This window comes from Adiantum capillus-veneris, chromosome 30 (assembly GCF_014529385.1).
Source record: "Adiantum capillus-veneris isolate H3 chromosome 30, ASM1452938v2, whole genome shotgun sequence".
Taxonomy (NCBI): domain Eukaryota; kingdom Viridiplantae; phylum Streptophyta; class Polypodiopsida; order Polypodiales; family Pteridaceae; genus Adiantum; species Adiantum capillus-veneris.
In genome coordinates, this window is record NC_140960.1 from 71,757,419 (window position 1) to 71,829,507 (window position 72,089).

The 72,089-nt window shown below is 42.7% G+C and overlaps 1 protein-coding gene, 1 long non-coding RNA gene and 1 pseudogene across 4 annotated transcripts; all 3 read left to right on the plus strand.

The window, feature by feature from the left end:
- The first annotated feature begins 12,879 nt into the window (after window positions 1-12,879).
- Window positions 12,880-13,779, plus strand: LOC147418175 (uncharacterized). Its single transcript, XR_015187256.1, has 2 exons — window positions 12,880-13,457; window positions 13,586-13,779. It is a non-coding gene; the product is annotated as an uncharacterized LOC147418175 (long non-coding RNA).
- Window positions 13,780-13,840: 61 nt separating this feature from the next.
- LOC147418176 (uncharacterized) lies at window positions 13,841-58,872 on the plus strand. Of its 3 annotated transcripts, none has more exons than XM_086506695.1 (5): window positions 13,841-13,979; window positions 14,063-14,395; window positions 55,049-55,954; window positions 56,066-56,381; window positions 57,522-58,872. In XM_086506695.1, exons 4-5 carry the CDS (start codon window positions 56,148-56,150, stop codon window positions 57,567-57,569), a joined length of 282 nt encoding a protein of 93 aa, XP_086362821.1. In that variant the 5' UTR covers window positions 13,841-13,979; window positions 14,063-14,395; window positions 55,049-55,954; window positions 56,066-56,147; the 3' UTR covers window positions 57,570-58,872. The 3 variants fall into 3 exon arrangements, with proteins under 3 accessions (XP_086362821.1, XP_086362822.1, XP_086362820.1); XM_086506696.1 differs by lacking the exon at window positions 57,522-58,872 and adding an exon at window positions 56,736-57,376; XM_086506694.1 differs by lacking the exons at window positions 13,841-13,979; window positions 14,063-14,395; window positions 57,522-58,872 and having other exon boundaries at window positions 44,182-55,954; window positions 56,066-57,376.
- On the plus strand, window positions 38,057-42,371 carry LOC147418177 (uncharacterized; annotated as a pseudogene).
- Window positions 58,873-72,089: the final 13,217 nt, after the last annotated feature.

Consider the following 72,089-nt stretch of genomic DNA (forward strand, 5'->3'; position numbering starts at 1 on the left):
TATTTAATGTCATATTTTATTCAAAATGGAGTCAGAGGACAAGGTGTGCATGGCCTTAAAAATGAAGTGACTTTGGGTTTTCTATAAAAGGCCAAAAATTCATACGTATCATTTATTTGCAATTTTCTCTCTGCTCTTTTTCACAAGCTTCTCTTTCAATCTTCTCACGTCCACACATTCACCATCCTGGAGGATAACCATGGACAACACAATGAACATGGACAAGCTATTCAATGTGGGCATAGCTCTCCACGTTGCCCACCAATACCCAATGTCGACCCCATCAAGAATGTGCCCACCACTCCCCAATGTGCAAACCAATTATACTCTAACATTGTGTAAGCAGTGGGTAACTTATGTGAAACACAAAGTGCACGCAAAAACACAGAGGCTTTTCCTGCAACCAAGGAAGCCACCAAGTCCCTATTCAATGCCATGTATGATCTTGATGGTAATGCATACCCAACCGAAGAAGATGTCGAGCAAGTAATAGTTATTGCCAACAATGGAGTAATGCATTGGGGCGATCTTGGATATAGCACCCCACACGAGCATGCAACCTTTGAGAGGCATATGGTGGATAGAAGTGTGGATGGCATACATTGCTTCACAGGTACAAGCCAATGGAGCCATGAACAATGACAAGAACTAAGACGACACTAGCAACGACGATGACTAGATTTTCCAGCTATAAACTAGTGTTAAAAAAATAAGCTTGTAAACCCTGTAGCCATCTGGAAATATTGTACTATTTATTTTCACTCCATATTTATGTTTTTGTAATTGTTGTTCAATTAAGATGTTTACTTTCAAGCCTTTCAATATCAGTATATGGGTATCGTTCACCAATCTTTCAACGTTGTTCATCCATTGATTTATCAAGGTGAAGGTTTGGATTATTTTGGTTTGAAAATCCTTATATTTCCCTTTTTTTATATGATTCGAGTGTATCCTTGTCCTTGTGCGTGTGTGTGTTTTGCTCAAGGGATCACAATCTTTGATCAAGTTGTGATGGCCAATAAAGTTGTGTAAATTATGATATTTGAAAGTGTGTGTGTGTGTTGTGACTCAGGTGTATTTTTGTCCTTGTGTATGAGTGTGCATGAGAGAGAGGAGGAGGAAGAGATTGAGATTTTCAAATAATGAATTTTTGTGCTCAAGGGCTCCCGATGTTTGATCAAGGTGGGTTTGCTAAGGAAAGAATTCTATGTGTGTGTGTGTGTGTGTGTGTGTGTGTGTGTGTGTGTGTGTGTGTGAGAGAGAGAGAGAGAGAGAGAGAGAGAGAGAGAGAGCTAGAAATGCTCGCCATTAAAATACGTCTTGGTCCTAGTACCATTCACTCTAGATTATAAGATTTGACAAGATAGTATTGAAGTTGGTGCCAAGGGCTATTACTTCTATACACCAAGGTGAATTTTACAAGACTCTCCCCTTGAACCATGGTTCTCATTTTAAAATTCCATGATAATGGCCCAAGCATAGTTTTTATTTATGGACTCAAACTCTAAATAATCTTTGTCTACAAATTGGTATTTATACCTGGGGCTACCCAAGTTAAAAATTACATCATGAAAGCATTTTTGTGTTGATTTCAAGCTCATAATTACAACTTGGGAGCAACTTGACAACACTAATAGGGCCTTTTTATATTGGGACAATGTCAGAACACAAAACTTGCAAAATCGGGATTCTTGTTGGAAAAGTATATGGCTGCCAAAATTTGACATTTGAAAAATGATGAAACCATGCCCACACTCATCAACGCCTTGCTATGCTCTGACAAGTGCATCGCAATACGTACTAACCAAATATTAAGTTCCCTAATTTGTGAAGTGCACACATCAAAAGTCAACCCTGAAACTTGGGATGAGTAAACAATAAAAGGGGGGAAACCTTGATGAGAATACTCCCACATGAATGTTGGGGGTGGTCTTTGAAGGTGCATGCATCTTGGGATCAGGAGGTAGAATCATCACATATAGGACACGATAGATCAACAATAAGGAGAATGTTGAGCTGCCACTAGTAAGCAAGCATACAAGGAGAAAATGCCATGAATCAAAGAGATAGTAGTTGGAAAATTAGTTAACATGAGGCCAATTGACGGTGCAAGATCATGGTGATTCACCAACAAGAGCTAGAGTATGTTCACTTGGGTGAAGTGATAGCAGGCCTAACAATGGCCACATCTAGAAGAAGTTGAAGGATTGGAAGGAGGGTAGAGAGCATTGAGAATCAATTTTCATCCCCATACATAGTACATCACATTAATCTTTGGTCCCATACGTCATATTTGACCTCCAATGATTGTTGGGATGTAGGCTAGGTGGCCGTGGGAGACCACCCTTAATGTTATTTTTCCCTAATCAATATAGGGAGAGAAAGTGAGAGAGCTGATTCTCTCTCACTTTCTTGTCCATAAACCCAACTCCCTGTTTGTGCTTCATCCCCTTCCCCAATTCTCTTCTCCCCTCTTTTGCATGCATTCCTCACACACACACTCCACCAAGACAACCCCCACAATTGGTATCAGAGCTACGGCTCAGCAATTACGTATGTGCGAAGGCTTCTCGACAAGATGGAAGCGATGAATCTTGACACGATCTTAGCGGCAGTAGATCTTGCATGGCGGAATCGGATCGGAGTAGATCCGGTGGATCTAGGTGACATGTTGATGATGTGCACTACTGTCATTCTTTCAGCTATCCCATTTTGTGCAGGTGTGTATGGAGCAGTAAATTGGTGACGAATGCCTCTTCGATTGCAAAAATCCTTGAGCTCCGTGGAGACGTATTCTCCACCATTGTCCGTGCGAAAAGCTTTGAGCTTTTTTCCTGATTGGTTCTCAAACATGGTGAGGAATTTCTGGAATGTAGAAAGACCTCTTCCTTACGCTTAAGGAGATACTCCCACGCCTTTCTGGTAGAATCATCTATGAACATGAGAAAGTGGTTTGCCCCCCTGCCTAGTTTCATGTTCAATGGTGAATATGTCAACCTAGTATGTTTGCCGTATAGACAATGCTCACATAATGGAAAGTCCGTGTAATCCAACACAGGTAAGTAGCCAAAATGCTGAAGTGTTTTCATTCCCTTTTGGCTAATATGCCCTAGCTGACTATGCCACAACTCAGTAGACGGCAGCTTGGCAACACAGATAGAGTGTTCGTCGACACTCGAAACAAACATAGAGTATAGGGATCCATTTTTACGACCTTTCATCGTGACAAGGTTGTTCTTGCGGATCAACGAGGAACGATTACCAAAAACTATAGTGTAGCCAAGATCATCCAATTGCCCTATAGAAAGCAAGCTCTTTGTAAGCTTGGGCACATGTCTGACATTTTGCAACACAAAAGTAGTGCCATTATGCAGCTGAAGTTTTACATTACCAATGTCAATAATGTCAAGCTCATAGGAATCACCAAGATTGAGTATGCCATGCTTGAATGCATAAGAGGAAAACCACTCTCTATGCGGTGTGACATGAAAACTTACAGCAGAATCAAGAACCCAATTCTGTGCATAACCCTCATCCTGTGAAATTAAAGCATCGGGAGTGAGATCTAAAGTGAAAATGAGAACAACTGAGGGATCTGTTATCACCTCTACATGAATCTTTGTTGGCATAATATTCATCATTGGAGGAGGAACATCCTCTGTTGAAATGGTAGGTATGGGAGACTCAACCACATTGAGCTCCTCAATCTTTATCGTACTTTTGCCTTTGCTAGAATTATCTTTATGCATGTTTTTCTGATCCCTTAGGAAATTGCGACATTTTTTTTGTAATGGCCCTTCTTATGGCAATAGTAACACTCGACATTTCTGTCACTACGGTCTCTACTTGAGTTCATGTGTCTGCTAGGACTACGAGGATTTTGTTCTCTACTTTTGCTTTTGTATTTGTTCCTGTCACGGCCTCTTGCCTTCGTTGAACTACCAGCCATATATGCATCTCCATGACTAGCACCATCGAGAGATTTATGTCAAATTTTTTCAGTGAGCAACGTATCTGTGACATCATTGAACACTAACTTGCCATTCGGAGCCCAATTGCTAATGGCTGTGCAAAAGATGTCCCATGAATTAGGTAGAGAGCACAACAAGAATATAGACTTGAGTTCGTCATCAAACTCCTTAAAACCTTGAGATGTCAACTGACAAAACAAGGAGTTGAACTCATTTAAGTGACCAGAAACTGTGCTACCTTCTTTCATGTTGAGCTTCCATAAGTTTTTTCATGAGAAAAATTTTGTTGGATGCACTTTTGCTCTTCTATGCTGAACATAAGCTATCCCAAAGTTCCTTGGTTGTTGTCTTCCGTGTGATAGTGAAGAACACTGACTCTGCTAGATGTAGACGTATGGTATCCATGGCTCTCGCATCCAAAAGCTCCGACTGAGCTTGCATATAGTCATCTTCCTCTACACGCTCTTCCAATAGTTCTGATAGGCCTTTGTTTGTCAAAACATCTTTGATGCACTCTTTCCACATGGTGAAGTTGCTGCCATCAAACTTGCAAATGAAATACTCCTCTTTTTCTAAAGAAGAAGCCATCGCTGACAAGAGGGTTTGAGAGGTGCCAAACTATGGCAAGAAGCTGTAGAAATTTGGGCAGAGTAACATTTGTATCAGGAGTAAAATCTCAATTGAAATAGGCTCAAAGGTGCCAACAATGAAAGTCACGACTCGTGGGAAGGAAATCCGACAGAGTCTCCTTTGTATGAGGAGTCAAAACTTAACTCAAAATACGCATAATGTGCCAAATGCATTAACTGGGCATCAAAAAATTGATACTTTCATTGCCAATGTGATCACCAACTCAGCGTCAAAAGCATATGAAACCATCTAGATACATTTCCTATGGTGAGGGTACCGAAAGTGGGATACTCCAGCTACTTGTATCATCGAAGGTGTCTCAACATTCGAGCACACCCCAACTCAAAGAAAACCTCACGCTATCGACCCTCCAAAGGCTAATGCAGACACAAATGGACCAACCATAGTCTTAAAAAGGGATCTTCCGGTCCGAGTCTCAGGACAGCCGGGAAAAACTGCCAAAATAGCCAAAAAAGGCTCCACATGTAGTACAATGGACAGTGTCCGCAACTCAATGTACATGAGTAAACCACACTCAAAAAGGCACCAAGAACTGCTGCATGCAGTAAAAAGTGATCCCTGCGGGGATATCTGCTCTCAAAAGAGCTCAGTAGCACTAGGTGTGCTCACACAAAAATGCATCTATCAACGCATTTGTCCGTAGAGAAACTGCTGTCAAAATGACTGCCAAATCGCCTGTGAAAGCAATGTGTCTGATAATCTCGAGAATCTGTGTGAGAACAGGCTCAAAAGACCCCTGTAACCTGTAACTTGCGTGTTCGTGAGGTATGTGGCATTTTTTGCCGTCGGGCGAAAATATGCTAGTCGAATAGCCACCAAAGGTGTCGTAGTCAAAAACCGTACGAAGAGCGTGATCTGTGCGCTTGATGCCGATGATGGGTGTCACTCCTCTATGGTAGAGGCACCTCACCTGTGCGTGTGGTAAGCACAGCTGTCGATCACAAAAAAAGACATCCGCGTGAAACCGATGTCGGGTCGGATATCGATAATTCCATTGCAATGTGTAAGGATGTCAAGCTTGTGCACTAGAAACGGTGTCAAGACGTCGAGGTCGTTGAGAGTTTGAGTCGATGCCGAAAGATGAAAGCAATGTTGTCTTCCACCGCCGGACGGAAGTGGCTAGCTTGAATAACTGTAGATGCCTATGTGTGTGTGCCAAGGTCGAGAGCGCACATGCTTGCTCTCTCTCACTCGGTCGCTCATTCTCTCTCTCTCTTTCAAGAAAAATGTCTCTGACAAATCTCGCTCTCTCTCACGCTCGCTCTCTTTCTCAAGCTGCACTCAAGCCGTAGTGGAGAGTTGGGATGAGGAAGAACGAGGTCGAAAGTTGGGGGGTCGATAGTCGGGAACCCGTGGGATCAGCCCCTTGCACACACAAAAGGTGTGTGGGGCTCAAATTTTCAAAAAAATGTTTGGTTCTGCCAAATTTGACGAGTGAGGTCGAAAGGAGTGTGTGTGTGTGTGTGTGTGCTCCTCGCAAGCTCACGGGCCTACTCCACCATCCCTTTCCACCCGATTGGCTTGATTTGCTATAGACTCTCCCTCTCTGCCCGCTCCTTGCAAAATTAAGCTCTTCGATTGCAGTGTTGTAGCCTCTGCACCTTGCGCGCACGCGCGCGCGTGTGTGTGTGTGTGTACATACACACCACCACATTCGATCTCCTCGGGTCTATTAGTGCTGCTCGTTTCCTTGCTTGCTCACGCTACCCTCTCTCCAATGTTGCAAGCTTTGATTGCCCTCAATCATGAGCTTCTTGATAATCGAGATTCGATTTGCCTTCAAGCTCGATTTTTCCAGCTTTAATTTGCCTGCGAGCTTCAATTTGCTTGGCACTGCCTATAAGCTCACAGTGTTAGGCTTCTAATTCTCACTCTGCTTGCATTTGATGCTTCAAATGCTCATCAAATGTGCTTTGACTTTGCTCATCTTGCTCACTCAAGCCTTCGACTCTATTGCTCAATTCTCTACTTCCTTGCCTTCTTGTACACGGCACATGACCTGCAGGTGATCTTGGTCGGGTTCTCCACTGCCCTCGATTTCCTTCAAGCTCTGCAGATCTTGACACCTGCTAGATCCCTATTTTTGCAAAGATTCCTTGAGAATCCTAAAGATTCCCAAATCCCAAGAGAGGATGTGTCCGCCGCTAGGGCTCCGTCCTTTAAATTTAAAAAATCCAAAGGAATTATGGAATGGGAAAACACCAAGCTATGAGCATTTACGTGTATTTGGATGTGAGGCATATGCACATGTGGCCAATGAACTTCGTCGCAAGTTAGATCCAAGGTCAGACAAATGCATTTTTGTCGGCTATGGTACAAATGGAGAGATGGGCTATCGTCTCTGGTACCCAGAATCCTGCAAAGTCATTCGTAGCTCACACATGATTTTCAATGGATTAAAAGTGCACAAGAAGCCCATTAAAGAAGTTGAGTACAGACGCATTCGTTTTGAGGATGTAGCCTCCGAACCAACTCAATTCAGTGGTGTTGCACCTAATCCTTAAGTGCAAGATACTACTACTACTCCAGAGAGAGCAGAGTCCAACAGTCAAGCACCGAGTCACTCTGTAAGAGTATCATGTGCGCCCGAGCGGTTTGAGCTGGGTATACATGTTGGTCACTGACAGTGGAGAGCTACAAAGAAGCTATACACATAAACGATAGCGTTAAGTGGGAGTAGGCTATGCAATCAGAATACAATTTGATTGTGGCTAATGGGACATGGGATTTGGTTGAATTACCAAAAGGAAAAAATGCTTTACCTTGCAAGTGGGTATACAAGAAGAAGTATATAGCGGAAGACCCCGAGCCTAGGTAGAAGGCTCGTCTAGTTGCCAAGGGTTTCAAGCAACAAAAAGGTGTGTATTTCGATGAGATTTTCTCTCCAATAGTCAAGATGACTACACTTCGCACTGTGCTTGGCTTGGTCGCTATCCAGGACATGGAACTTGTCCAAATGTATGTGAACACAACATTTCTTCACGAGGATATAGGTGAAGATGTCTACATGAAACAACCAGAGGGTTTCGTATGTGAAACCCAAAAGCCAACGAGGGTAGAATTGGTTTGTAGACTTAAAAAGGCACTCTATGGCCTTAAGTAAGGTTCAAGGCAGTGGTATCAAAAATTTGACAAATTCATACAGTCTCAGGGTTACATAAGAAGTCAAGAGGATCACTACTTATACACAACGAGGTTGAATGATGGTTCTTTAATCATCTTGATCGTGTAGATGATATGCTTATTGCAGGAAAATCAATTGATGAGATCAACTAGTTGAAAAAGATGCTAAGCACTCAATTTTCCATGAAAGATTAGGGAAATGCCAATCACTTTCTTGGTATGCACATCAAGAGAGACATGCAACATGGAATTCTTGAATTATCTCAATAAAAGTAAATCCACAAAGTCTTGCAACATTTTAGTATGCAGGGGAGGAAGTCACTAAGTACCTCAATGCAATCATACTCCAAAGTTAGCAAGCAAGATTCTCCCAAGACAGTTGCTGAGAAAGAGGAAATGGCAAAGTGCCATATTCTTTAGCAGTTGTTTGATGTACACTATGGTAGCCACAAGACAAGACATTGCACATGTAGTGGGAGTGGTTAGTAGGTACATGGAAAACCCTGGTAAGAAGCATTGGAAAGCAATGAAGAAAATTCTCAGATACTTGAAGGGTATAGCTAGCAAGTGTTTACGCTTCAAAAATAGCGATGCATCTATTGTAGGTTACACGGATGCAGATTCTGCGGGTTGTGTGGATCATAGAATATCCACATCTGGTCATGTGTTCATGTTTGCTGGAGCAGCTATCTCTTGGAGATCGTGTCTCCAATTCATCACCACTGAGGCAGAATATGTTGCTGCATCTGACGCAAGCAAGGAAGCCATATGGTTAGCTCGTCTAGTGGGAGATTTGGGCAGTCACGAGGTTCCAGTTACTGCATTGTGATAGTCAAAGTGCCATTGCTTTGGCAAAGAATCCGGTGTTTCACTCAAAGTCGAAACACATAGAGGTTAGATACCATGTCTTATGAGATGCATTGGCTGGCAAGCGCATCGAGCTTGTCAAGGTTTACACGAACGACAACTCCACAAATGCTCTTACGAAGAGCCTAGCCTCGGAGCGATTTACACATTGCATAGAACTCATGGGTGTAGGATGAAGCCTAGGAGATGCTTCATCAACTTTGTATAGACTAAACTATATTGATGCCACTATTGGCCACCATGACCTTCAAGGTGGAGGTTGTTGGGATGTAGGCTAGGTGGATGTGGGAAACCACCTTTCCTGTTATTTTTCCTAATCAATATAGAGAGAGAAAGTGAGAGAGTTGACTCTCTCTCACTTTCCTCTCCACTAACCCAACTTCCTGTCCGTGCTTCATCCCCTTCCCCAATTCTCTTCTCCCCTCTCTTGCATGCATTCCTCACACGCACACTCCACCGAGACAACGCCCACAATGATGATAATGAAATCTATCGATCTATTCCATCATGACAAATTCAAAACACCCTCTCTTGCTTTTGGTTGTCTCATAGAAGTCGCACAACTTACAAGGTGTCCGTGAAAAAGGGATTGAATAAATGAAATGTGTACTACATAATGATAATCTTATTTATTTAGCAATAGCATTTTTTTCTAAAGAAACTAAAATACAGTGTTAATTTTAGTTAAGCCAAAAAGGATAGTCATCATGATGGCCACGCTAAAAAATGTAAACGAATGCTAAGACCTTTGCCACTATTGGTGGTAGGGCAAAAAGGACTTACCTTTTGTCAATATGGGTTTTGATGTGTTGGTCAAATTGAGATTGAATTCAATTCAACTAGAAAATACTCCTTATTGCATGTCTACACCAACCTACTATCTCATAGGTTTGGTGACAACTACAACTTGTAGACTTGCAACACGTATGTACACATAAAGGTAAATCCATTGGCAAATCTTGAAGGAAACATCGTTTTATTCATTGAGAAACTCCTTGAGCTCAGACATAACATGTGTATTATTATAATATTCCTTACTCATAGATACTACAGGAGTTGGAGAGAAAGAAGCATGGGTTGAAGAATGTTCACGATAGAGAGAAACGTAATCAAGTAGATTAACAATAACAAACAAATAATTACTCTATTGCATAATTAAAATAGACTTCGAAAAGCACCACTATACATATCAGTGAAGAGAGAAGGACATGCTTCCAATAGCATCATATATGAAACATTGGCTTCAAACATCAAACTATTGTGCTCATGGCTACGTTGTAATGTTGGCCCTAGCCTATGTAGCCACTTCCAACTAGGGACACAAAGATTAGGTGCATTGTGTTTTCTTACGTGTTCCCATACTGGCCCTCTTACCCTATGAGATTCAAACAAGCTTCATGTGTTGCAAGTATGACATGTTTTTGTGGTGACTATCGTGCTTTGAATTTTATTTTTGAACGGCATGCTCCTTGATATATTTGTTTGCTTCTAGTATCCATAAAATTCTTGATGGGGGAAATCTAAGGATCCCTCTCCTCGTCACTAATTGACACCTCCCTAGGGAGGTGGGATCAATGGCCCACATTAGGCATTGCAAAATGGGAGTGGAGCAAAGTCTCGACCGTCCAACGATCTTTTGAACTACGTGTGAACTCGGAGGTATAATGTCATAAAATATAATATCTAACTTTACCAAATGATTTTCTCATATTAAATTGATCATTAATATGGAAAGATAAAAGGGGAACAAGAGCTAGGATATAGATATGTGCTTCTAGACCTATCTCAATAGAGGACCAAAAGGAGAAATGGTTGCATAGAGGTCCAAAAGGAGACGGTCTACCAAAGAGCAACGTGTAATAAGTGCTTCTAGATTTCCTCAGTAAGAGACCAAGAGGAGAGATGGTTACATCTCAATAGGGGTCCAAAAGGAGGTAGTCTGTCAAAGAGCAATGTGCATCTAATGGAGCTTAAAAGACCTTAGAGTTAGCTTCATTAAAAACCTCCAAAAGTTAGTGTTAAAAAGTCCTTTGACCTTAGGCAAGCTAGGGTTGACCTTGAGGTGTGAATCCCACCCAAACATGAGGTGCTTATCGGCTTGCTAACTAAACTGCTTAAAGTGTTTGTGGGAACCTTTCCCAAGCTTGAGTTGATTCTCATGCTTAAAGTGTTTGTGGGAACCTTGCCCAAACTTTCTAACTAAAGTGCTTAAAATGTTTGTGGGAACCTTGCCCAAAGCTTGAGGTGATTTTTATGCCTAAAATGACTAAGGTTCTTGAAGTGTTCAATTCAAAGATAAACTCTCAAGAGGCATAAAACATTTTTATGCTTGATTGACTAAGTGCTTGAAGTATTCAATTCAAACCAAATGACTTAATAAGCATAAAAGACACATGTTCAAATGATCCTCCACATGTGGCTCTCATGATGTGCTTGAATGCTATTGGATAGGTTTTAAAGGGGTCTAATAATAATTTAGATAAATGATAATTAAGTTCTTTCTCTCAAAGAGGAAAAAGAGGACACATGTCCAAATGAATAAATAAATAATACGACAGAGAGAGAGAGAAAGAGGTGTGGACCAAGTATGAAAGGGGGGTATACTCATATACACACACATACACACATTCTCTCATTGGTGGAGTGCAAAGTGCAAGAGCTCCATTTCCTTCTCCAAGCTTGTTGAGAAGTGGAGAGACTACATCAACACTCTTGGATATGAAATGCAAATCCAACCAAGATCCATGCTTCAATGCTTAAGGTTGCCATCTTCTTCATCTTCATTACTATGCCATTATGCTATGCTAAGCAAGAAGAGTGACGATAAGTGAGGAACTATTTCTTTCTTCTATTGATGATTCTTTTTCCTCTTTCCTACCCTTATTCCTCGCTAGCTCTCTCCACATTCGAAGGTGTTTGAGGCCTTGGGATAGTTAATGCTTTTTGCAAAGTTTATTTTATGCTCGTGATGCATGAAGGTCACAAGGAACACAAAGATTGTATTGTATCAAGTCTCTCTTGATGGGAGAATCTATAATACAAGCGCCTTTGGGAAGAGGGACCGGCTCCAAGTAAGTCCGGTCCTCAACTTTTGCAACATTCTCTAATACTCTCTCTCTCTCTCTCTCTCTCTCTCTCTCTTTTGCAAAAGTATTGTTCATGCCAAGTTAATTAAGTACTATGTTCATGTTGCTACCATCAATTAAGTTCACCCTCTATGTTCTCAAAGTGATCTCACAAAAATGCTCACTTTAATTCTCTTAATTCCGCTATTCTCAAAGTTCATAGGCCATTTCCATTACATATATACACCACACCAAATTTGGCGTGAACTCAATGTGAACGAGCATGGTGTGAACTTGGGAGGGGATGTGCACCAAATCAAATGCGGTGTGAACTTATCCACGAGACGACGTGATCTATAAACTTAAACACACACATGTCTTTCAACATGTATGCGATAGAGAGTGGTTAGAGTCAATCACAAGGGCATGGGTTCAAACCCCGGATCCATATACGTCGAAATCTTTTGCATTCCCTAGACAATCCGACGGTCACGATCAACTGACGATCGTGAGCCGTTGATCCCACCTCCCAAAAGGAGGTGTCAAGTTGTCGCCCACAAGAGGCACACACAATAGCAATGCATGCTGTAAGGGGAGCCAAGCCCCGCCAGAGAAGGTCAAAACCAGTCACCAAATGCTTCTTGAAGGAAGGGGCTCCCCCACATGTCTAAGTTGCACGGGGTCTTTAATGACCCCCGAACGGTGGCCCGGTGGAACCAACGGCGTGGGTTGAAGGGCGGGAATCTCGAGGGCGACGGACGGCAACCAAAAAATCAGCACCAATTGCACGGGATGGGAATTGAACCAGGGCAAGTGTCGCAAAAGGTTGGTGCCCTAACCACACGCACGCATGCATTTGATTGACATGAAGAAAACAAAAACATATAATATAAACGAAAACAAAAACATATGCTTGGATGGTCAACTCGAACTAATCCAACGACGTTGAGCGGCTTTTTGATTTGCACATCCTCACGGGCTCCCCGATGGGCTTAACGATGCTGAGCGCAGTACCAATGGGATCAGCCCACTATTCTACCTAGGATGTTTGGGTTGCTATGTCAAACATGTAGTCCTCTGCTGCTATTGTTGCGAAAGGTTGGTGCCCTAACCACACGCACTCATACATGTGGTTGTCAAAATGGAGAAAAACAAAAACATACAAGATAAACGAAAAAGCTGAAAAGTAAACTAGGACCTAAAAAGTCAACTCACACAAATCCAACGACGCTGAGCCAGTGAGCGGCTTTTTAATTTGCACATCCTTACGGGCTCCCCGGTGGGCTTAATGATGCGGAGCGCAGTACCAGCGGGATCCGTCAGGTGAGCCCAGTATTCTACCTAGGTTGCTATGTCAAACATGATCGCTCATTTCAGTGAAAGACGTGCAGTCCGCGCCACACAACCTAGAAGAAGAGCGGATTGTGTATGTAGTATGCTCCTGCCTTTGTCAACCTGATCCCGTACAGGCTTAATGATGCTCAGCGCAGTACCAGCAGAATCCCTCAGGTGAGCCCACCACCTAGGATGTTTGGGTTGCTTTGTCAAACATGATCGCTCATTTCAGTGAAACACATTCAGTCCTCTGCTACGCCACACAACCTAGAAGAAGAGCGGAAGGATACCGTCTGTTCAAGAGATTTTAGAGTCTGGTGGGCTTGTGCTTCTGAGCACATTCTGCAATCAAACACAAAAGCACATTCTGCAATCAAAGGGCTTCGTAAGACAATGGTGCAAGCAACATGGCTGGGAAATGCATTTTACTTCTCTGAAACACATGGTGGGCATACATGGATGACTTGGTTAACCTTAGAGGTTTTTGGGCCCTAGTTGCCCTTAATGGCTATACAGCGTTGTAACATCTTCTTTTGGAAACATAGGTTTTAAGGGTTCATGTTTGTTTGGCAGTCATACTTTTCACAAGCAGAGACCTGACGCTTTTTGCGTGTGAAGCCCTCATGAAGTGCAACAATTTGGATGCCATCAGAAGTTTGTTTGTGTCGATTGGACTGCTTATACAATCTGTGCTGGTCCTTAAGAGCTGCATAGGCACTCGTAGTACAAAAGGTGACATTCGCTTCAGCAAGGAGGTGCAAGCTTAATGCGGCTCTGCACTCGACGGTTTAGATCTGGCACTGCCTTGATTGGTGCACAGAGGGTGGTGGCCTATGCACGCACAAAGGGGGGCCCTCAAGGTGCCCCACACGTGGAGACCATGCAGTTCAAAGTCCATGCATGGCTTAGTGAAGCGGTTGCCGCTGCTCCTTGAGGCAACATCTCTATGCAAGCACGTGCCCATAAGGTTTCAACCTATTAATCACTTTGGACTCTTAAAAAAAAATCCCAGTCATTTTACAAATGCTGTATCTTTTTGAATTGCCGCAGATGTACTAAAATTTGGTATTGTGCAATCCGGTTTCATCGCTTAAAGAAATCTACAAATGTGGCCCAGTAGTGAAGGGACCTCTATTTGCGGCTTTTTCCGTCAAAGATTAATCGCTTCGCTACATTAACAGCTTTGAATCAGTCAATTGCACCTCTGTGGAAGAAATTCAAGGCCAACGAAGGCTTTTCGTGGCAAGGATCAGAAGAAGAATTGATGCTATAATTGCCATCAGACTGGTCACTTCCATGGCATTAAAGATTTTCCAAAATGAAAAAAGGTTTTGACTACCTCCGCAACGGCAAAGACTTTGGTAAATACTAGTGACGAACTAGGTACTTTTTCTTTTTCTAAGTTAGAGATTTTTTATGTTAATGCACGTAGATGCCAAGGTTGTCTGGTCGATAAGACCGTGTTTGGCTCGCACTTCTCGTGTGGTACAGGATCTGAAGCTCAAGACCATTTTTGTAGACCAGCCCCATCAGCCTCTGAAGAAGACCACTGCCACTCTCCAAGATCCCACTTCGTTGATGCCTACTTTGCGATCTATTGTGTTCCTTGAGAGAGATGCTTGGGACAATTCCTTTTTGCAGTTTCTGTTATAGATATGAGCCACAGCCTCTCGAAATTTGTGTTTTGTTGCATGCATCGACAACCCATCCTTGTCGGTCTCTCTCTCCAAGCGGCATGATTGCCCTGGTGTTGGAGCTGCTTGCTGCCCCATCTTGTCACAACTTTCGAATCATTTTCAGCCTGCATTAACGCAAGATCGGTTGTGTTTTCAGCTTTTTATGGTTTGCGTTTCTGTAGCCAGCATCCAGCCCTTGATTCCTCTCACCTTGTGTGTGCAAATCAACCCCAGATCTATCCCTTGGAGGCCATCTGCAACCCACTTCGAGTCGCATCTCATTGCCTCATCAAATCAGCCCTTGAGGTGCTTCATTTTGAAGAGTTATCACGTCTATGTCACTCATTCGAGTAGAGTAGATTTTTGCATCGAGGTATTGTATCTGCGTGCTTTTCTTTTACACTGTTTAAAGGAAATGCCACATTGATAATAGTTTGGGGGGTTACTTGGAGGGTTTGTTGGGACCTCATTGGTGCGTCTTCTTCTCTCTTTCTCTCTCTCACGACACTAAGAATTCTCTGCTTCTTCTCTCTCTCTCTCTCTCTCTCTCTGAGTATCGCATGCTCTATAGTACATCTTCATCTCTTTGCCTAGATCTGCCTATCTACTTGAGAGATCTCTCTTCCCCCCCTATATCTCTCTTCATTTCGAGAAAGAAACCGTCAATAACCCAAAGTTGCATTCGTTAATGCAACAAAAGGATAAGGGATTGTGGAAGTGTGAATTCTTGATTCTATCTATTCTCCCAATTCCGTTGCATGTGACATTGGTATTAGAGCTTTGTTTTTGCTCTACTCCTGTGATCCTTGAAGTTCTTTTTCTTGTGTGTTTAAGTGTGTCTTTTAGTGTTTTGCCTAAGGATGAATTTCTCACTCCGGGAATGGTAGAACTTGCTTCTCTAATCCTTGAATTTTTTCTTTTCTTGTGTTTTTGAGTGTGTTACATTTTGCCTAAGGACACCTCTCTGACTTAGGGCAGGACCTGCCATTGCGCTTAGCACCATGCACCTTGAGCGTAGATAAGCAAACATTGTATAATGGGGGTTGCAGTTGTGGTGTCACGTGTGACTGCTACAGTCTAGCATCAGTCGTAGTTTAGTGTAGGACCTAGCATGGCACTTTGTGAGCCTCTAGCAAGACGTGCATGCCCAGGTAGGTCATAGTTGCATACCCTCTCTTGCAGAGGACAATCATTCGGTATATAGGCGTGTGAATGGTCCCTTAAGTCATTAGAAAATTTATTCGGGTTTTTTTTTTGGACAACCGAACTTTGAGGACGGCCAGCTTGTCTTTTTGGATCAAGGTAATTGTACGGTTCCAGATCTTGAGTGTTGCATCATACTTGTCGTGCCAATGAAAGCGCGAAGCAGAGGGTACCGGTAGGTGCGCATCGCGATGTAGTGCAGGATTGGGGTAAGAAGCAGGAGGCGCAGTGTAACAGAGAGAAAGCGCTAGGGATCGAAGTAGACAGAGAGAAGGCACGCTCGTTATGGGTAAACTCACTTAACTCAATAAGTGAGTTTTGGGTTTCCTTCTTTTCTTATAAGTGACTTAAAAAAAATGTGTCGAGGTTCCCAGGTTCAATGTGAACCTGAACAAAGTATAAAAATGTACAAAAAGGGGTTATTTAGGCCTTTAACCCAACAACCTCCCACTTAAAGGCATAAATGACGCCTTTAAGTTAACCAACTCCCAACAGTTGTATGCAATGCTCATGTTGAGCCTTAGCAAGACTCTTGGTGAGAACATCTGCAAGGTTATCCTGTGTATGGATCTTAGTGAAGGTGACTAGACCATCCTCCAATACCTGTCGTATGAAGTGGTACCGCACATCTATGTGTTTGGTATGCGCATGAAACATGGCATTTTTGGCTAAATAGATAGCACTTTGGCTATCACAACCCAAAACGGGTGTATGAGCAGGCATGCCAACTTGCCAAGTTCTTTTGTAAGTCTGCCCAACCAAATGGCCTCCTTTGAAGCCTTTGTGGCTGAAATATATGAAGCCTCAGTAGTACTCAATGCCAGCATTTTCTGCAACCTAGAACACCAAGAGACTGCACCACCAGCAATGGCAAATACATATCCAGTGGTAGATTTCCTGGTATCCATGTCACTGCCATGTCTACATCACAATATCCCTGCAACTTTAAGTCACTTTTGCCATAACAAATACACTTTGATTGTGTACCTTTTAAATATCTCAGAATGCACTTGACAGCTTTCCAATGCGCTTTGTCAGGATTCGACATGTATCGACTAACAACTCTCACTGCATAAGCAATGTCGGGACGAGTGGCAACCATAGCATACATAAGAGAACCACAAGCTGATGCATAAGGGATTCCCTTCATTCAATGCCACCTCATCCTTTGGGCAATCTGCTTTGCTAAGCTTAGTGTATGGAGGTAAAGGTACCCCAAGAGACTTAGCATCAGCCATATTAAATCTGTCAAGTACTTTTGCAATGTACCTTTCTTGAGATAAAAACAACAATTTCAGCTTTCTATCACTTTTAATACGCATGCCCAGAATATGCTCTGCATCACCCAAATCCTTCATAGCAAATGCAGAATTAGCTTACGTTTCAGAGCATCAAGACTAGTCTTATGTTTCTCGGCAAGCAGGATGTCATCAACATAGAGAACAAGTATGATGGGACTATCATCTTCATCCCTTTTCGTATACAAAATAATGATCTGCATGGCTGCGTTTAAAGCCTTGAGACAGCATAAAAGTGTCAAACTTCTTATACCACTGTCGTGATGATTGTCTCAAACCATAAAGAGCCCTTTTCAGTTTGCATACAAGTTCCTCACGTGTAGGAACTACAAAACCTTCAGGTTGTTTCATGTATATGTCCTCTTCAATGTCACCATGCAAAAACACTGTCTTTACATCCATTTGATTCAATTCCAAATCAAGCACCACAACGAGAGCAAAAAGGACACGTAAAGTTGTAAGCTTTACAATAGGGGAAAAGATTTCTTGAAAATCAATTCCTTCTTTTTGTGCATATCCTTTTGTAACCAATCTTGCCTTGTACGTGGGTTTTTCATCCACAATCTTAATCTTGTACACCCATTTGTTAGGAAGAGTCTTTCTCCCTTTAGGCAATGGCACAAGATCCCAATTATCATTTGCATACAAGGATTTCATTTCCTCTTCCATAGCAAGCTCCCACTTACTGCTTGACTCACATGACCTATCCTCTTTATAAGTAAGAGGTTCACCCTCATCTGTTAACATTACATGATGCAAAGAGGGATTAAATGAAACCGGCCTGTTTAATCCAAAAAGGGCGGTAGACTTTACTTTAAACCTTGATTTAGCTTTCACCCATTATTAGTCGTCTATTTTACCAGTACTTTCAAGACACAACAAAGGGGAGAGGGATACAGGTTGCTAGATTGCACCTGTATGAGTAGACGGACACCAGATTGGCCCCTAACTTAGGCGCCCCTTTCGGTATTTCTTTATTGTTCAAAAGAGGGAATAAACGCTGTGGTTCCTACAAGCTGCCCCGCACAAACTCGGCTGAATTTCCACTGTTCCAGCCCGATTTCAGCAGCATAACTGTACTCGAACCCTTCACAGTCAGTATTCCCACGCATTGACTGACTTTCCCGACGCATACGGGCACTTTGCAAAACCTGGCGAGAATCTGCAGCACGCTGAATTCTCTGTTTTCAGCCCTGAAAATGCGCCAGATCGCCTGTACAGCGGTCCCCTTGCGTCCCCGAACCTCCTGGGGGTATTAGGGTCCGTTTAGGGCCAAAACCCTAAACCTGCAAAAATACACAGCAGGCTGTAATTCGCTGTTTCGGGCTCCGTTTCGCGTGCCGGTCGCATCCTTAGCAAGTCCTCGAGCTCCCGCACCTGTAGGGCTACTTGCCCTTTGAATCGGACGAGATTTCTGGCGTGAAACCTCTCCGAATTCACCTGTACCTGCGGGGGGATTAGCTGCTAGCTAATCCAGTACCTGTGCAAGAGGCTCTTGCCTCGGCAATCGCGCATGAACCCACACAACTGTACATTGGTCAAATGAAGAGCCCACTAGAGGGGCATAACATACTGCCAAAGGGGAGAGAGAGGGCAGTGCGTAGCGTGCAGGGCATCACTCCTGGCACCGCACTGTGCATAAGAGGGAAAGCAAGCACTCCATAGCTCTTAACCTGTGACAAAATCAGCAAATGAGCCCTTCTTCCCTTCAAATTCAGCGCCAACTCCTTCTTGCATTGGAAACTGCACCAGAATGTGCCACTTGGCACATTTACAAGCATTTTCCCGTTTCGGGGTTGCCGCCTAAAAATATCCCAACCGGTTGCCCAGTTGACTTCACGGCAGAGTAAGAAAATGTTCCCTTTGTCATTCCGGAGGTAATGACGCCAACACATTTTCAGGTCCCAAAATAGCAGTTCCCTAAATTTTAGGAGATGCTGCCATTATATCTTTCTAGGTCATCCGACCCTCTTTGTACACTGTGGCCACATCCAAAACTGAAATGTAGCCTCTGTAGCAAAGGATTCCACTTTGGCTAGTCAATGACCCCACTTGGCTAACCATAGTCCTTGTCCAACCTTAGTGCTCTCTTGCCCTCAGGCCTTGACTCCCTCTGGACAGTTCCACACTAGCTATGCAATGCAGGGCAGTTAGATTTCCCGAGGGGTGTTTCCAAAAAGTGAAAGTAAATAGATAATAAGAAAGAAATCAACAAAAAGGATAGATAGTAGTCACACGTTGGTGACATTAAATCTCTGCGGTTGCCTTCTCAAACGAGTTGACCTGTGTATCCAATGATCTACATTCTCAGGTAACAGTTCTACATCATAAGGCAACTCATTTTCAGCTCTATCATGCTGCTGAAAATCATTTTCAGCCAATTCAGGTGGCTGTCCATCCTCATTAGGAGCATCAATATCATGTCCTACATCTCGGCTGTGAATTACCTTTCTAAACTTTGGTAACCACACTCTATAGCCCATTTCACCTTCTTCCCCATAACCTAGGAAGACTTCCTTAATGGACTTCATATTAAGCTTTGTTCTCAAGTCATTACATACATGAACGAAAGCTTCGCAGCCAAATACTCTCAAATGATCATAAGAGGCAGGTTTGCCATACCAAACCTCCTCTGGAATGTCATTTTTCAGCGTACTATTTGGAGAGCAATTGCAAATATGAACTGGAGTTTTCAATGCCTCCCCCCAAAACTCTTGGGAAAGATTAGCGGTGGACAACATGCAATGCACTCTCTCGCATAAGTACGATTATACCTCTCAGCCACACCATTAGAAGACGGATTATAAGGGACTGTCAACTCCCTTTTAATCTCATTTTCATCACAAAAACGTTGAAATTCAGCAGATACATAATCTCCTCCATTTTCAGATCTGAGACATTTAAGCTTAGTACTCTTTTGCGTAGTGACAAAAGCATGAAACTTCTTAAAAGCATTAAAAGTCTCACTCTTACTTTTCAACAAATGCACCCATCCTTTCCTAGTACAGTCATCAATGAATGTAATAAAATACAATGCACCACCAAAAGACTCAAACAGACATAGTGCATACATCGGAGTGAATAAGATTAAGAGGATTAGATTTGCGAGAGATACCAGAGTAATATGAAGATTTCTTTTGCTTTCCATAAAGACGATCGCTACAAAAATCCAAGTTTTTGCCTTTACATCAACCCTCTTTAGAGAGGAAAGCACATCAATACCCTTTTGGCTCATATGGCCAAGTCTCTTATGCCACAATTCCGTGTGTGAAGCAACTTCAGCAACAACAAGAAACTTGCCAGGCAAAGCTTTGCATCGAAGATAGTACAAAGTACCTCTTTTAGACCCTTTTGCAACAAGCATAGAGCCCTTAAGCAACTTCCATGAACCCCCAACAAAGATGATAGTATAACCATGTGCATCTAACTGGCCAACAGATAGCAAACTTTTCTTAATGCAGTGAGGGCACACTTTTTTCGAGTGCCAGGACATGAGGTGAGATTTTGCACCAACATAACCATCGAGAAGAGGAAGGAGCTCGAGGAAAAGGATCGGCAATTCAACCATAAAGCCAAGCCCGCACGCAAAGGTATTGATCCAAAGACCCTCATTTTCCCTTCTTCCTCTCTACCCGGTTTAGGTGCCGGCGTATCTTCATCGGGTCCGATTTGTCGTCAAAGGATCCATGCCACCTCTTGGGACCCAAAGCAGAAGGAAGAGGTGGATGCGGCCATGGCCGGATTCTTCATTCACGACCCTATCCCATTTGTCGCGGCAAGGTATGTTTTATGATTATCAATCTTCTCTCTCATTTTTCCGTTATCGTCGTTTTCGCCTTTTTGATACTAACCTCTTCTATGTTTGATCGAAATAGGTCGGAGTATTGGAAAGTCATGGTGATAGGAGAGTGTGGCACCAACTATGTGCCGCTATCTTCAGAGGCTCTCTGAACCACTTTGCTCGATCGAGAGAAGGCTATGGTGGAGCAAGCAACTCTCAATATTCAGCGTCTTTGGGCAAAACATGGCGTTTCCCTCATTGCCGACGGGTGGAGCGATACAAGGAAGAGATCTATCCATCGTCTCGTCGCATACTCGAGTGGAGAGATGTACTTGTGCACTCTCATGATGCCACCGAGAGTGGCAAGTCTGCCGATGTCCTTTCTGCAGAGTGGACAGCGGCCATAGAAACGATCGGTGAGCAACACGTGGTGGCCTTTGTCACAGATGGGCAGGCATCAAACAAGGCAGCGGCAGCTATTATAGAGGGTCACTATCCGCATGTGACTGTGCTTTTGCATGGCACACTGCTTGAACAACCTTCTAAAAGACATCGGCAAGCTAGACTGGATCGCTCCAGTCATTGCTGATGCAGTGAAGATTGTTACTTTCATCAACAATCACAACTTGGTTCGGAGCGAGTACCTCAAGAGGTCGGGTGGCAAGGTGCTTCGAAAGTATTCAGACACCCGCTTCGCATTCAACTTTCTTCTTGTGCGCAGGCTGTCTGAATGTCAAAATGCGGTCCGGCAGGTCTTAATCAGTGACGAGTTCACCACCTTTCCCTATACACAAACAGTTGGAGGGATTTTGTGCAAGGATAAGGCAGAGGATCTTGAGTTTTGGAAGGAGCTCAAGAGTCTAGACGCACAAGTAAAACCGGTGGTTCATTTGCTTCAAGTTCTGGATGGCATGGATCCTTGCATTGACAAGATTTATGAGGCAATGGACCGCATGATTGAGCAGCTTGCACAACTTGAGCCGAAAGTAGAGCGATTATGAGGAGATCCATGCGCTTTGCAGCTCGAGGTGGAGTTCATATACCTCTCCTTTACACGGGGCAACATACATGGTGGATCCAGAGTTCCAAGGTGCAGGGCAAGAGACAGATAGAGAAGTCACGAACCAATTTATAGAGATCTTAAACAAGATGGTTCTAGACAGAGATGGGGACGCATTGTCATGAAACAGTACAGAGAGATGCGGGGGTCGTTTGGCAGTCCAGATGCTCAGATTGATCACAGGAAGATAGGTTCAGTGCTATGGTGGGAGGACTATGGCTATGATGGCCCTAAGCTTTAGAGATTGGCGATCCGTATTCTCAGCCAGTCAGTTAGTACCTCATGCTTGGAGCAATTGTGTACCTTTAGCCACATTGCTTCCAAGAAGAGGAATCAGCTTGGGGTGGAGAAGGCTAATGATCTTGTTTTTGTCAGCGCAAATTTGGAAATGCTTTGCAAGAGTACATACAAACATACAGATCCTTTTACACAGTGGGAGATGGAGCAAGAGGCTCCTCAGGCAGGTGGAGATGCACATCCACCAACACCAGGTACTTCATCCGTGGCTGAGATCGAGCCGGGCCTAGAGCTCGATGATGAGGAATGGGAGGATGTGCATGATTTATAGCCGGCTACTACGAATTGGGAGGCCTCTCAGGCTAGTGGCTCTTGAGTCTTGAGTCTCGAGGCTCGAGCGTTGCGACTTTAGGACTTCCATTATTGTTACCTTTTTGTATGGCTGCTTGAGCCTTGCCCTCTTTGACATTTGTAGCTACTAGCATCTTTATGGTATTTGTCACCTTCAGTCTTTTAATATTGTGGTCACTGGTTTGGCTCCCTTGTAGTCTCGACTCTCATTATGGTATGTCACCTTTGGTTTTTTTGTAGCGCCTTTGCGGGCCTTGTTAGCCATAATTAAGCGAAAAGTGTTATCTCTGACTTCTACTCTTGCAATTATCTGAGAGCTCTAATCTATGATTACATATGTTATTGACAATTGTGTATGGGTATTGCGTTTGTTCAATGTTGTGTATGTGCTATGTACTCTGGGTGCTGCACATCCCAATCAAGTCATAATAAGGTTGAATGGTCTTCGAATCGTGGTATTAGAGTCAAAGGACTCTAGTACTACTTGTATTCAAACACATAACGCTAAAAAAAACATTATTTGGATGTGTTTTTAGCCTCCCGTTCCGCGCCGTTCCCGTTTCGGACCCATTTCCGTTCCCCCGTTCTACAGGGAGGCCCCTCACCGTTCCCGTTCCGCGTTCCGGGTAACTTTGAGAAAAAGACATGACTGGAGTACCATTTTGCTTGAGATTTCGCCAATCTTCCTTTAATCGCGCTAGGACTGAGGTGGCAAGAACCACGTGTTGAGCTTGTCTTGGAAGTCAGCCCAATTGAAAGAAAGGGGCATGCCGTCTGCGGCCAATTGCTCCTCTTGCCACGCTTGATATTAATTAATGGCATCACCGGCAAGATACATGGCTGTCGTCAAAATTTTGCTATTCCTTGTCTTCTTAGTTGTCGCAAAATAAGCATTAAATTGATACAACCAAGAATGGATAGCATTAGCATCCATCTTACCGTCATACTTACTGAATGTCAACTTCTCCATGCCGGGGTTGTTGGAATCCGCTTCTCGACTACTTGATGATTCGCCCATGACCTTGAGTCGCTCGGACTTCGAGGTGAGAACCTGTAGGACCAACTCTTGCATGCGTTGATCTCTTTGTGCCTCACGTTGTAACTCCAAGGCCGCTTGTCTATCTTCGGCCGCCAAGTGCTCACGCTCACGCTCACGCTCACGCTCACGCTCACGCTCACGCTCACGCTCACGCTCACGCTCACGCTCACGCTCACGCTCACGCTCACGCTCACGCTCACGCTCACGCTCACGCTCCAAGGCTATCCTTCTGTCTTCGGCCGCCAAACGCGCTTGCTCGCGCTCATGCTCCAAGGCTAACCGTCTTTCTTCGCACTTGCGTTTCCATTTTGCCTTTCTTTCTTCGCGCTCGCGATCGAATTCTGCCTTTCTTTCTTCGCACTCGCGCTCCAAGGTGGCGCATTGCGCTTCCTATTGTAACATCATGTCCATCATCGTCTTGACCAAAGCCTCCATAGGATTTGGTGCAATCCTTGGCGTAGATGGGGAAGGGGGAGGGTTGGAAAAACCTTCTGGTGGGGAAAATTCTTCTTCGCCACCTCCATGCGAAGTATCCATTCTGCTTCAGGTGACGACCATACACTGAAGTCGTGAGTTCTTAAGTCCACGAGAAACTTGGGTTCTTGTGGTTCTGGGGTTCTTGAGTTCTTGAGGTTCTTGAGGCTCTTCTTTAGCTTGCAATCTGTGTTTGAGAAGGAACTTCTCTTACCCGAGCTCTACTCTTTCCCGTGGGCGCACCCCTTGGCGGCCTTACGCTCACACCAAGGTTACTTTTTCCCACCTCACGTCGATTGGCCGGCCGCTAAGTGCATGGTCCGCTCTCAATGAGTGAAAAGAGGAACAAGGGGAGGTTGGACAAGCCTTTTTTCTCTTAGGTTTCCTGTCACTCTTCAAAACACGATTATGAATCGACACGCCAAAGTGGACTTGGGTTATGTGCGACCGCAACAAGCAAAAATTTTATGTGGTTCTTTCCTTGAGTGATATAGAAACTCTGCCAAAGCTCTGATACCAATGTAAGGTGCAACGAAAGTGAATGTTGAACTTTGCTCAAGATGAGTGCTCCGAACCGTGCTCAAGGGTTCCTTTACTTATGGAAGGGAGAGCCTTCCGTTCCTATAGTAAGAGAGTGCAAATGGTCACAAACAAAGTGGTAAACACTGTGAATGAAGTTGTTGAGACTGAGAGATAGAGAGAGAAGAATACGACACCAGAATGTTGTCAAACCCTCCTCTAAGGGCTCCACTCTCTATGGTGGGAGAGGTCTATGCTATTTATTGCACAATCCTCGTACAATGGTCTAAATGCAATGGTCTTGCCAACGATGTCGACGATGATGAGGACGACGACGAGAGGGGCTGAAAATTGAAAACGCTAGGGGCTGAAATTTGCAAATCTTGTATCTGTTGAATTCTGACTCTATGTCGGTGACGATGGCGATGACGACGATGTGACGACGATGCGCTGAAAACGCAGATGCTGAAATCTACGAATAGTGGGCTGAATTTGCAATCGCTGGTCGATCTGACCGTGCGGCGAGGATCTGCCGTGGGAAGGTGAGACCTACGAGGTTTGGGGGACTGCGGTACGGAATCAAGTGCTGGAAACTGAAAACGCTGATGCAAATGGGGGATCTGTGACCGGGAATCTGCAAACGTTGATGGTAATCTGCAAATGCAAAAACGCTAGGCTGATCTGCTGCAAAAACCGCTAGGGAATCTGTTGTCGCCAGGCTGACCTGCAACTTGCAAAACACTGGGGCTGATCTGCAAATGCTGAAAATGCTAGGATGTTCTTGATGGCTAAAAACCAGGGTGGTCTCGTACGGTCACGTACGTTTTGTCCACGTACGAAGACGTACGGTACTCATCGAACTACAAAATTTTATGTCGTACGACATGGTTATGTATGTTCAAAAAATAAAACATGCAATTCTTAACCCTAGATTTTACACTTGGGACAATTAGACAATTGGTTATCACAGTGGGGATGTCGTGGTATTTAGTCAATACTATGCAGGATGGAACTGATGGTTATATTGTCTTGTGGGTGACTACCATGGGTCTATACCTTGCACTTTCCTTTAAGGGTGAATCTGGGCTTATCCTGGATTCATTGAGCCATTGAGCAATCTCTCATGACTCATGAGAGAGCTTGAGAATGACTCGTGAGCTTGAGCCTTGAGTTGGAACATAATGGAGAAGAACAGAAAGAGGGCATCCATATATAGATTTAGAGTGTAGATACTTGCCCTTGAACAAGAGAGAGTTAGACGAGAGAGAGAGAGAGAGAGAGAGAGAGAGAGAGAGAGAGAGAGAGAGAGAGAGAGAGAGAGAGAGAGAGAGAGAGGAGCCTAATGGAATCCAAGGTGAAGGACCAAAGCAATGAGAGAGAGGGAGAGGGAGAGGGAGAGAGAGGAGTCTAATGGAATCCAAAGCAATGTGTGTGTGTGTGTGTGTGTGTGTGAGAGAGAGAGAGAGAGAGAGAGAGAGAGAGAGAGAGAGAGAGAGAGAGAGAGAGAGAGAGAGAGAGAGAGAGGAGGCTCAGGGCATGTGGGAGGTGGGGCGGGGGATCCTAGGCTAGGTGGGAGGGATCCCATGCCAAAAGGTAACCCAAAAACCTCCCAAAAAAAAGCACAGTCAACGGACTAAAAAACCGATCAAACGTACTAAAAAACCACCGGACGCAACGGACGCCTTGACCGGACGGGACGCCACCGGACGCCACCGTACGCCTCGTTCCGTCCGACGGACGAGAACAACCCTGCTAAAAACTCTAGGTTGTTCCGTCGGGGATCTTGCTGAGGAGGTGCACTGCCAGACACTTCGTCCCTGCTGCCTCTTCTGCCAGAAAGTGCTAGCGCTAGTTTTCTTATATATATCCTTAGCCAAATTGCCTTACCCAGTTTTCCAACAAAGTCACTTAATAATAATAAGTGAAAATGGCTAAAACAGGGAAAATAGGTTCTGTGCACTGTAAAATGCTCCTGATGGGTACTGACTGTAATCTGATGATCATGCTGTGTGCAACCAGAGGAAATGCAACTACTCTAAGTGTCTGGACATGCACGGTCTACGAACAAACTCACAAAGGTGCCAGAACACTTCCTAAGCTAACTGAAGTTAGATGTGCACGTGACGCTGTAATTCTTTGTTTTGCACTCCGATTCGCGTGCCGATCAGTCATGTGGGTAGCCCTCAAGCTCCTGCACGTATAGGGTCACTTGCCCTTTTAATTATACGATATTCCTTGCAGAAATCTTGCTAAATTGTCCTCTACAAGTAGCAAGGCTTTCTCTAGGCTCCCCTGGCGTTACCTTGCAGTTTAGGTGCGAAGCCCTAAACCTGCAGAAAAACACAACAGGCTGTAATTTTCTGTTTCGCATCATTTTGAGCGGAGCAAAACGTCTACACGTGTGTCAGAAGCTCCCGCATGCCATTAATGGGACAATTCCCTTGTGAATTGGACGAGTTTTCACGTGAGAGAACTCTCCATTTTCGCATTTCTTCGCGATGGAACTGTGCGTACATGTAGGGGATGAGCAATTAGCTAATCCGGTTCCTGTACAGATTGCTCTTGCCTTGGCAAACGCTCATAAAACCCCCAAAAGTGTACATGGCCTTATGAGAAGCCCAACTAGTGGGGCATTACTATATGTGCAAAGGGGGGAGAGAGACGCGCGAGAGCAAATCATCGTGCTACATGAGTCAAGGGAGAAGGAAAGCTTTCCATTAAAGCTGTGAGCACCTGCACCAGTACTCTCTCTCTCTCTCTCTCACACACACACACACACACACACACACACACACACACACACACACACACAGTGTAGCACTATTAGTGAAAATTTAGTCCCTTCTTAAATTTGGCCCCCATGAGGCTTATGGAAGGTTTGTGTTGGCCTTTATGCAGCTCCCCTTGTGCCATGTGTCCATTTGACTCCCTTCGATTTAAATTCCTAGTACCCACCAACTTATAAAGTGTTGCCGAGGGGCCTAAATGACTTTGAACTGAGCGTAGCCACTTCTTTACCAGTCGGATTCGAGTGCTGATCAGCCCAACCATCTCGTGACTGCCTGGCCTTGACTCTTGCGGGTGAAACTCTCGTCCAACGGCTATTTCACACAGGCCATGCAATGTTTGCGCATTTGTGATTTTAACAAGAGGGTTCCAAAAATAAAATAAAAATCAAGGAAAGAAACCAGCAAATGTATATAGTTGCATGCCATAGATGATTTAGTGCGGTAAGAACCCTTTTATCATCGCATGTATCCGCAAGAAAGACTGTCAAACATGTGTACAAGTGACTTAATGATACCTTCATACTTTTGTCAAACAATGTACACTTCTATTGCACTGAACCCTTAAGTACATGTGAAGTATTAGCTCCAGTATCACCCCTCTTTCGAGTAGTGATCTGAGTTGGAGAATATGTGGGTTCTAAACCAAAAGCTTCAAGGTAAAACTGCAATACATTTGGTGACTCTATCAATTCAATTTCTTCCACCCACTTTGCATCCATAGGTGGATAGTTTTTTAACTTCACCAAATGACGTCTTGCAACTTTTCTCTTAACTTTTCTTTCTTTTGGCCTGTCCTCTAGAAGACTCAACTGAGTCTTTAGCCTTCTTTGCATTTCTTGACCCTTGGGAAGCTTCAGGAGTCACTTTTGCAAAGGAACTCTTTGTTGAATTTTTCTTTGACTGCCCCCTTTCATGTTGCCCTGGAATCCATTGTCCTCTCCCTTCAACAAGGTATGACCAGTGTTGGCAACTTATATAAGCTGAGTAAGGGGTGACTACTTTATTCTTTATGCAGTAAGTCCTGAGCTCTTTAGGCAGCCCACAATGATATTTTTCTATCTACTCTGTCAGTGGTACGAACATGTAGGAGGTTACCGAGAGCAACGCTTTACAGAACCTCCGATTGTACTCCTCTAGGCTCTTGCAAGAAGCTGCATTGAGTTGGTGCGAATCTGTCATGACATTGGCTTCAAATTTGTTTGATAGCCATGCAGATGCAAACATTTGCTTGAAGTAAACCCATGTGGCGGGTGCCTGTACTTGCATCAACAGTGTTGTCCGCCATGAATGCGCTTTTCCTTTTAGAAAAGTGGTAGCTTTCCTAACCTTGGAGGCCTCTATAAAATCGCCCCTTTCATAAGCTGTATTAAACGGCTGGAGGAAAGTAAGAGCCTTTGTCTTGTCCTTAAATCTGCTGAAAGTATCAAACTTCACAGCTGCACCACCTTCTTCGTATGCTTTTGGCTTTTCCAGTGCTCCCAAATTATCATAGGGAATTGTCAGCAACATGGGCAGTGTAGTAGGGATCATCGACGCCCCTTGGCCATTGACATTTTGTGTCACTGGTGCCATACGTGCCTGCTGGTCGGGAAAACCAGCCATGCCAAAATTGGCCCATAATATCTTTCTGCTGAGCTGCAGTAATTGTGCAAGGTTTGATGCCCTTGCCTTGTCGATGATAAATCATGGTGGATGTTGCCCCTTGCCTGACACAATGCCATGGGTTTGTCAATGGTGCCCCCTGGGAGGTCTCAATTGCATGTGTTTATCATGTGAGAAAATTTGTCTTGTAGAATTTTATTCAAAAATCATGCTTGACATTCTCAGCAAATAGAGTGTATACTAACTCTTGTCTGTACTATGTAGTAGGACCTTACTCCTAAGATAATGCTGCATGCAAGTATGATGAGGTCCTTCTGCATTGAAATTTGTTCATCTTTTTCTTCTTGGTAATTTGTGGTCTGAAATCAAGTAGTTTCAGTTCTTTCATAGTTAAACTTGCTAGCTTGTGATGCCAAGAGGGAGGGTAAAGAAATTGTGAATTTCTAGATTCTCCCACCCTACTGCTCTTTGGAAATGTTAACCAGGCTGTGGCTAAATATCAGGTTTCTAATGACTTTGAGAGTCTCCCCTTGCTCAACAGGTGCTGCATTCCTTATCTCGTAAGATATTTTGAGGTGTTTACTGAGTCAGCCGGAGTGAGCCTAAACTTAATTGAACTAGATGCTTTCTCTTTTGTTTGCTCTTCTTCTTTTCCTTAGATGTGGATGCATTGCAAATGCCAGACTAAGAACTTTGCTTATCATTACCGTTACTTGTGGACTTTGATGAATTTGTTGAGGATGAATACTTAATTTTCTTCAACTTACCCTTTCTATCATCCAACGGCCAGGATATATATGCTGCATAGTGCTAGAGTGGCGATTGGACAGCTCAGAGTTTTGTCTCAATCGAGGTTGGGCCGGCTGTCCAGATTGACGGAGAAAAAAAAAACCTACAAGATATGAAGAGGTGGGGTGAAGAGTGAGGAGCTTCACTAGTATGCAGATGCCCAGCATATGAGAGCATACGGGGCCGATGTACAATTCTTTTTACAGGACAGCCCACACTTGAGATCTATTGGAGTTGAGAAACCAAATACAGTTGCCCCCCTGGGTCGTTTCCTACTAGAGATTCGGAGACATAGTGTCAGGTGCAACGGAAGTGTTTATGGATTTAGCTCGGATCAAGTACCCCGCACAAACACAAGGGACACTTTACTTCACTTGAAAGAACTGAACTGAACTGAATGAAAGACAGAGACACAATTAGACTTCTTTGAATTTCAACATAAGAATTTGGCTCATGTCTAGGTTGTGAAGAATCTCGAGCATTCCGCTCCTTGGATTCTCTAGCTTCTTGAGCATCATACTCTTGTCGCCTTCTCAGAGAATCCCCAAGTCTTGTCGACTTCCTGCAGAGAGAAAAATTTTCCAAACTCTGCGAGCTTTTCTTGCATGTCTTAGGGTTCTGCCTGCTTGCTTCTCTCTTGGCTTGTCATGGCTTCTTCCCGTATCTTCCCAGAGTCATCCTCCTTTACGAGGAAAAAGAGGAGACCATGCTCTGATATCACTGTCACAAACGGGAGCGCATAACAATATAAAATATACTCGGATAAATAGGATTCATTACTTAATATTGAAGCCAGAGAATATAGAGAGAAATAGAGAGATCGAGAGAGGTAGAGAGTGAGAAGATCGACACAGTACTGGGACCAGAAGATGGGTTCCCCCCCCCTCCCCCCATCATGGTATCTTGATTACTAAGGAGAAGTCTATACAAGCACTTGAACCGAACGTATTACCACGTTCGTTCTAAAATAAGACTTGATGGTTCTTGGAAGCTGTCACGAGGCTGTGGCAACCAATAACCTTAGTTGTTCGTTTCTTTCCCTTGATTTTTATTTTATTTTTGGGACCCTCTTTTTGAAGTCACAAATGGCCGGACATTGTGTGGCCAATGTGAAAATGGCCGACGATCGAGAGTTTCACCTGCAGTCCAGAAGGGTAGGTCGCCACGAGATGGTCGGGCCAATCGGCGCTGGAATCTGAGTAGTAAAAGGGTGTCTAGGCTGTTGATTTTTGTTCATAAGTGAACTACTGGGTGTGTGAGTAGTGGGTGCAAGTGATCACAGCTTTAATGGAAAGCTTGCCTTCTCCCTTGTCTTATGTAACGTGATGATTCCGCTCTCACGCATCTCTCTCCCCCTTTGAATACAGAAAAGTGATGCCTCGCTCGAGGGCTTTTCATCTGTATGTACAATTCTGTGGGCTCGTGCGCGATTGCTAAGGCAAGAGTCTCTTGCACAGGTACTGGATTAGCTAGTTGCTAATTCCCCGTAGGTACATGTGAATTTGGAGAGATTTCACTCCAAAATTCTCGTTCAATTCAAAGGGCAAGTAGCCCTACAGGTGCGGGAGCTTGAGGGCTTCCTATGGAGGCAACCGGTATGCGAAATGGAGCCCGAAACAGTGAATTACAGCCTGCTGTGTATTTTTGCAGGTTTAGGGTTTTGACCCTAATTGATCCCTAATACCCCCAAGACCTTCGGGGAAGCGTTGGGATCACTGTACAAGTGATCTGGTGCATTTTTAGGGCAGAAAACAGAGAATTCAGCGTGCTGCAGATTTCCGCTAGGTTTGGGAAAGTGTCTGTCTGCGCCGCAAAAGTCACCTTTGGCATGAGGATTTTGTCTGTGAAGCCTCCTACTGTGGTTATACTATCGAAATCGGGCTAGAGTAGGCCATTTTCAGCCCGGTAAAAGCGGGACAGCTTGTAGGAACTTGCAGGTTTTCTCCCCCAAGTTTTATAAAAATAAAGAAATACCGAAAGGGGCGCTAGTCTTTGGGGCCTACAGGGTGTCGCATTCTGCTTGGTAGTACTCTAGTTGCCAGGCCCTGGTTTGTGTGAAGTGATAATTCCAGTCACTGGTTTATTCGTAAAGTGAAGTAAAGTTATCAAGTAAAGAATCGGGTGAAAGCTAAAGTCTACCGCCCTACGGGCCGTTTGAGAAGCCTTTAGCTTTCTATTCCTAGGGCAAAATCCTATTCCAAGGAACTTCTGTTCCTTATTCCGAATCCTCGAGAACCAAGGTTCTTGACTCTGGACCTCACCTTCCAGACTCAGGGCATAGCATTCCTGCAACTCTTGTTTGACTCTGTTCCCAGAATCGTCTTTTTGCAGAATAACTCTGCTTTTGTTTGACGCAAAGTCCTTCCTTGGGGATCTCAAGTTCCTAATCCCAACTCGAGAGTCCATCACTCTCAGATTCGTGAATCTACTTTCCAATCTCGGGTACGAAACCCTTGGGCTGATCTGGCTCTAGTTCCTCAGGGCGCTTTTCTCCTGTAGAGGCTTATGCCTTCCTCTGCTCCTACTCCCTCGCGAAGAGGAAGTACACCTGCAAACAAACACTCAGAGATCATAACATGAAAAAAGTTAATTTTGAGGTCTCGACACTCGAAACGCAATTAGGTTCTCAAAAAGCAATTTCCCAGAAGAGTTCTCATTGCAAAGAATCCTCTCTTCCAATCCTACACACAGAGGAGGTGTGCTCTCGGGTTCCTTCTCGTAAATCAGCCCTGTCGTTTATGGGCTGAAAAACAGAGAAAAACAGCAGCTTGTTGCGATGGAAACACGCTCCGTAGGCACTTCTTCGCGATGGAACTCGTCTGCTGGGTCCTGGCGCCATCTGGTACACTCGGGGCAGCCAAGGGCATCACCGGCGGCGGCATCTCCATGGCTGAAATTCGCAGCATCATCTCGTCCTTGCTAGTGCTGGGTTTTTTGTTTTTTTCTCAGAGTGAGAGAGACTTGGCTTTTTATGCTCCTGGCAGCCGGCAGGAATAGGGGCATCTTTCTCGCAAAAATAGGGCAAGTTGGGGGGCCCCTAGGGTTGAAGAGAGAGATCGCTTTTTGGCTTTGCGAGAATAGAGAGAGAAAGAGTGGGTGGCTCGCCAGTCTTTTAAAAATGGTATGAACCTACTAAATAAAGTGAGCGAAGCCTTATAAGCTGAAAGCAATGCTTACACGGCACTTCCTAGACGTCCCTGGATGCAATCACATATAGAGATGCAATGCAGACATAGACTTCCTCGTGGGAAAGCATCTGCAGCAACTTGCTTTTTCAGAAAACAAATGTTTTTTCCTCAAAGTTTCCTCTGAACCCATCTTCATTCAAGTACTTGCTCATCCTTCTGCACAATTCTAATACAGTTCGGAATTTCCTCCCAACAATGGAATATTTCCTTTTCGATGCCCTTGTTACCCACCATGTGACTCATCAGGAATACCCATCACCTAGTTCTTTCCTACCGAACTTACGGTACAATCTTCTTCGCGATGCTCTATGTCACCCATCCTATGACGCATCAGAGATGTCCTTTCCCTGGATGGTTGAATACTTCTTCCCAATGCTCCGTGTCATCCATCCGATGTGACACATCAGAATTACCCGTTCCTGGTGGCCTTACAAATATTCTTGTTCACAGTGCTCCCGTCATTACTCTGAATGACGCACTAGAAATATCTGTACTCAAATGTCTCCAGTGAGAAAAACCCTCTCATTTAAAATTCCAAGAATTCATTCAGAGCTATTTTTCCTATTGTCCCAAGCGAGAAAACCCTCTCACTTATAAATCCAATAATTCATTTAGAATTATTTTTTTGTCAGACAAAGCCAATTTAGCAACAATCGCCAAGGTTTGGGGCCAGTGCTCTCTCGGGGTGGAACTCCTCCATTCCCTGTCTCGTGTGTTGTATATCTCTTTCAGTTTAGTTGTTATTTGAAGTGCTTAAAGTTGTTCAGTCTGTTCTTTTCTGTTGGCACGAGGTCCTAGTTAGTGATAGTGGTATCAGAGCTTCAAGCATGTGCTTTTCTGAAAGCATACTGGACCCCGGTCCTACCAAAGAGCAAACAGAGCAAGGTGGCGCTTCCAAAGTTTCTGGAAATTTTATTAAAGAATCTTTGTGTCCTGATCCTATACTTATTAGCCACTCCCACCCTTACTTTATCGCGCATCGGGCGCGCTCCCGTCTTCATCGCTCTGTCTTGCAGGGCATAAGCCATAAAGATTACTTGCAAGAGAAGGATCAAAGATTTTTCAAGCCATTGTTTTTTTTTCCCTCAGAGGCAGTGCCATGCATTGGTGGATGTCTGTAGGTACCAAGCCGCACAGTCCAAGGACTTCGCAAGCTTTCAAGAAAATTTTCTCCGGAAGTTACATGCCTTCTAACATTTTCTTTCGGATTGCAGCTTCTGGCAGAGTGGTGTATCTTGAAGGCTTGCCACAAACCCTAGCAGATTACAACTCGAAATTTTTCGACATCTTTCAGCAGGTCTCTTCTCGAGACGATAACCTTGGAGGTCTAGTGTGATTGCTATATCTTGGGACTACCATCATCGCCACAGGAGCACTGACTATCCAAGAGCTTATGGACCATGCTGCGGTTGGCTACAAGCTTATGAAAGAAATCTAACCCTAATTTTGGTGCAGGTTTCAGGATGAAAACCCTTGTCGACTTTCGAGCTCGATTGATGTCGAGAATTCTCTGATTTAGCCGTTTTTTGAATTTTGTTTGAGAACTAGTTTGGTGACCCTGTTTGGAATCTGTTTGAAATGGATGGTATCTGTTTTAATCTTGTCTTGGTGCTGGTTTGAATTGTTTGACTTTGGTTTTATTATTGGTTTCAATGATTGGTGATTTACTCCGGGTGGAGTACTCAGAAATGATGTTTGAGAATGCTTGCACGTACTCATGGCCCGGACCTTTGTGATTATTTACGGGGGGAGTATTGAATGTTTGAAAAGTATGTTTTTACTCATGGCCCGGCCCTGGATGGTTATTTACGGAGGAGTATTAAGAAGTCTCAGTAGTGGTGATTCTCAGCACCTCCAAATGACGCAGGCTTTGCTCTGGGAGGCGTTTGGTTGTATAAGGCCTCTATATCTCATGGCTCGGACCTTTTTAGGTTTTTTGCGGGTGGAGGGATGAGGGAGTCGAATAGCTCATGGCTCGGATCAAGATGGTTCTTTACGGGGGGAGTGTACATCGGCGGCTTTATGTTTCTATGTCTTGTAACATGCATATGTGAGCATTGTGTTGCATTGTGATGTGCCAACCACTGAATATTCCTTATTGGATGAAATTTTTCTGGGAAGCCAACGTCCCAGGATATCAGGAGCTCCAATCTGGAATGAGACTTCTTATTGGATGAGATTTTTTTGGGAAGCCAACGACCCAGGATATCAAGAGCTCCAATTTGGATTGAGAAAACTGATTGTCCCTCAGAATGACTTTAGGAGATTTTTGAGCTAACTTGAGTTGTTTTGCAGATATACGGTAATCGCGGACGATTACTTTCTTTCAAGAAGGGTGGATGTCACAAACTGGAGACGTGTCAAGCCATTGAAGGACGAAAACAACTTGCAGATCCCGGTCGAGGGGCCTAAACCCTAGAAGCAGCAGCAGCAGAAGAAGAAGTTTCAGCAACTTGCAAAGTTTTACCGAGTGGCCTATTTTTAGAGACGCGTTCCCACCAACTTGCGAGACCTCGCCTGACGGGGCCCAAGTGATCTAAAGAGATTAAAAGCAGGACCCACATACACAAAATTTTGTTGAGCATGATGACGTGAAAAGTGTACGGACGACCGCGTTTTGCAGTGGTAGTGCTACGTGGCAGACAGTACGGATTCCTGCATTTTGCGCTGCTGACTTGGTAGCTATAAGGATTTGCGTGAAATGGGCTGGCAGCTTTGTCACGCCAGTTTTTGGGACCAGATGCTTTTGACTTTGAAGCTTGTCATGTAACCGCTTTTCTTAGGCCAAGGTCCTTGAAATTTGTTCTTTGGCATGCTCTCGCATAGTGTCACAAACTGGTGACGTGGCAGCAGGCCCCCGTACAAGCACACTGCTGACGTGACAACAGTCTTCGTAAAACGCGCCGACCGGTTGACGTGGCAGGTTATATGGACCTCCGCATTTTACACTGCTAGGCTACCGTACGGAATCTCCGCAATTTTCGGCGCAAAAAGCGGACTGTACAGATTTCTGGAAATAGTGCTGGCTGATTTTAGCAGCTTTTGGGCTATTGCTTTTAAGATTAAAAGCTTTTTACCTTAAGTGATTTTGGGGCTCTGCTTTTGGGGCATTCCTTGTACTTATAAATTAGTGGACAGGGCCTCACTTCTCAGAGCATTTGGACGCAGAGTCTGAGAGTGAGCACCTACCCACTCTCTTGTACTTTGAAGACAAATTAATATAAAAAGAAATACCTAAAGGGGCGCCAGTCTTTGGGGCCAATACCTCTTGGCACTGAACTACGCCTGGCCGTGTCAAGCTAATTGTGAATTGTGAAGTGTTTTGAAGTGAATCTCTGCTGTGTCGCGGTAGAATCTTGACTTGGGGTGTCCGAGTTTGTTACAGTGGTATCAAAGCGTGGCCGATTTCTCTTCTACCGGGAAATCGGATCCTTTTCTTGCGACACTTATGGATTGCAACAAAAATCAGTCGAGTTCTTCTGCATCTGCGAATGCGGGAGGAGATCGCGGAGAAGATTCTCATGAGCAATCAGAGGAAGAGTACGGCCCACCTCGGCCTACTCAGTTCGAGATTGAAGAGATGGAACATCGACAGCTGGTTGACGAGGCAACAAAACAAATGATTAAAATTGTGAAGGATCTAAAATTTGCAAAATTTTTGACTCAGTATTCCCTCACAGAAGTACACACCCTGTGGCAGAAGGCCACAGAACCACCCATCAAACCGGCAATCAAGAAACCTCCTTCAAAGAGGATGTTTACAGAGCAAGAATTACAAGAGGTGGTTCAGACACAGATTAGCCGGCTTTTGGACGCAAACAACAAATTCAAAAAGCATGAGAAAAAACACAAGAAAGGAACTGACTTCCCCGGTTACTCGGGTCGTCAATCTTTCTTTGCATCGGCAAGAAAGCAGAAGAAGCGTGTACGATTTGAAGGACTACCTAGTTCTTCTTCTTCTTCTTCTTTTGACAGTTCTTCTAGCTCTTCTGACTCGAGCAAAGAAGACAGAAAAGGGAAAAAGTGAAATAAAAAGCAAAGCTTCGGAAAGGGCAAGAAAAAGGCAAAGAACCCTAAATTTCGCCCAGTTTTTTGACAGTTCTACCATAGTAACAGGGAATGGCCGTTTTTCAGGTCTCCGTTCACTGTTCCCGTTCCAAGTTCCCGTTCCGAATCCTCGTTCGGTGTTTCAAACGTGAGTACCCGTAACAGGGAATGGCATTTTGTTCCGCGTTCCCGTTCTGATTTCCCGTTCCTGGTAACTATGAGTTCTACAGAGGACTCATCCTCAGACAGTTTGGACTACGACAATCACATGTTTTATGCAAAAAAGAAGCATTTTCATAAACCCAACCAATATGACTTCCTCGAGGATAAAAGCAAGAAAGTAAGAGAATTCAAAGAAGGTGGACAGTCAATTAAGTTGGACTCTTTTTCTGGATTTCGAGATGCTCCGAGGGCTTTGGCCTTCGTACAACAGTTTGACGTAGCTTTCTTTGGAGGGCATTACTCAGAGCACTCCAAGATTCAGAGGGCTACATCTTTCTTCAAGGGAAATGCTCGAACATGGTGGTCCACCCTTCTATTGAGAAAGGAAGCTCCAGTTAAATGGTCGAAGTTTAAGAGGATTTTTTTTTCTTCTTGGCTGACACGGGAGTACGAACGAGATATAGGAACTGCTTGGAATCATCTTCGGATGACCAAGGGAGCATAGTAGAATCCGTATGTACGTACGATACCTTTCCGTACGGTACAACCGTACGGTACGGTACAGTACGTACCGTACGGTACGGTACAGTACGTACCGTACGGTACAGTACGACATAGAAAAAATTTTTGGGCGTTTTTTGCTCGGACAAATTCCGCTAGGGAGCGCTTGCAGTTAGGCTTATTAGTGTGAAGGGGGGAAGCCTTAGGCTTTTTTAATCGACCACTGTAGCAAAAGAGTCTCTGTTCTGTTACAGAGAAGTCTGCAGAGCAGTGCACAGAGTCCTGCAGAGCCGAGCTACGCGCGTGAAAAGGTACTGCTTCTGCCACCATGCACTCCGTACTCTTCTCCGTACTCTTCTCTCGCATACTTAATCGATTAGTGCACTCATTGCATAATTGTGAAACAACCCCAACTGGTAAAACCAACCCCCTCCTCCTCACCAATGTTTTGAGGATCATCACGACCACTTCTCAGCAAGGTTCTGGTACACGCTTATGGCAATGCAAGTATTGTGGGGACCAATACACCAGCACTATTACGCGAGTCAAAAAGCACTTGACAGGCATCGGGTGCACTGATCAGATTGGTGCATGTGAGAAAATACCACCACCTTTGAGGGAGCAGCTTATTCAAGAGTATTTTCCTGTTGGTGCTCCTGCTTTGAGAGGTGCTCCCAGCACACAGGATGCTTTACATGATGCTTTTGTTGGAGAGCTGGAGTCTTTAGGTGCGGAGACAGAGGTTGGAGGAGGTTCGGCCTCCATGCAACCCCCTACTTCCAGGAAGAGAGCACGTGTTGGTGGTGAAGGTGAGGATTCCTTGCCACGTGAAAAAGGTACATCTGAAACACCAACGCAGACCACTTTGCCTAGTCGCATCTCTTCTCAGGCTTGGGTGAAAGAGCGTCAGAGGGTGGCAGAGATGGAGATATGTCGCACTCTTATTGAGTGCAACATATCTTTCAATGTTTTGCGCACAGATCAGTGGAAAAGAATGGTAAAAGCCATTGCACAGGTGGGGCCTACTGAGACATGGACAGGTTTTGATTACACAAAGATGCGCACCACTATGTTAGATGAACAAAAGGCCTTAATTGACAAGGCGCTTACGCCTGTGAAAGCTGGATGGAAGGAGTTTGGATGCACCATTATCTCAGATGGTTGGGCAGACATACGCAGACGACACATAATCAATATTCTTGTGTCTTCTGCTTTGGGCACCTATTTCTTGCGTGCTGTGGATGCAGGAAAACTAGGGGAAAAGATCACGGCTGAGTTTATTTTTGGTCACATCAAAACAGCCATAGAGGAGGTTGGCAAGGAGAATGTTGTGCAGGTGGTGACAGATAATGCAGCTAATTGCAAGGCAATGGGATTTATGGTGGAGCAACATTTTCCTGGCATAGTGTGGACTCCATGTGCTGCACATTGTTTGGATTTGCTCATGGAGGATATTGGCAAACTTTCATGGGTGCAGCCCATAGTTGCAGATGTAGTCAAGGTCACCACATTCTTTCGCAAGAAACATCAGGCTCTTGCTATCTTCCGCAGCCATAGCACTTTGGATATGGTTCGACCTTCAAAAACCAGGTTTGCCTACATTTACTTGGTTTTACAGAGGCTCTACAAACTTAGAGATCCACTACTACAGACAGTGGTGGATCCAAAATGGCGAGGCATGTCAAGATCGCAGGATGAATCTACAAAATACTTGCAGAGGCGGATCCTTGATGAGAGCTTTTGGCAGGAAGTGCACGCTCTTTCAGTGGCACTCAAGCCAGTCTACGTCCTCCTTCGATTGACGGATATGGAGGGATCGACCTTGGGACTAGTCTATCATCTGTTTATGCAGATGAAAGACCACGTTTCCAAATGCGATCTGTTGACTATTGATCGGTAAGGGTTCCTCATGTTCTAATGGTTGTAACTTGTCTATTTTAACCATCAAGTCTAAGTTATAACAGTTAACTTGTATTGACAAGTTGTTTTGATATTTCAGCCGATCAGATTTATTGGGATGTGTTGAGAGCCGCTGGACTTTCATGAGCCGTCCCATACATGCGATGGCTGCCATGCTTCATCCTCTCTACAGGTCGCCAGAGCTATGGAGTGATACCTTGCTTAGCACAAAACAATCAGAGTATGTTGGGCTCATGTTTTCAGAGGATGATCAGCTTGGGATAGACAAGGAATTCACCAACTACATGAATGGCATTGGCGCTTCTTTCACAAGAGCAGTTTCTTTGAGGAAGGAAGCCACAAAGTATCCTTTGACGTGGTGGCACTCGTATGTGAGAGTTGGTCTTCCCAACCTCTCACGCATTGCTCTTCGTATCCTTTCCCAGGTTAGGAAACTGCCATCCATGATTACATTGTATATATCATTTTAAACTTCTAACTTCATCTTTATATTACTTGACACTTGTCACTCTCTTGCTGATGATTGCGCTCTTGCTTGATCACTGAGCAGGATTGCTCGGCTGGAGCATGTGAGCGCAATTGGAGTGCTTACTCTCCCATACACACGAAGATTCGAAATCGCCTTAGCACTTCTCAGTTGGAGAAGTTGGTGTATTGCAAAGCCAACATGAGGCTCGTGCGGAGTTACCATTCTTTGGGGCAACCCAAACAGGTAATTACCTTGATGTTGGCCACTGTAAACTCAACCTGCAAGCATATGCCATAAATAAGTCAGTTTAACTTTATTTTACTCTTCAACAGGTTGATGCGACAGAGCTGAAAATGGTAGATGATCCTAGACCAGAGGAGGTGGACCGACAGATTAGAGACGAGCAGGAGTAGATTCTCAGAGAGCTGCATAGAGAGCTCGAGAGCGTGGATCGTCGTGTGACTAGATCACGTGCACGAGCTCTTAGCCTTCCTCTACGCACGGTGGGAGGAGATCCAGACACTGTGAGACGAGAGAGTATTCGCAGGGGGAAGCTTCCTATTCGCTCCATTCGCAGGCGAGCGAATGAAGCTGTCCGGCTCATCCATGCAGAGATTGCTGATATGCCTGAGGAGGCTCGTGGTGCAGAGGTGCTTGTACCAGAGTTGACATATGCTGAGACTGACCCTGAGTTTGATGAGGAGGGCAATGTCCTTGATGATGGGGGCTTGCTCTCTACCTACGATTCATCTTCCGCATCTGACACAGACTTTTGAGGCCGCACGTCTTAGTGCACACTGGTGACTTCATGCTTTGGAGGACAGGCTGCAGCAGACTTTTATTGTTATTATGGCATTGTAGTATTTCACAGTACTTTGTTTTGGATCTTGATTCAGTTTGTATGGTATATGCCCACTTCTGGCTAATGCCATGGACATGATATTTGAACTTTGTAGTTGTTATTTGGTCTTATGATTTATGGTCATTGGTTTTCTCATTGAGTATTGAATCTTGAGTCATTAAGTTTTTTGATCAATATGTTCATTTTAAGCATTGCATTGTTAATGAGGCTGAATTTTGAAAGGTCTGTGAACTTAAATTTAGTGTAATTGTCTTTTTTTACAAATGGTACGTACCTATCACGTACCTAAAGGTTGGTTCAGTACGGAAGTACGTTCCGTACGTACCTAAACCGTACCGTACACTACGTACCTTTCCACCTTGCAAGGGAGATTCTCTTGACGCTTATTGTGAGAGATTTTGGAGCTCTTTTCTACCAGCCTCTTCATTTAAGAAGGTCTCGTTTAAAGAACAGATTGAGCGGTTTTGGTGCGGACTTCCTACAGAGATGCTTAGAACAAAAGTCAAATTCTATTCAACAATTGATGGGTCATGCGAAACGGGGTTTGCCATACAATTGGGCAATCTGACTTACCCCACTGATGAGATCTTGACTCAGAGAACCCAATAGACTTCTAATAATGAAAGTAGAAAGAGAAAGAGTTTCCAAGAAAAGAAAGACAAGGATTCATGGCCCGGCTCACTCTTCAAGAGAGGGCCAACTACCTCAAAGAGGGGAAGTGTTTCGGATGCGGGGAACATGGGCACGTCTCCGCGAAGTGCCCTAAAAAGGCACAACAAGAACAAAATGAAGACAGGCCAGAGAGTTCGAGAGTAGCTGAGGAATGTGGAAGAAAATGCAAGATGAAAGCAGGACTGGTTCCAGATTGCATGGGTACTGACCCAAGCACGATTGATGAAAGTACAGAACTTTGCCGAGCTTCGGGCAAAGTGAAAGATCAAGAAGCCCTGATTTTCTTTGATGGAGGAGCCAAGGCCAACTTCATTTCACCTGAATTGGCGGCGCGGCTCGAGATTACACCCGATCGGATGGGACCACAAGCAAAGGCAGTTCTAGCGGCACTCGGATGGGACGTGGACATTACACTTGTCATTGGCAGACTTCGGTTGCATTGTTAGGGGTATTTGGGACACGAGGACTTCTACATAATGCCCTTGGAAGGTTGTGATGTCCTCCTTGGAGTACCTTGGTATGTCACGTGACACATCCAACCCTATGTGTCCGTGGACGAGCTACAGTACGACAAGGGTTCAGTCAGTCCAGTTAGTCTAGATTTAGAAGTGTTCTGGCACTTTTGTGAGTCTGTTCGCAGACCGTGCATGCCCAGGCACTTAGTGTAGATGCATATCCTCTGGTTGCACACAGCATGATCATAAGCATTCCCATCAGAGAATCCTTCAGGGGAATTTTCCAATGCATTTAGCCTATTTTCCCTATTTTTGACATTTTCACTTATTATTTTTAAGTGACTATTGTTGGAAAGTAGGTAGGGCAAATTGAGTAAGTTTGTATATAAGCAAACCTAGACTAGCACTAATTGGCAGAAGAGGCAGCAGGGGCACCATTGCTCAACAGGCAACTTCTCAGCAAGAACCCTTGGTGGCGTTTTTTCCAGCAAGCAAGACTCCCCCTTCCCTAGCGTTTTCATCAGCAGGCTTCATCGCCTGAAGACATCAGCCCTTGGCGTTTTCAGCAGTTGCTCATCGCCATCATTACCCTCAAGCTAGCGTTTTCAGCAGGGATCCATCGCGACAACTTTCCCCCCTTTTTGCTAGCGTTTTCAGCAGGACCCTCATCGCAAAGAGCAGCCCAGATCCCAGCGTTTTCAGCATCCGAACAGCCTCAAGATTTCAGCCTAAGAACCAACAGAAATTCAGCCTTGGACAAGCCTCAGAACCAACAGATTTCAGCCAACTGCGTTTTTGAACAGCAGGACCAAAGCAGCAGATTTCAGCCAATTGCGTTTTCGGACAGCCAGATATAAGCATCAGTTTTCAGCCCTTAGATCGGTTTCGCCATCCCCGTTGTCGTCATCGATCTAGCCCAGATTTGCATCAGTCACATGCATTCACTTTGTACCAGTTTGTGCAATCAATAGTAGACCACTCTCGCCGACGACAGTGGGGCCTTCGGAGGAGGGTTTTACAACGTCTCTGGTGTCGTATTCTTTTCTCTCTCTATCTCTCAGTCTCATACACTTCCACGCACAGTGTCCATTCACTTTGTTTGTGATCATTGCACTCTCTCATTAAGAATGGAAGGCTCTCCCTTTCATAAGAACAAAAGGAACCTTGAGCACAGTTCGGAGCACTCATCTTGAGCAAAGTTCAAACATTCATTCCGCTGCACCTTACATGGTACCATAAGAATAATGCCGTGGTTGATTATTGGGTGAAGAAAGCGACATTGACAAATGAAAAGGACCGAAAAATTGTACTTGATGTGAAATTGAAGGGCGAGTCTGTCCCTATTGCATCGGCTTCGGCCGTTTCGAAATTAATGAAATTCAGTCTGTTTGTTTACTCGATCTTTTTGAAAGAGTTAAATGATGAACATAGGACAAATATGTTTGAACTTGATAAAGAACGGCAAGATTTTCTCCACACTCATGCCGATTGCTTTTCAGAGGGCTTGCCAGGCGAGTTGCCACCAGCTCGTCATGAGGATCATACTATTGATCTGATACTTGGAAGCACACCACTGAATCGGCCACCTTACCGTGTCCAGAATGAAGAGATTATGAACCAAGTGAAAGACCTCTTGGAAAAGGGTCTTATCCAACCGAGTACTTCACCCTATGCTCTCTGGTGTTGTTGGTTTTATAAAAGACGGATCTTCGAGAATGTGCATTGATTATAGATCTCTCAATAAAATCACCACTAAGAATAGATTTCCGATTCCGAGGATCGATGATATTCTTGACAGATTACAGGGATCCTCTTGTTTCAGCAGGATCAATTTGAAAGCGGATATCATCAAATCTGAGTCGCGCCGAGAGATGTCTAGAAGACAGCTTTTCGGACGAGCTTCGGTTTATATGAATTCTTGGTGATGCCTTTTGGCCTTCCTAATGCTCCAATGACTTTTAACCGAATGATGGACAGTTTTCAGAGAGTACAGATCTTTTGTTGGCACTTTCTTTGATGACGTTATCCAAGGATGAGGCAGAACATAGACGACATCTGCTACAGGTCTTTCAGTCATTGCGAGATCACAAGTTGGTGATCAATGCCAAGAAGAGTGAATTTTTCTTACCGGAGATGTACTTTTTGGGACATATCGTCTCAGTAGTTTTCAGAGAGTACAGATCTTTTGTTGGCACTTTCTTTGATGACGTTATCCAAGGATGAGGCAGAACATAGACGACATCTGCTACAGGTCTTTCAGTCATTGCGAGATCACAAGTTGGTGATCAATGCCAAGAAGAGTGAATTTTTCTTACCGGAGATGTACTTTTTGGGACATATCGTCTTAGCAGCAGGAGTGCAGATGGACCGGACCAAGATTAAGAATATACGTGATTGGCCTGATTTGAAGAATGTCCATGAAGTTAGAAGCTTCTTAGGCTTATGTTCTTACTATCGGTGGTTGATTAGAAAATTTGCTGAGGTTGCTTTCCCTATGTATATCTTGAAATAGGAAGGAATCCCTTTCTCGTGGGGACCCACAGAGGTGACTGCCTTTCAAACTTTGAAAGAGAAATTGACTGTGGGACCAATTTTGACTTTGCCGGATTTGCAAAAGTCATTCGAAGTATATTGTGATGCTTGTGGTTGTAATCTGGGTGTGGTCTTAATGCAAGAAGGCCATGTCATTGCCTACGAGAGCTGATTGTTTTCAAGGCCGGAATTGAAAGCACAAAGTTATGAGAAAGAGCTTTTGGCGGTTGTCCATGCTCTTACTCAGTGGCGACATTACCTACTCGGAGCCGATTTTATGGTCTTCTGTCACAAATTGGTGACATGGCAACTCCCTAAGTTGTCCTAACTTATGGACTAAGTGACGAGGGGACCCCTGGGGACACAAGAATTTTAAAAAAAGCAAGCGTTGAGTTTTGTTGATGTGGCTGGCATACGGATTTCCGCAATTCACGCTGACTGTATGGATCTCCACAATCCGTGCTGACTGTCTGACAGCCTGTCAAAAATTGCTCTGACAGCTCTTTGTAGATTTTGGGCCCAGTTGCTTTTGAATATTAAAAGCTTTTCACTTACTGCTTTTGGGCATCATTTGTATCTATAAAATAGTGGGCAGGGCCTCACTTCTCAGAGCATCTGGATGTAGAGTCTGAGAGTGAGCACCTACCCACTCTCTTGTACCTTGAACACAAATTAATACAAAAAGGAATACCGAAAGGGGCGCGAGTCTTTGGGGCCAATATCTCTAGGCACGGAACTACGCCGGGCCATGCCGACTCAAGTGTGAATTGTGGACTGTTTTGAAGTGAATCTCTACTGTGTCGCGGTAGAATCTTGACTTGGGGTGTCCAAGTTTGTTACAGTGGTATCAGAGCGTGGTCGATTGCTCTTCTATCGGGAAATTCGATCCTTTTCTCGCGACACTTATGGATTCCAACAGAAATCAGCCCTTCTTCTTCTGCATTTGCGAATGCTGGAGGAGATCGCGGAGAAGGTTCTCATGAGCAATTAGGAGAGTACGGCCCACAGATCAGCCGCCTTTTGAACTTAAATAATAAAGCCAAAAAGCATAAGAAAGGAATTGACTTCCCCCGAGTTTTTTGGGTCGTCAATCTACTTTTGCATCGGCAAGAAAGTAGAAGAAGCGTGTACGATTTGAAGGACTACCCAGTTCTTCTTCATCTTCATCTTCTGACAATTCTTCTAGCTCTTTTGTCTCGAGCAAAGAAGACAGAAAAGGGAATAAGCGAAGCAAAAAGCAAAGCTTCGGAAAGGGCAAGAAAAAGGCAAAGAAGCCTAAATTTTGCCCAGTTTCTGACAGGTCTAGAGAGGACTCATCCTCAGACAGTTCGGACTCCGACGATCACATGTTTTATGCAAAGAAGAAGCATTTTTATAAAGCCAACCAATATGACTTCCTCGAAGATAAAAGCAAGAAAGTAAGAGAATTCAAAGAAGGTGGACAGTCAATTAAGTTTGACTCTTTTTCTGGATTTCGAGATGCTCCGAGGGCTTTGGCCTTCCTACAGCAGTTTGACATAGCTAGCACTCCAAGATTCGGAGGGCTACCTCTTTCTTCAAGGGAAATGCTCGAACATGGTGGTCCACCCTTCTATTGAGAAAGGAAGCTCCGGTTAAATGGTTGAAATTCAAAAGGCTTTTTATTTCTTCTTGGCTGACTCGGGAGTACGAACGAGATATACAAACTGCTTGGAATCATCTTTGGCTGACCAAGGGAGATTTTCTAGACGCTTATTGCGAGAGATTTTGGAGCTCTTTTCTACGAGTCTCTTCATTTAAGGTCTCCTTTAAAGAACAGATTGAGCGGTTTTGCTGCAGACTTCCTATAGAGATCCAAGACTACTGCTTGGAACGAAAGTCAAATTCTATTCAAGAATTGATGGGTCATGCGAAACGGGGTTTTGCCATACATTCGGGCAATCTGACTTACCCCGCAGATGAGATCTTGACTCAGAGAACCCAAGAGACTTCTAATAATGAAAGTAGAAAGAGAGAGTTCCCAAGAAAAGAAAGACAAGGATTTACGACCCCGGCTCACTCAAAGAGGGGAAGTGTTTTGGATGCGGGGAACATGGGCACGTCTCCGCGAAGTGCCCTAAAAAGGCACAGTAAAAACAGAATGAAGACAGGCCAGAGAGTTCGAGAGTAGCTGAGGAACGTGGAAGAAAATGCAAGATGAAAGCAAGACTGGTTCTAGATTGCATGGGTACTGACCCAAGCACGATTGATGAAAGTACAGAACTTTGCCGAGCTGGGGGCAAAGTGAAAGATCAAGAAGCCTTGATTTTCTTTGATGGAGGAGCCAAGGCCAACTTCATTTCACCTGAATTGGCGGCACGGCTCGAGATTACACCCAATCGGATGGGACCACAAGTAGAGGCAGTTCTAGCGGCACCCGGACAGGACGTGGCCATTACACCTGTCATTGACAAACTTCGGTTGCATTGTCAGGGGTATTTGGGGCACGAGGACTTCTACATAATCCCTTGGAAGGTTGTGATGTCCTCCTTGGAGTCCCTTGGTACCATAAGAATAACGCCGTGGTCAATTATTGGGTGAAGAAAGCGACATTGACAAATGAAAAGGACCGAAAAATTGTACTTGATGTGAAATTGAAGGGCGAGTCTGTCCCTATTGTATCGGCTTCGGCTGTTTCGAAATTAATGAAATTGAGTCTGTTTGTTTACTTGATCTTTTTGAAAGAGTTAAATGATGAACATAGGACAAATATGTCTGAACTTGATAAAGAACGCCAAGATTTTCTCCACACTCATGCCGATTGCTTTTTAGAGGGCTTGCCAGGCGAGTTGCCACCAGCTTGTCCTGAGGATCATACTATTGATCTGATACCTGGAAGCACACCACCGAACCGGCCACCTTACCGTGTGAGCCGAGTCCAAAATGAAGAGATTATGAACCAAGTGAAAGACCTCTTGGAAAAGGGTCTTATCCAGCCGAGTACTTCACCCTACTGCTCTCTGGTGTTGTTGGTTTTATAGAAAGACGGATCTTCGAGAATGTGCATTGATTATAGAGCTCTCAATAAAATCACCATCAAGAACAGACTTCCGATTCCGAGGATCGATGATATTCTTGACAGATTACAGGGATCCTCTTGTTTCGGCAGGATCAATTTGAAAAGCGGATATCATCAGATCCGAGTCGGGCCTAGAGATGTCTACAAGACAACTTTTCAGACGAGCTTCGGTTTATATGAATTTTTGGTGATGCCTTTTGGCCTTACCAATGCTCCAGCGACTATAACCGAATGATGGACAGGATTTTCAGAGAGTACAGATCTTTTGTTTGCACTTTCTTTGATGACATTATCCAAGGATGAGGCAGAACATAGACGACATGTGCTATAGGTTTTTAGGCATTGCGAGACACAAGTTGGTGATCAATGCCAAGAAGAGTGAATTTTTCTATCGGAGATGCACGTTTTGGGACACATTGTCTCAGCAGCAAGAGTGCAAATGGACCCGACTAAGATTGAGACTATATGTGATTGGCCCGATTTGAAGAATGTCCATGAAGTTAGAAGCTTCTTGGGCTTATGTTCTTACTACCGGCGGTTCATTAGAAAGTTTGTAGAGGTTGCTTCCCCTTTGCATATCTTGACGCAGAAAGGAGTCCCTTTCTCGTGGGGAGCCACAGAGGTGATTGCCTTTTAGACTTTAAAAGAGAAATTGACTATGGGACCAGTTTTGACTTTGTCAGATTTGCAAAAGTCATTCGAAGTATATTGTGATGCTTGTGGCCGTAGTCTGGGTTCGGTCTTAATGCAAGAAGGCCATGTCATTGTCTGTGAGAGTTGATTGTTTTCAAGGCCGGAATTGACAACACATATTTATGAGAAAGAGCTTTTGGCGGTTATCCATGCTCTTACTCAGTGGCGACATTACCTACTCGAGGTTGATTTTACGGTCTTCACTGATCATCAGAGTTTACGCTACTTCTTGTCACAGAAGCAACTATCGAAAAAGCAGATGCGGTGGGCTAACATCTTGTCACAATTTCACTTTCAGATTGTCCATGTGCAGGGACAGAAGAACTTGGTGGTAGATGCTTTGTCCCGGAAGCCATTAGTCTTGGCTATTTCCACGATCCACCATAGAAGCTTTGAGGACATGGTTGATCAGTACGCCACAGATCCAGATTTTTCAGATGTATTTAGTTGAATACAGAATGGGGAGGTAGTAGCGGGATATTCCATTCGGGATGGCTACTTGATGAAGAAAACGATGTTGTGCGTTACACAGCCGTTGAGGGAAAAGGTTCTAACTGAATGCCATTGTCCACCATTTACGGGTCACCGTAGCATTGATACCCACCTTGAAAGGTGTGGAGCGATACTTCTTCTGGCCGAGACTCAAGAAGGATGTGGACGATTTTGTACGCAGTTGCTTGGTATGCCAAAAGGTCAAGTTTGACAGGCATAAAGCACAGGGATTGTTACAGCCTTTACCCATTCCCACCTGCCTCTTGGAAAGTATTGCTATGGATTTCATTTTTGATCTCCCGAAGACACAGAGTAGGCACGATGGTATCTGGACTGTTATTGACAGATTTAGCAAGCAGGCTCATTATATTCCAGTGAAGAAAACAATCAAGCCGGATCATTTAGCGAGGCTGTTCATTGCCCAGATCTTCAGATTACATGGCATGCCTGCGACAATAGTCTCTGACAGAGATCCCCGATTCACGAGTTTGTTTTGGAAGGCTATTTGGGAGAACATTGACACTCGGTTGCAATTCTCGTCATCTTTTCACCCATAGACAGATGGGCAATCTGAGATTGCAAATTTAGTCGTTTTGGATTTATTGAAGTCTTACATTTCTGATCAGAAGACTCAATGGGAAAAGTTTTTGCTTTTGGTGGAATTTGCCTACAATAACACGATCCACTCTTCGACGGGGAAGGCACTATTTGAGATTATTGAAGGTGCTACGAACACCCTTCCTAAGCATGAAAGATAAGATTTTTGAAGCCGACTAGTACATGAGGGACTTGGACACTGCTTTTGCCAAGGTCTGGGAGGCTTTAGCAAAATCTCAGGAGAGACACAAGAAGGCAGCAGATCGACACCGTCGCGATTTGAAATGAAAGGAAGACGATTTGATTTTTCCAAAGCTTAGCATGAGATACTATGAACCTTTCCAGATAAAAGAAAAGATAAATGATGTCTCCTTTAGATTGAAGTTGTCCGATACTTAGAGAGTTCACAATGCTTTTCATGTGAGTCTCTTGAAGCCTTTTAAAGGAGATTTGCCCGATGATGGGGAGCCAGATGAACAACCCGAAGTGAAGGAAAGCGAGGAGATACGCATTTCAGAACAGATATTGACACATAAAGATAGAAATATTAAAGATAAAGTGATTAGGCGTTTCTTGTTTTAAATTCAAGAACTGTCCTGCATTGGATGCGAAGTGGATGGAGGAGGACCTAGTAGATACTCCTCAGATTGTGGAACTTTACCTTGAAGCATTCGGTTTAGCATAGTCTACTTTGATAGAACCCCGATTTCAGCATGGACGAATCTGGTGCAGCGGGTTTGCAGAAGAGGGGAGTCACTCCACTCCTTTGTCAATAGTTATGCCGATTTTTGATATAGTCAGTGATGTCCCTTTGGGTTACAGGGATACTGCTGGGCTGACAGTATTCTGTTGTATGACTTTATGAACTGGAATTCCCGAAAATGAATATGATATTGATTGATTTGTACTTGACTTGTTTGAGTGCAGAACTGAAAGACGAAATCACTGCAGCATTTTGGTCTCATAAATCTCTATAGACATGATTGCAATATGGATTAGTTAATCGGGCATCTGTGAGGTCTCGATTACATCTAGATCCGATTGCTAAATACTTTGCCGATTAATCATGGTCTGAGATTTGGAATGATTTTGAATGTGATTTGTCATGTGATGTCCTGTGATGTCAAGTGATTTGACTGTCGATTGGTACATGTGCTAGATGTGTTGTAACTTGTGCCTAGTGTGTCTGTACTAACAGTTAGTGTCTGCTAAGACAGTTTATGGCCTCTGTCTGTTTTGCAGGCGTAATCGAGGGCGATTACAATGCTTTCAAGAGGGGGATATGTCACAAACTGGTGACGTGGCAACTCCCTAAGTTGTCCTAACTTATGGACGAAGTGACGATATTGGGGACACAAGAATAATTAAAACAAGCAAGCGTTGAATTCTGCTGATGTGGCTGGCGTATGGATTTTTGCAATTCACGCTGATTGTATGGATCTCTGCAATTCGCACTGACTGTCTGTACAGCGTGCCGGAAATTGCGCTGAAAGTTTTTTGCAGATTTTGGGCCCAGTTGCTTTTGAATATTAAAAGCTTTTCACTTATTGCTTTTGGATTTCATTTTTGATCTCCCGAAGACAGAGAGAGGGCACGATGGTATCTGGAATGTTATTGACAGATTTAGCAAGCAGGCTCGTTTTATTCCAGTGAAGAAAACAGTCAGGCCGGATCATTTAGTGAGACTGTTCATTGCCCAGATATTTAGATTACATTGCATGCCTGAGACAATAGTCTCTGACAGAGATCCCGATTCACGAGTTTGTTTTGGAAGGCTATTTGGGAGAACATTGGCACAGGGTTGCAGTTCGCGTCATCTTTCCACCCACAGACAGATGGGCAATCTGAGATTGCAAATTCAGTCGTACTGTATTTATTGAAGTCTTACATTTCTGATCAGAAGACTCAATGGGAAAAGTTTTTGCCCTTGGTGGAATTTGCCTACAATAACATGATCCACTCTTCGACAGGGAAGCCGCCATTTGAGATTATTGAAGGTGCTACGAAGGTTCCACCCTTCCCAAGCACGAAAGATAAGATTTTTGAAGCCGACCAGTACACAAGTGACTTGGACAGTGCTTTTGCCAAGGTCCGGGATGGCTTAGCAAAATCTCAGGAAAGACCCAAGAAGGCAGCAGATCGACACCGTCACGATTTGAAATTAAAGGAAGACGGTTGGGTGCTCTTAGGTTTTGAGAAGGCACGCCTGAGAAAGAAAAAGAGAAAGGAGCAGCTTTTTCCAATTAGTATGAGATACTATGGACCTTTCCAGATAAAAGAAAAGATAAACGATGTCTCCTTTAGATTGAAGCTGCCCGATACTTGGAGAATTCACAGTGCTTTTCGTGTGAGGCTCTTGAAGCCTTTTAAAGTTGATGTGCCCGATGATGGGGAGCCAGATGAGCAACCCGAAGTGGAGGAAAGCAAGGAGATACTTGTTCCAGAACAGATACTGGCACATAAAGATCGAAAGATTAAAGGTAAAGTGATTAGGCGGTTCTTGGTTAAATTCAAGAACTATCCTGCATTGGACGCGAAGTGGATGGAGGAGGAGGACCTAGCAGATACTCCTTAGATTGTGGAACTTTACCTTGAAGCATTCGGTTTAGCATAATTTACTCCGATAGGATCCTGATTTTAGATGGGTGAATCTCGTGCAGTGGACATGCACAAGAGGAGAGTCACTTCGCTCCTTTGTCAACAAATTACCATGATTTTTGATATAGAGTCACTGATGTCCCTTTGGGTTTCAGGGATACTGCTGGGCTGACAGTATTTTGTCGTATGACTTTATGAACTGGAATTTCCGAAAATGAATATAATATTGATTGATTTGTAGTTGACTTGTTTGAGTGCAGGAACTGATAGACGAAATGCTTGTAGCATTTCGGGTCTCATAAATCTCTATAGACATGATTGCAATATGGATTAGTTAATCGGGCATCTTGTGAGGTCCCGACTGGATCTAGACGCGATTGCTAAATACGTTGTTGATTAATCATGGTCTGAGATTTGGAATGAAATTGAATGTGATTTGTCATGTGATGTCAAGTGATGTCCTGTGATGTGACTGTCGATTGGTACATGTGCTAGATGTGTTGTGCCTAGTGCGTCGATACTAACAGTCAGTGTCTACTAAGACAGTTTATGGCCTCTGTCTGCATAATCGAGGACGATTACAATTCTTTCAAGAGGGGGATATGTCACATGACACAAACTGGTGACGTGGCAGCAAGCCCCCGGATAAGCACACTGTTGACGTGGCAGTAGCTTCCGTAAAACGCGCCGATAGGCTGACGTGGCAGGTTGTACGGACGTTCGCATTTTACGTTGCTGGGCTGCCGTATGGAATCTCCGCAATTTGCTGCGCAGAACGGATTTCTGGAAATAGCACTGGCTGATTTTAGCAGCTTTTGGGCCTATTGCTTTTAAGATTGAAAGGTTTTGACCTTAAGTGATTTTGGGGCTCTGCTTTTGGGGCATCCCTTGTACTTATAAACTAGTGGGCAGGGTCTCACTTCTCAGAGCATTTGGACGCAGAGTCTGAGAGTGAGCACCTACCCACTCTCTTGTACTTTGAACACAGATTAATATAAAAAGAAATACGGAAAGGGGCGCCAGTTTTTGGGGCCAATACCTCTTGGCACGGAACTACGCCGGGCCGTGCCGACCTAATTGTGAATTGTGAACTGTTTTGAAGTGAATCTCTGCTGTGTCGCGGTAGAATCTTGACTTGGGGTGTCCAAGTTTGTTACACATAGAGGTGTAGAGGGTGGATTACCGGCATTGTACTGAGTTCAAGCAATATAAAGAAATACCAAAACGGGGGCCAAGGTTTGGGGTCAGTGCTCTCTGGGGTGGAAATCCGCCACTCCCCGTCGTGCGTCGTATATCTCTTTTAGTTCAGTTGCTATTTGAAATGCTTAAAGTTGTTCAGTCTGTTCTTTTCTGTTGGCACGTGGTGTCAGTCCCCGTGACAGAAATGGCCGCTGGCGGAGAGTTTCACCCGCAAGAGTGAAGGCTAGGTAGCTACGAGATGGCTGGGCCGATCGGCATTGGAATTTGACTGGTAAGGAAGTGGCTAGGCTCAATTCAAGTCATGTAGGTCCTTGAGTGGACTTATAAGTTGGTGGGTACTAGGAATTAAACTAAAAGGAGCAAACTGGACACATGGCAGTAGGAGAGCAACGTGTAGGCCAACTCAACTTCCAAAAAGCTCATCCCAAGAGGGTGCGCCCAAAAGTAAGAGAAGGCTGATTTTTTAATCCATTGTGAACCAAAGTGTGTGTGTGAGTAGTGGGTGTAGGTTGATCATAGCTTCAATGGAAAGCTTCTTGTCATGTAGGGCGATGATTTATTGTCGTGCATCTCTCTCCCCCCTTTGCACATATGGTAATGCCCCACTAGTGGGGCTTCTCAGATGACCATGTACACATCTAGGGGTTTTATGCGTGTTTGCCAAGGCAAGAGCCTTTTGAACAGGAACCAGATTAGCTAATTGCTAATCCCCTACATGTATTCACAATTCCATCGCAAAGGATTGCAAAAACGGAGAGTTTTCTTGCGTGAAAACTCATCCAATTCAAAGGGAAACTGTCCCATTGTGTGCGGAAGCTGCAGAGACACGCATAGACGTGTTTGCTCCACTCAAAACGATCCAAAACAGAAAATTACAGCCTGCTGTGTTTATTTGCAGGTTTAGGGTTTTGTACCTAAACTGCGACATAACACCATGTCAAAGTCATTTTCCCAACCTGACTCAAGGAAATATAATAGGGCCCCTCTACAATAGAAAAATAGGAAGAAGACATGAGGGTCTTATTAGAAGTCGTTAGTGCTGTAAGTGTTGCTATACACCAAAATTGGGAGAATTTGGTTGTTAGCATGCTACTTTAAGAGTTTGTTTTATGGTCTACAGATTGCTGGAGATTTACCAGAAATTGACCATGTAGATCCTTGCTTCCCTCAACAAGTGGTTCAAATATTATGTTCTTTTGGCTGTTTGTTTACATTAAAACCAAGGTCTCAACTTATTCATTTGGATGCTCGCAGCAGAAAGGGCTTGTTAAACATTCTTTATGCTTACTACCGTGCTAAAATGTACCTTTGGCCAAAAACAGTTTACAATTGGCCTATGTTTTGCCTATTGGTGCCATGAGTTGGTTATGTCCTTTGCAGACGTTCACAATACTTTCTGGGTTTTTTTCTTTGCCTTTATAGCTTGGAATATGCTTAGAGGTCTTGAGGAAGTGTGGACATGGCATCTGCATGAATTTAATTAAGAGTCATTTTCAAGAAGGTTCCCTAGGGAGTCAAAAAGTCTCAATTCATGAGTGAGTATTTTTGTTTTAAGAGCTCCTTTCCTGAAATCTCTGCTCAATTTCTGTATCGGAACTTATAGAGAAGAATATTCACCTATCCATATAGAAGCAAAAGATGGTGGTTTGTGTTGTACCAGCGAACGTGAGTTTTCAAGGTTTTTATGTGTGTGTGCCCATTTCATGAATTCGAGGGAGTATTGGGCTCTTTGTGAGATTGATGAGAAACTGCTTGAAATTCATGGCTGTTACTGAGCATCTGGAATGTTCCAGGAGTTATGCCATTGCTATGCGCAGGAGGTTAACGACACTTACTCCAAAACAAGAGTATGATGTATTCTAGGCTATTTAATTATAAAAAATAATCCTGTTTACATTTCATATTCTAAACTGTTTTGGAAATGTAAGATATGGACTTTGTAAATGTTGCAATCTCTTTGTGGGCCTGGACATAAAGGGCCATTCTCCCCTATTTTGAAACTTGAACCCTGTACCACATAACCAGAAAAGAGATTTTTTTGTTTGTTTATCTTTCTTTGTTAGCCTGGACAGTTAAAGCTTAGTGGTATGCCTGATTGACATGGAATTCACATTTGAAATCTTGCTGTTATGCATTATTTTGCTCATGGTTCCACTTTATACAGAGTGCTTTGTACAGATGTTGAGAAAGGTCAAAGATAGAGCTAACGATCTCTGACTACTCCTGAGGATTTAAGGGTCTGTTTTTTCACTGTACATGTCAAGAATACATTCAAGTTTGCGGTGTTTTTTGATATTTCCATATCAAGACTAGAGAGTGTTGCTGTATTGCATTGCGCTTGCAGTTATTCAGGTAACCATGTTTGTTGTTGTGGTATAACCTGTAACCTTTGCTTTTAGTGAGAGATGAACTTAATTGATTGGCTGAGTTAGGTTTTCCAAAAGTCGAAGGAACTCCATCAAATCCAGACCAAAGGAACTCCATCAGCTCGGGAACAAAGCAGGGGTGTGATGCTGGGATAGCAGCACTAATGTGATGCTGTATCACATTGCACTTGCAGTCATTCAAGTAACCATATTTGTTGTTGTGAGAGATGAAATTGATTGATTGGCTAAGTTCAATTTTTCAGAAATTGAAGGAACTGCATCAAATCCGAACCAAAGCAGGGGTGTCCTCCAGGTTATGAGGTCGATATTCAGGTAGCCCAGAGGAAGCATATGGAGAAACTGCAAAGATTTTCATCTGGAGTGTCTGTGTGCCATGATGGGGCCTCCTTTCTGGGTGCTCACTGTTGTCTTTTATTTTTGTAGGTGAATAACAATCGACGCTCGCTGAGTCCCATAATTCAGGATCTGACACCGTATTACGAGGAGCAGGTTTTGTTTTTTAGCAATGTGCAAAACAATTTTTGATAAAGGGAATAATCTTGATTACCATTCAGAGACCGTTCAAATCCAGTGGTGGGAGTTCTCATTCGGCAATATACCGAATGATACTGTATGCTTAAGCATGTTGCTTTCTGTCATGGACCAGCGATCTTTGATCAGGGAGGAAGAGTGTATAATGCGGATGCAAGTAGATGAAGAGGTTCTATCAGAAGTTTTCAGAGACCGTCCAAGTCCAGTGGTGAGAGTTCTCATTCTGCAATTTAGGTTTTTGTGAAGTGGGTTTTATTATTTTGGCAGAAAGTGGGTTCAGCCTCTTTCTGACGAGGGTTTAGATGCATACGCCACTCTATTGCAACCAGCCTGACTGTCCTGTTCTGGGGGGCTTTCCATTTTCCTGCATTGTGTTCAAAAAGGGTAAAGACTGCATTATCCAGATCTTGCAGGATTGTCATGCGAAAACGTTCCTGAAAATGATGCTTGTGTGGTACAAGGCGAGATGCGTGTCTAGTATTGTGAATTTGCTCAAGGCAAATCTACAGTGAGAATTCCCTGGCTCAATAACAGTTGAGAACCTTTTGAATTCGTATAACAGAATCTCCTCATGCGAGAACGGTGAAGGCTAAGGAAAAGCAATACCTGATGAACAAGGACTGCCATGGATAGATACAAATGAGGGGTGGCAGAGACATTTATATTGACTAGGACATACAATTTAACCTTTCATTTATTCACAAGGGGGAGAGTGCCACTTACCAGAGACCAGAGTCATCCACCACAAAGGGACCATGCTAGATGGGAACCAATTTCCTTTCCTTTAATAAAATTTCTACCCGATACAAAACCAGCATGGGCTTGTGTGAACTAGTCTTGCTTGGTGGGCCTTTGCCATACATCATCTGATAGATTTTGGAGCGCAGTTGGTTACTTGGTTAGTTGGTTGTGATGTTGCCTCGGGTTTTTGTTGTGGAACACGAGCTTTTGAGTAGAGCCAATTGATAGGCACCAATATCAGCTGAGCTTGGGACTTGATAGGAATTGGGAAGAAGCAAGTTGTGTCCCATAGCGCTCCCTATACAACAAAGGGCGACTAAAGAGGGTAATTGATGTGTGCAAAAGGGTTGCAGATTATCCTACTCCTTAACCTACTTTGGTAGTTGTTTGTAAATTGCCATTCAACCTAGTAATATTGACCATTTAGTCTCTAGACCGTGGACCCACTTTGAGATACCCATCTTATTCTCAATCAAGTGCAGTCAATTTTCCTTTTATGTGTGTGTGTGTGTGTGTGTGAGAGAGAGAGAGAGAGAGAGAGAGAGAGAGAGAGAGAGAGAGAGAAAAGAAGAAGAAGAAGAAGAAGAAGAGAATTTTAACGTTGTAGGAAACTATCCCAAGAGACCTTAAAGAGCTATTTGATGAGGAGAGTTGAACTCAAGACCTCTTATTCAAGAGAGAGAGTTACGTGTTGTCAAAATAGGGGGGAGAAAGAAGTCTTGGCTTTGACAAACTCAAAAAATACAAAAAGCATCAACAGACTATAACTACTCCGACCTAATAATCGTGTACGGGTCGTCCAATTTTTCAAGCTGGAGGACAATGTTTTAGTTAAGCTATGTAAAAGCAATGTGAATAGTTAAATATTTCGTTTTGCAGTCAGTTGCAAAGTGAAAATGCTAATTATTTAGTGCACGTCATGTAGAAGTGCCATACAAAAGTATGGTGGAGAGTTGGCATTGTGATCCCTCTAGAAATTATAAGAAATGGAAGCCTTGCCTAGCCTCATAGGCATGGGAAATTGCGCTAAGCAAACACATGGGCATGGGAAATTGGACATGTTAATCCCAACTTCTCTGTAGTCATTGAATCAATTGCTTGAGCTGAAATAGTGAATGTACCTTAAAGAGCTGCTCGGATAGCCTATCGACGTTGTAGCGGAAGAGGGGATACATTGGACATGTAAGGGTGTCGATAAGATTGCCACAAGCGACGCCATACCATGGGAAGTCCCCCATCATGAGAACCTCACCATACTCTTGCACACACCATTGCTTGCACACCTGCAACAGTGGATCTAGAGATGGTTTCAAGGAAGATTAGTACTCCTTGCCAAACACTACGTTGAATGATGAGCAATGTTGATCTTGACTTGGAACCGTTGAGCTTCATTGTTGTTGTGTCAAGTGATAATAGCGCAATGCAGATTGCTTAAATCGATGTGATCACACACGTCCTTTGCTCCAACAATTGCAGATCAAGAATGCTATCTTCAAGTCAATATAGTGGCTCACCAGAATGTGCTCAAGAGAGTTGATCCGCCTTCAAATATTGCATGGTTAGGCGCATGATTACAATAAAATCAATTGTTGGAATAGGAAGAACCATCTCTCAACTTGCTTAGCCATCAAGAGTTTGTTGAGTAAATGCTGGAGTGCATGGCGAACTTCGAGGGGATTGTGAAGTAGGCTAATGGTAGGTAGGACCAAGGTTTATGGAGATTGTACACTTCTTTTCATCATCCTTTGTAGCATGGTATATTGGTCAATTTGTTGTGCTCTTGACTAGGTTGTGAAAGGGCCACGCCATCTTTTGTAAGAGTAGCACTTGTATGTACATAAAATGTGAGAGACCAATCTAGGGCCACCAAGATAGGGGAAATTCAATCTCTGTTTTAGATAGTAGAAGGCTTTGGGCATTTCTCAAACAATCGAAAAGGAACACAGGCATGTGTTGGTCGTTTTACGTGCCTAGCATATTGGCATACATGCAGATGATGTCATGTATGGCACCAAAGCTGCACCCTTTTTGTTTAAGGGGGAGCAATCTTAGAAAATTGCAAGACATGACATAGGCTACGTTCATCTATATATGGATAGCCATTTGCTTGTATCCATAGCTCACATCCATACAATTGTATGTGGCCTATAAGATCTTTTAGAACTCTTTTAATAAGTTAGAAACTCATGTTGAAAGCCACTTTTGAAGCCTTTATAAAATTTCTCAAAACTTCCACTTATACGCCTTAAAGAGGCCAAGAAGTAAAATCTTTTTTGGTTTATGCCTAACATGCAATACAATCTTGGAAAAAAACGGTAGGAAATTTTATAAAGGATTAAAGTTGTGTTTCAATTGTCCATGATTGAGCTCAGTTACAATCAACGCGAGAGTGAGTTAATGCAAGTAAGACGAAAATTGATAGCTAATCAATTAACGATTGATGAGTTACCAAAGGGAGATGCAAGGGATTTACTCTAGTCCCATTTCCATTTAAAGATTTCCTTTTCAAGTTACCCCATGACCTCAACCCCCCATTGTAACATAAAGTCAGTAGGTGTCAGTGGTGCCAAAGCATTGGAGGTGCTCATCAATTTTACAAACTTCAAGTACCAAATTGTCTATTTCCTTAGCAATCCATTGTTGCATAACAAAAGGCCATCGTAAAATTATTTCATTGAACAAAATGTTTTTCTCTAAATTCAATAATCAATTATTTGCTAAGCTATCTGCTGTGGAAGAAGACACTTGTGAATTGGCCCTTACATGTTGAGACAATCCATTGGATGTGGTCATCAAAATAAGCATTGTGATAATTGCGAGTTGGCCCTTACATGTTGAGACAATCCATTGAATGTGGTCATCGACATAAAGCCCTTAAAGTTGAGAAACTTGATACTCCCCAGACAGATTGAAAAAGCATTGGATTTGGGTTAGCACTAGACTAGTGTGGAGTAGCAATAGACTAGCTTCAGACATACTTGGACTACCCAAATAGATCACGCTAAGAGCATAATAGCTTGGACAAGTAGTAGTTTGCTGAAAATAACACTAAACCACTTGTATCAATACTAGACCCTTTGGATGAGTAGTAGAACAATTTGGAGTATCAATAGACTCCAACATGCAAAACAATCATAATGAAATGTGCATTAAGGTTCCATCATATGTTGCTAAAGAATGAGTGATGATGTAGAGAGGACTCCATTTCAAGTGCTTTACACTCTTGAAATAGTATGCTATGACTCACATCCAAAATTGAAACAAAAAAATGACACAAGGCACACAATGATCTGCAACATGTCCTAATGCACACTAGAGGCCGAACTACAAGAAACTAGTTGGTAGCACACCAATTTTGACTCTAATACAAGGAGAAGTCAAGGATGGGTAATGGTTCGCAAGTGTGTTGAGTGAGATAATGTAGATATTGGACACTAAATAGCCAAGAAAGACTATTAAAACTAAGAGATAGTGTGTACAAGTATACATTTATAACTTGTAATAATAATAGGTCTATACAAATAAGATCTCTCAAAGGATGATCTAGAGTATATAGAATGTAGTGATTGGTGCATTAGGTAGGCACTAGGCCATGCTAATGGCCTACATACCATTCATCGATCTCCTACAACGTGCTGATTTGATATTGTTGCAGTCCCTGAGCCGAGTTGATTGTCTTGGCCCACTAGTCCCATGAGTTGACTAGGGACTAGAGGCTAAAGCAAATCATATCTACTATGTTGGTACTCCATGTAAACCATCTAGGTGGAGTAAGCATAAAGCATCATCGCCATATTACAACGTACATATCACAAAACGTTTTACCTTAAATCTTTCCCAGTGCATGAACACAAGTTGCTTATGCTTTATAAATTCTAGAGCTTTACTTTTGATTTCCAAGAAAAATTATGTACTGATTTAACATACTTTTCTAAATTCTTCTTCATAATAGAAGTACAACCCTCAACTAAATGAAGTAAGTTTTAAAATGATATAGTAAGCCAAATCTATGAACTAAGGAATTGTATCATTCTCCTTGTGATGCAAGGAAGTGTTCTCTCCCACTTTTTGCTTGTGTTATTGAGGGAGCATACACAATTACTATGTGCACTAGCTTTGTGCTCTTTACCATTCTTGACCTCATGCTAAGAAGATCACATTGGCTGTAGAAAAAATTTTATAGATTTAAAAATTATTTAGAGTTAATTTTTTCTTGTAGAGAATCCATGCAACTGAATTTCATTCATGACAAGCATGTCAATCAAGCAAGTATTGGTTACACTTTTTCAAATAGGTGAAGTGCTTAAGTAGCATGCAATGGTGACTTGGATATAGCCCTAGGGCGTCAAGTGACATGAAATTTTGTATGAATTTTTAATACAACTTTAGCTTCAAGTATGTACAATTGTGTATGCACCTTCTCCATACCATTTTTAAAGCTTTGCATTAAACTAGACCTGATTTTTCAAATGATAGGAGGTGGGTTGTTTCCATAATATTTCAACAACATCCTTGCCCTTTCCACGTACAGATCCCTTGGTCCAAGAATGCTTGCTCACACAAAAAGAGAGTGGTAGGAAAGACTCTCTTTGTCCCTCTCAAGTTATTGCTTGGAGTAAATCTTGCTAGATGCTAGGTGTAAAATGTGGAGAGACAGTGGCACACCATGGAAAGTTATTCATGGAGAAAATTGAAACATTGACTATTGTGGCTTGCTCTCTTATCTATAGTAGGATCTTCCTATGAGTAGCTGAAAGTGCTAGTGGCAAGTGGATGTATATATTCTCTTATGTGATAGAGGTTTATGTAGGCAGCGTCCAAGTCTAGTCTTTGCGCTCTCCACATTTGATTTTTATTAAAAGTGGACATGCTAAGCATATTAAGATAGATGCTTGGTATGCAAATGAGAGATACATTGTTAAGGTCTTACTAAATGTGAAGTGGCACATTCATCACACGAGTATTTTCATGGGAATTGAAAGTTAGAGTCGTGTGCATGTTTTAGTTGTGTATCTATGTACATGGAATGAAGATGTCAACTTTCTCTCTCCAATGTTATCATTTTGCCTTTTTGAATCTCTATGAAAGCTAGAGTCCTGTGCATGAGATTTTAGTTGTGTATCTATGTACATGGAATGAAGAAGATGTCAATCTTCTCTCTCTAACGTTATCTTTTTACCTTTTTGAATCTCTATGTGTATGCAAGATGTCTTTTTAAGGGTGCTGTCTACACCCTTAGAACAATGGCAATCTTGTGGCTTGGTGCTTCAATAGAGGCTAGAACAAACCTTGACTCAAATGATGCAAAGGTTATGTTTAGAGTAGTTTGAGTAACTAGAAGTAATCAAGTTCTAGTATTGTTGAAAAATTCCTATACACCAAGCCCATTTTGGGAAGGAAAGGGGCTTGATAAATCACGAGAAAAGGAAACAGTCATCAAGATCCCATGAAAGGGGTTTCCCAGGGAGGCACTTTAGCATCATTAGATAGAACAAGTTAGAGAGACAAAAAGGGGCATTTAATCTACCATAAGGAATGTTGAACAAAATAGAGGAGACAATAATTTGATAAAAGAGATAACAAATTTGAGAAACCTTGCAAAGATAGGATGCATACTTCAAGATCTTATGGATGCAACATGTGTCAAGGGTTTTGATGATTTTCCTTGTGCCCTCTTGAAGGGAGATTAAGATAAAGTAGCCATCAGAAGGGTAGCATGAGTCATAAGGAAATTATGAAGGGAGTTGAATGTGAGAGAGAGAGATGAGAAGCCAGGATATGGAGTTAAGTCATACGAAAACATAGCTAGGTCAAGCATCATGACTAACCATATAAAACCAGCCAAAATCAAGTTTGAAAAGAATCAATGCTGCAAATTCTTGCTATATTGAGAAACAAAAGGGGGCATGATGGTGACTACCGCGAGGGAGGTTGAAACTAGAAAGCAAGTGTAAGGTACAAGAAGGCTGAGGTGTGTTGATGTAAGAGAGCACCCTTGACCCTAAAAGCTTGATCTTGATATTGAAGTAGAGAATGCTATAATTGAAATCTTTCCTACTCACATGAAATTATGAGAGGATAGTTCATGTATGAACAAGTGAAGGTAGATTATTGATCTTGATACAAGAGAAAACCAGGCTCGCTGCAAATCAACACTTCATGATTGCAAATTCATTGAAAGCTAGACAAAGAAACTTTTGGAACATGCAGAAGAGGACATTGTGAAGAAAAACTTGTATGGATCATTGCAAAGGAGGCCAGAATCTTGACTTTCATAGGTTAAGAGTGTGCTTGCAATATTGCATATCTAGAAATGGGAAAGCTTTAGATCTGATCCATTGATCAAAGTATGGGATTCATAGAATTGCATAAAGGTGTTTGTGTTTCCAAAAAAGCTAATGTGCATCTAAAGCATAATACAAAGGGAGATGATGTGATTGATGTTTTTTTTGCATGACACAAAAAGATCCTAGAATAAAAAATTCATGAAGAACTGGCAACAACATTAGGAAATGGTGCAATTCAAATTAGATATTGCACTCAATGATCCAAGTGGATATGGTCTACTGAAATAGAAGCTAATTTTTGTAGGACAAGACGTTTAAAATATCTAGTTGGACTTCTCATTTTTGTAGTTTGGTGGAGATTTGAATGTTTAATCATTTATCAACTAGTCACAGGTGTATTTGAATTGAATTAGACGTGCAAGAATGTGAATCAAAGTGAGTTTGCAATGGCAAATAAAATGAATCTAGATAAAGATCTTAATCCGTTCCTTGCAAATTGATATAACTTAAGCAATATTGAAGTTTAAGGAGATATCTTGGATGTTTTAGATCTCTAAAACTAGATTGCAAAAATGTAAGTTTCAATTTGTAGAGTCACAACATACAATATTTTAGATTACATGTTAGCGAAAGTGTCAATTTTCAAAGTTTAATGTTATTGATTTTTTAGAATTTACAATTTTGAAGAAATTTTTTTTGCAATCTAAATATCATATTGAAAAATATGGTTTCTAATTTGCTGATTAGATTTTTTGGAAGGACATCTAATTATAGATTTATCAATGTTTCAAGTTAAAACTGTATGGTTTTGAGATCATGATTTAGTATTTTGAGTTGATGGAGAAATATTAAAGAATGAAGATATCAGGCCATGTTTGACCTATTATACAAATGTTGAAATTTTCTATCTCAATCCATTCTCACGATTCAATGCCCTAATTAGTAAATGGTTCCATAAGTTTATCTTGTAAGATGTTGAGTGTGTTTCTTTACATGAAAATTCCTAGCTTTGGATGTTGCCTTAAAGTGGCTCACATGTAATTGACATTGGTTGTGTATGAGCTACAAAAAAATGGGTAAGCATTCTAAACCTGTGCAGGAAAAGTAGGTTCCTTCTGATAACTATATAAGGTGTAATTTGTGATCTTATATTAAATTCTAGGTATTTCACTTTTTACTCTATTTACTTATCGACAATGATATGTTTGGAACAAAAGGCTTATGGGAACAAAATTTGAAATTTGACAAAATTCTTCCATTGGATGTGCCACATGTAAATAGTGACATGATAGGGAAATCATTTTAGATATTTGGCACTGGAATGAGAACTTATTAATAAGGTCTTGGCACATTTTATCAAAAGGGAATCTTCATGGGAATTGGAAGTTTGTCTGTTTGGAGAGTTACTTTTGTATTTGTGTGTAATGGGAAATGGCCTATTAACTTTGAGAGTAGCGGAAATTAGAGAAAGTACTTTTGTGAAATTACTTTGTAAGCATAGAGGGTGAACTTAATCGATGGTAGCAATGTAAACATAAAATTTAGCTAACTTGGCATGAACAATACTTTTGCAAGAGAGAGAGTTTAGAGACTTCACACAATCAGAGTGTGTGTGAGTGTGTAGAGGAGAGTATACCCCTCAAAAAACCCCCTAACTTGCTTTGGTCGACCCCCCCTTGTAGCTCATGATTGAAGATCATTGGACCTCTCCAGGCCTAGCCAATCACATGCAGGGGCATATCAAGCAACAAGGGTAGCCTTGGGACAAGTGTCCCCCTTTTCCTTTTGAGAGAGAGGACTTGATAAATGCTAAAACAATTATCGTTGGACCCCTTGGGAGACCAACCAATAGGCTTTGGACACTCCTTGAGGGTAACCTAGCTAGGGACACCTCAAGCCCCTCAACCTTGGCCCCAGTTCTCACCACAAGCTCGGTCCTTAAGCTCCTAAATCTTGGGCTGGGTTCCCACCTCAAGTACAACCCTAGCATCTCAAGCATGATAAGCACCTCAAGAATCTCAATCATCAAGCACTTCAAGCATCTCAGCCATCAGGCACAACAAGCACCTCAAGCTTCGACAGGGTCCCCACCTCAAGCACAGCCCTAGCTTACCTAAGGTCATAGGGCTTTTAACACTAACTGTTGGAGGTCTTCAATGAAGGTCTTTAAGCTCCATTGGTTAGCGTTGCTCTTTGACAGACCATCTCTCATTTGGGCCCCTTTACCATTGGCCTCGTGTTGAGATAGATCTGTAAGATCATGTCTATATCCTAACCCATGTTCCCGTTTATTCTCCAACATTAAATGTTCAGTTTAATATGAGAAAATCATTTGGGTTGGTTAGATATTAGATTTTATGACATTACCTCTCTCTTGAAATCATAATCATCCTCGACTATGAGGTAAAAGAGATAAAGCCTTAGTCATTGATCAATTTTTCTTAGCGGGTAGAGGATCTCTTTTTACCCTACGACATCTTTCCAAGATGGATGACTAATCCATTTGGTGTGTGGGAGACATAACTGCCACAAGCATGTCTGCTCATTAGTCCATTTCATTCTCCCAAGTAGAGTGACAAATTCTACTTGGTGTTTGAGAGACGTTGTCATCACAAACATGATTCTAAGCATGCATACTATTTAAAATTGTGCACAATAAAAAGAGAACTAGTCTTATAAGACAAAAACATTTTTCATTTGAATGCATTTTGTAAATTTGCTTACTCTAATGTGGCATTGTAAGCATTGACAAGGTTCATACTATCCTTCAGCTGTATTCCTTGCATCCATCTAGCATCTTCAAAAGGATAAATTTTGAACTTAATAAGATACCATTGGATAATCTTACCATGTCGTAGTACCTTGTCTTCGTGCCAAAGGATAGCTTCGGGTTGTAGCACCTCTTCTTGGTTTTCGATTTCGAAAGGGCCTTCAATAATTGGTTCACTTGATGGCTCTCCTTTGTAGGGCTTAAGTAGGCTCACATGAAAAGCATTGTGTATGAGCCAATGGTTGGGCAACTTGAGTTGATAAGCAATCTCATTTGATGGTCTTCAAGATTGGGAAAGGACCATAGTATCTTTTTGCTAACTTAGCATAATACTTTTGATGGCCCGCAGGATTTTTGTCTGTCGTTTGCCTCAATTAAGCCTTGGGAAACTTAAGTAAGACACAATCATGACCCTTCTGTGCTTGTGAGCAGCAACTTGCCTCTGTTGAGAGATGGATATAGCCTCCTTAATCTTTTGAAAAGATTCTTGTAGGTCACGGCTATACTCATCGGCAACGAAGATCTTCCCATGCACTTTAAGTAGCAAGGGATTTTTAGGTATTCCCTCAATTATTTGAAAAGGTGCTTTTCCCATAGAAGTATGTATAGTATTATTGTAGGCATACTCTACAAGAGCCAAGTACTTTTTCCATTGTGAGCATTGATCTACTTCGGTAACATAAGTCTTTAGTCGATTGAGTATTGTAAGATTGGCTATCTCACTTTGTTCATATGTTTGTGGGTGATAGGCCGAAGAGAAATTCAATATGGTACCTAGATTTTCAAAGAGACCTTTCCAGAAATTGTTGGTCATTCTAGGATCTCTATCTGACATGATGGATGTTGGTAACCTGGGGGATTCACCATGGTGAACTTACCACACGACGTAAGTGCAGGGGAGGGTTTTTTTTTACAAGTTACATAAGCGTATAAGCTACGGGTAGGCCCCCGATAATTTATCTCTCAAGCTTAATTAAGGTAGGGGGGTATCATATTTAGGAGGTAGGGGTTGGGCGGGGGGAAGGGGGCGGGGGAGAAGTGAGACAAGGGGAAAATGAGAGGAAGTTTTTGTGTTTCAAAATCATGGATTCTCAAAAGAGTTTTCCCTTGAACTTTTGAGTCAATAGGTACAAAGATACATGCAAGAACTAACACTTCTTTTTATCAATTTTTTTGTTTTGTGATTATAGTTTATTTGTTGAGGGATGAAAGCTGTAAAGATTTTGTAAAAATGCAAATTTAGACGGAGAACCTAACACAACTTAATTAACCATGTTTTTTGAGCAATTTAGATGGGTCAAAATTGGATGAGTAGCCAGAGTGCAGGCTGGTTGGGCACATAGTTTGAAATTCAAACTAAGACACACTGAGGGTACATCTAGTTATAAAAAAAAGTGGTCCCTTAGTACGTTTCCCGTCACTATGCTACACACTCTTTGACTAGTTTTACTCGGTTAGATCATGTGAGACCTAAATTTTATATGTAAGATAGGGGTATGATTGTTTTCTTCATTGATTGTCATATAAGCATAGAAAGGGGGGTCATATTCCCTAATATGAGTTGTATATAGGGGTTTTATCAAAGTTGTTCGCTCACAAATGGCGTCACGTTTTGTATATAGAATGAATCCCCTGGGGTTGGTAATCCATGGTGTTTGAAAATGTGTGATATGAAGAGAGTTGCCATTTGGTGTGCCTTAATAGTCTTTTTGACATGAATAAAGTGTGCTTGCTTACTAAACCTGTCGACCATTATCCATATTCCCGTATTCCCATGGATAGACTTGGGCTATCCAAACATGAAATCCATGGATATACTCTCCCATGGTGAATTTGGGATAGGCAATGGCTGGAGTAATCCAGGTTCCTTCCCTCTTTCATACTTGGCTTTTGGCACACTACACGCTTTGAAACATACTCTTGTATGTCCACTTTCATGGTAGGCCAATAGAAGTACGTTTCTAATCCTTGAGAGTAGGTTGAATGCCCCTATGCCTGGCATAGGGAGGAGCATGTGATTCATACATGACTTTCTCACGAAGGGAGTGGGTAACACATAGCCTATTGCCGTGGAGAAGATAACCATCCTGCAAGGTGAATGGTTCCTCTTTCTTCCCAAAAGCGAGGGCTAACATTATGTCTCTAAAGTCAGGGTTAGTAGCATACTCATCTATCATAGAAGATAGATCATTGTGAGTTGCTATAGACACCGCATTAAATTTTGGTTGTCATGAAAGTGCATCGGCCACTTGATTATGCTTACCAACAATGTGAGCAATATGGAAATTAAATTACAAAAGAAAATTTGCCCACCTCATTTTTTTGTCCGAAAGCTTGGTTTGCATCATGAAGTTCTTGAGACTTTGGTGGTCTGTTCGTAGAATGAATGGAGTCCACAATAAGTAATGCTTCCATGTGTCTAGGGCATGTAGAAAAGCTAAAAGCTCTTTCTCATAAATGCCCAAGACTCGTTCATCTGTATTGAGCCTTCGGCTCTCATATGCTGTGGCATGCCCTTGTTGAAGCAAGACTGGTCCAAGGCAATCACCACAAGCATCACATTGGACCTCAAATGCTTTGATCTCCTCTTGTTGAGCTTGAGAAAGTCAATAGGGAGGCTTGTTAGGCGGTGAGCTTCTTGGTAGGACCTCAATTCGATGGTCATCATTCCCTCATTTTGGAGATAAGTCCATAGGGATATCATCGATGAAGACATCTTGGAATCCTTTTAGAAAAGAGTTGTACCAAACACCGAGAAAAATTTCACGAGCAAACAAGAAACCAAGCAATGCCATTTTTTGTACGATGTTAAAACTTCTCTTCTTCTTACCCCCCCCCCCCGTTGCCTCTCTCTCTCTCTCTCTCTCTCTCTAACACAAATGTAAGCGATATCATTATTGTAGGGTTTTATCATTTCACAATGTTGTTTGATATCACTATGGAATGGGAAGTTGCCAAGACTGCATTCCATTACGTCTTTTGTGACGTTTCCCAAATTCTGGTTGATTTATTGTCTTTCGGTATTTACATGGACATTATGGTTTTGTAATTATGATGAAAATAGGACTTGACCCTACTGCATACGGGTGTTAGATGGTTCTTTATGGCCCTATTTCTTTTGGTTATTGGTTGAATGGCTAATATCGTCGTGATAAAAGTACTACCAGGATCTCCTTCTTTCATTCACATAAGGAATTGGTTACTGTATAGCATAAACTTTTTTAGACTCATGTTCTTAACTCGATTGAGCAAGGGCTTCTTGCCACGTGGGTTGACCATAAGAATGTATAAGGTAGGTGACTTGCAAAGTGGTGAGTTCAGATAACATGGTGGGCCTAAACTTTACCCAACTTAAAACAAACATTGAACTAGCCTATGGCTGGATCGGAACTATTAAAGGAATTTTTTAATATATACTAAAGAAAACCTATTGCATAAACTTCATCGATGGTGCTTTCATTAATCTAGGAAGATGAACTGTGATAATAAAAGTGGGGGGATTCTGACACTTGGATTAGAAGGGGTGATGGCCTTCTAATCAGAATGATGTAAAATTCTTCTCTAAATTAGAAAATTTTTGGGTTCTTTTTTGAAAAAACATTTACTATGGACTTAGCTTGTAAAAGGTTTAAAAAAAATTTGTAAGATGGACATGGATAACAACTAGTATAGTCCAATGATACCTGTAAAACACATCCAAGGCTTACATATCTGTTGTCTTGTTTGGATGGATGCATAAGGACTCTATCTTATCTTGGAAGGTTTTTTTGGTTTTGGCAAGCTGTTCTACATTGGATTACATACTCACTTACTATTCGGGAAGTTCATATGCTATTTGTATAATGGATGAGACCTCATTCTTACAAACATTGTACAAAAATAATTCTAGGACAGAGTTGTTTTTGTACTTATCTTTTCGTTTTTCTAAAGCCAACTGTCTTTTGAATGTAAAAATTCAATTATGTCTTATTATTTATGGTAAAACAGAGATACACATATCCTATACATAAGGTTTTTCTTTCTAGAAAAATCGAGATGCTGGCTTTGGAATCTAATTCCGAAATTTAGCTCTAGGATGGACCCACAGTCTGTAATCCCTTGACTGGTTGATTGGTGTTAGGTGGTCCTTCATAGACTTTTTTTTCTGGTCTCCTGCTCACGGCTATTATAGTCTTTGACTTTGCCGATTTAAGGTTTGCAGGCCCAAACTACAGTAACTAATTTCATTCATGTTTAAAGTGATACTTTTTCAGGACCACATACCCTTTAGAATGACAGCCCACATGAGTATTAGACACAGCCCTGAGAATCATGCAAAGATTCTTGAATAGATTAAGTTGTACCTTAAAGACGAGAAATCAAAGAATGATTTGGGAGTTAGAACCAAACCCTTCCTTACTAGAAAATCCAAAGATTGTATTACTTACTACAGTAAGAAGAAATAACCTCACTACACTTTTTTGAAATATTGCAGACTCTTGCTCTCTCACAAGGACCTCTGAACCCCTCTCGATGGCCGCGTCTCTTGTCGTCATATGTATTAACAACTTGGATGCCTCTCAACTAATATATGACTTGGCTCTTACCTCTGACAAGAAAATGTCTCTCTTGCATATGCTGTCTTTTAATGATTGGGCTAAAATTTTGGCTACCCTGGACAAGGACTCCAAGGAAGGGGTAAATTTGATTGCCCAATACATAGCCCAACTTCCCATACTTTCTTCACAATACCTACAAGAGCTTGCCCTATTCTCTTCCTCAGGTGCTGATCTGCCTAACTTTTTAAGGAAGTTGTGCGGCGTCAATCCATCTTTGGTCTGTACACCGGCTACCCCGACTAGCCCTCAAACTCGTGGTATCTTTTGTAGGGATAGTGCGGCTCTTGAAGCCGTGAAAGAATTTTAGAGTATTCTTTGTTCCCTCAATGACTCTAACCTCTTGGAAATGGTGCCAAAAATCTCTAAAGTTTTTCTTGTCTTACCTATTAGAGAGATTGAAATTGAATCTTTTGGGGTTGACCATCAACTTTGAGTCCTGCCCAACAAGGCGCTCTTAGCACCCATTCAGAGTGAAACATGGGTATACCTTGCCAACCTCCTTGCCTCTACTGTAGAAGACTGCATACTCAAGATCTTAAAAGGTGGACAATTTCCTTACAAAGGAGAGCTCATCATAGCACCCTTCAACCTCAATCTCATTGACCATTCCAAATGCCCTTCCAATACTGGCCTCTACATCCATACTAAAGGAAACATGGAATTGCTAAAAGTAACCTGGACTTCTACACAGAATCCATCTAGAATGTTTTTCGACCTTATGTAAAATGTGCCTGTAGATTTCTTGACCCTAAAGCCTCTTGCAAATCCAGCATCATGTGGTTTGATCATGCCATTTGGTTCATTCTCAACCATCTTGGCCTACTCTTCCCAGAAAAACCAGTGGATTTTCACACTTCTCTTATTTGTTTTTGGTTGGGTGGCCAAGCTAGACAGATAATAACTGCTCACATTGCTTTTAACATCTTTTGTGGATTAATGCTGGATATCTTAAAAGAATTAAGTCTGATGAGCCTGGGATCTACCTTACTACTTATGCATACTAAAAAGGCGTTAAGATCATCACTAGCTTACTCAAACGATATATTGATGAGAATGATTCCCCTGCTCTGAAAAGACCCAGCTCTCTGACTACCCCCAACTCCTTTTCTTGTTTTTTAACTCCAAGATCTTCCTCTAACTGGGGAAAGGCTTGTAGCTACACTAAGGGAAGAGGCAGGAACTCCCCCATCAGGAATTTCCTTGAATTGTAATCCTTGGTGATATTGCAGGTTACTACAAGCCCTTGCGATTGAAGAACTCTCAACAAGGTTGCTCCTAAGCAAGGTTATATCTACATACACTATCTCTTCCACAATGTATTTCTCGATTGAATACAACCTAAACCCCTTTTTTTGTAAGTGCTTTGATCATCTTTTTGGCAATCACAAATTACTCGATAATATACTCTTTGGATGGAAGTATCAACAACCCATAAAAAACTTGGTTTATAATAATGATTTTATTGGGTAGGAATCTGTTCCGAAATGTACATGCTATCAATTTACCACATTTTGCAAGAA

Bases quoted from the DNA above. Each gene is read 5' to 3' on its own strand.
- LOC147418176 (XM_086506694.1), top strand. From the start codon at position 51,409: ATGATCCACTCTTCGACAGGGAAGCCGCCATTTGAGATTATTGAAGGT.